The sequence below is a fragment of the Orcinus orca genome, chromosome 5 (assembly GCF_937001465.1).
Source record: "Orcinus orca chromosome 5, mOrcOrc1.1, whole genome shotgun sequence".
In the NCBI taxonomy this organism is placed as follows: domain Eukaryota; kingdom Metazoa; phylum Chordata; class Mammalia; order Artiodactyla; family Delphinidae; genus Orcinus; species Orcinus orca.
In genome coordinates, this window is record NC_064563.1 from 109,454,608 (window position 1) to 109,526,696 (window position 72,089).

Below are 72,089 nucleotides of genomic sequence, written 5' to 3' on the forward strand. Positions count from 1 at the left end.
CTTCTCAAACTCTTCCAAAATATAGCAGAGGGCGGAACACTCCCAAACTCATTCAATGAGGCCGCCATTACCCTGATACCAAAACCAGACAAAGATGTCACAAGGAAAGAAAACTACAGGCCAGTATCACTGATGAACACAGATGCAAAAATTCTCAACAAAATAGTAGCAAACAGAATCCAACAGCACATTAAAAGGATCATACACCATGATCAAGTGGGGTTTATCACAGGAATGCAAGGCTTCTTCATATAAGCAAATCAAAGAATGTGATAAACCATATTAACAAATTGAAGGAGAAAAAGCATATGATCATCTCAATAGATGCAGAAAAAACTTTTGACAATATTCAACACCTATTAATGATAAAAACCCTCCAGAAAGTAGGCATAGAGGGAACTTACCTCAATGTAATAAAGGCCATGTATGACAAACCCACAGCCAACATCGTTCTCAATGGTGAAAAACTGAAACCATTTCCTCTAAGATCAGGACCAAGACAAGGTTGTCCACTCTCACCACTATTATTCAACATAGTTTTGGAAGTTTTAGCCACAGCAATCAGAGAAGAAAAAGAAATAAAAGGAATCCAAATCAGAAAAGAAGAAGTAAAGCTGTGACTGTTTTCAGATGACATGATACTATACATAGAGAATCCTAAAGATGCTACCAGAAAACTACTAGAGCTAATCAATGAATTTGGTAAAGTAGCAGGATACAAAATTAATGCACAGAAATCTCTGGCATTCCTATACAGTAGTGATGAAAAATCTGAAAAAGTAATTAAGGAAACACTCCCATTTACCATTGCAACAAAAAGAATCAAATACCTAGGAATAAACCTACCTAAGGAGACAAAAGACCTGTATGCAGAAAACTATAAGACACTGATGAAAGAAATGAAAGATGATACAAACAGATGGAGAGACATACCATGTTCTTGGATTGGAAGAATCAACATTGTGAAAATGACTCTACTACCCAAAGCAATCTACAGATTCAATGCAATCCCTATCAAACTACTACTGGCATTTTTCACAGAACTAGAACAAAAAATTTCACAATTTGTATGGAAACACAAAAGACCCCAAATAGCCAAAGCAATCTTGAAAAAGAAAAACGTAGCTGGAGGAATCAGGCTCCCAGACTTCATACTATACTACACAGCTACAGTAATCAAGACAGTATGGTACTGGCACAAAAACAGAAATATAGATCAATGGAAGAGGATAGAAAGCCCAGAGATAAACGCATGCACATATGGTCACCTTAGTTTTCATAAAGGAGGCAAGAATATACAATGGAGAAAAGACAGCCCCTTCAATAAATGGTGCTGGGTAAACTGGACAGCTACATGTAAAAGAATGAAATTAGAACACTTCCTAACACCATACACAAAAATAAACTCAAAATGGATTAAAGACCTAAATGTAAGGACAGACACTATCAAACTCCTAGAGGAAAACATACGCAGAACACTCTATGACATAAATCACAGCAGGATCCTCTTTGACCCACCTCCTAGAGAAATGGAAATAAAAACAAAAATAAACAAATGGGAGCTAATGAAACTTAGGTTCTTTGCACAGCAAAGGAGACGATAAACAAGACGACAAGACAATCCTCAGAATGGGAGAAAATATTTGCAAATGAAGCAACTGACAAAGGATTAATCTCCAAAATTTACAAGCAGTTCATGCAGCTCAATATCAAAAAAAATAAACAACCCAATCCAAATATAGGCAGAAGAGCTGAATGGACTTTTCTCCAAAGAAGATATACAGATTGCCAACAAACACAGGAAAGGATGCTCAGCATCACTAATCGTTGGAGAAATGCAGATCAGGACTGCAGTGAGGCATTGCCTCACACTGGTCCGAGTGGCCATCATCAAAAAGTCTGTAAATGATAAGTGCCTGAGAGGGTGTAGAGAGAGGGGAACCCTCTTGCACTGTTGGTGAGAATGTACATTGATACAGCCACTGTGGAGAGCAGTGTGGAGGTTCCTTAAGAAACTAGAAATAGAGCTACCATGGACCCAGCAATACCACTACTGGGCATATACCCTGAGAAAACCATAATTTGAAAAGTGTCATGTACCAAAATGTTCATTGCAGCTCTATTTACAATAGCCAGGACAGGGAAGCAACCTAGGTGTCTGTCGACAGGTGAGTGGATAGAGAAGATGTGGCACATATATACAGTGGAATATTACTCAGCCATAAAAAGAAAGAAGATTGAGTTATTTGTAGTGAGGTGGATGGACCTAGAGTCTGTCATACAGAGTAAAGTAAGTCAGAAAGAGAAAAACAAATACCATATGCTAACACATATATATATGGAATCTAAAAAAAAAAAAAATGGTACTGAAGAACGTAGGGGTACGACAGGAATAAAGACGCAGACATAGAGAATGGACTTGAGGTTATGGGGAGGGGGAAGGGTAAGCTGGGACAAAGTGAGAGAGTGGCATGGACATATATACACTACCAAACGTAAAATAGATAGCTAGTGGGAAGCAGCCACATAGCACAGGGAGATCAGCTCGGTGCTTTGTGACTGCCTAGAGGGGTGGGATAGGGAGGGTGGGGGGAGGGAGACACAAGAGGGAGGAGATATGGGGATATATGTATATGTATAGCTGATTCAGTTTGTTATAAAGCCAAAACTAACACACCATTATGAAGCAATTACACTCCAATAAAGATGTTAAAAAAAACCCAGTTCTTAACTATGATATAGTTTCCTCATCTGATATATTATTCTAACATTTTTATTTTGTCCTTCCGATCTATAAAGGATCATATAATTCTTCACATCCAATTTTGTAAATACACCTTCACTATATCTCTAGCAAATAAAAGCAGACATGCCCCAAACTGATCTCTTTTCAGAACTGCCTTCCTGGCAATGTGATTTGTGCTGACCACAGAGTTCAGCCCTTGGTTTAATGTTCTCCCACTTGAACATTGTCTTGAAATTCTCAGTAAAATTTCATTTTGAAATGGGCTTCATGAATTATGTCGCCAGTCCTGCTTCTCCATTCTCTTCTTGCCAAACGTTACGAATCTGTTCTACTATATTCTTTATTTTTTGAAGGACATCACCAATATCTGTCTCATTATACACTGTTGGAAACAAAGATTTATCTTCAGCTGTACTTTTCTTTGATCACCTCCATATCCAGTCATTTGCAGTCATGTCAAGTCTAACCTCACAAGGTGTCTTACAATGAATCCCTTTTGTCCTTTCCCACCGCATTCAATAGAAGAAAAAAAACACACAAAAACAAACTAAAAAAACTCTAAAAAACTCTAACTTGACTTGAAATTGGATCTCTGATGTTTATTGGTTGTAAGACTTTCAGCGAGTCAAGTAAGTTCTTCATTTTCTTCTTTATAAACTGAGAAGATTAAAACTGACCTGGCAGATTTAAGAACTAGAAATATAATTTGATACTTAGTAGAATACCTATTTTTAACTTAGAGAGGGTCTATTAAGACTTTAAATTTTAATTCTCTCCCAACTTCGAGCAATACTTAATCCTGATATCAGTTATCAGTGTATATTTCTGAGGACTATATTTCATCTACAAATCATTTATTCATTCCATACTGATTTAGTGTTCATTTCCAGGAGGATTTTTAACAGAGTGTCTCCCCCAAAACTAAAACAAAAACTAGTGCCCCCCAAGTTTGTTTATATCAAAAAATGAGGCCAATGTTTCCTCCTTTTGAATCTGGGCAGTTATGGAATTTCTTCAATAAATAGAGTGGAAATGCCATCATGTGATTTATGAAGCTGGATCATAAAAGGGCATGTAGCTTTTAAATTGTTGGCTGGAATACTTTCTTCTGGAGCCTTGAGCCACCATGCAAAACATCCAACAACTCAGGACCACCAGGCTGCGAAGAAGCCAAGCCACATGGAGATGCCATGTGCCATTGCTCAGTCACAGCCCTGTTCTTCAAGTTATCCCATTCCAGGCACCAGACATGGAAGTGAGCAAGCCGCTAGGTGATTCCAGCCCTTAGAAGTAAAGTCATCCCAGGCTTCAAGTCGCACCTCCAGTGAGGTGCCAGATTACAAGGTGCAGGGACAAGCCACTCCCTCTGTGCTCTGTCTGAATTTCTGAGCTACAAAATCTATAAGCATAATGAAATGTTTCTTTTAAGCCATAGCTCAAGTTTGGATTCATTTGTTATATAACAATTGTAAGTGGAACAACTCAAAACTGCAAAAATAAAGGAAAGACATCCCAAGTATTATATATGTCCTGGACCCACTTTTCTTTCCAGCCTCAAGTCTGACAGCCCCTCATTCTATGGAGTAGCCCCAATCCTTTGGTAATCTCTTTGATTTCCAGCCTTACTTCTTTTATTTACACTGCTGTTGCCTGTTAGGAAGCTCTTCCTATTTTCTTCATTCTCTTAAGACTTAGTTCATACACGGTTCATACTGTTCACAAGCTACTTTCTCATTTAATCTTTCAATCGCTCCAGCTATATATAGAGTTTATTCTTCTGAATCGTGATAGGACTTTTTAACCTCACTTTGATACTTTAAGCAGTCACCAAGCATTATAATTATTCTTGTCTGTGTACACATTTAATCTTTCCTAAGACAGAACTTTCGTGTGATTTTATACCTTACCTATGATACATAACCCTTTTTAGGTGGTCAGTGCCTCTCTAATAACCCAGCATTGCTCTGAATTAGAGCTGGGGCATTAAGGTAGTTCTAGTCTTGACAAGTTATTTAATAACTACAGTATTTATAGAAGCCAAACCTTCCCTCAATGATTACCACGTTACTTCCTTTGTTCTTTTATCTTCCCTCGTATATCCTTAATTGATCTCTGCAGCACAAATATTTATTTTATAATCATCCATTAATTCATTAGCCACAATTGATCTCAACTCCCTGTTTTGTCCTTTAGTTGTCCTAAAGATTCTCTAGACTGAGAACAACAGTTGATTTTACTACCTATACCTCCTGACATCAATAAGGTAAAATTATCATTAACTTTTCATGAAATGGAAACAATATAAAACAAGACCACATAGGCCCCAAAGAACTATATTCTCTGAGGTACAGATTATGCTTTAAATTCTGAATTTTACTTTATTTAAGATACTGTTTATTCTCTACCTTTCAAAAATATTGAAACAGATAAATTTAATTTTAAAAATTACTTGTATTATAGTTAGCATGGGTTTTTCTCCCCTCTCTATGGGATATACATTTGGCTTTAGAAAGAGAGGCTGGAAGAGAAAGAAATTTGCATTTACTGTGTATGCCAGACACCACTGAGAAAAATCATATTACTTAGTTCATTTGTTTACTACATTTTCTAAAGTAAATTTCCTTCAATTGAAGGGAAAGAGATTGTTAGATAATGTCAGATGTTTTTGTGTCTAACCAAAATGTATCAAATACTGTTCAAAGAGCTGATTCAGACTATGTCTGTTTACTGTAAAAAGGGTGGGCTAAATATATATATTTAATAACCCAGTAATTACTGACAGGTAGACAACCTTAAGAAAGAAGCCATATAATGAGTGTGGGATTAGGCCCTTAACTAGAGTCCTTGATACTTGCAGACATCCTGCAGCTCTCTGAATTCCCATCATGTTTTTAATCATAATTGCTTCCTTGGCACCCATCTGGACTGCTATCCACAGAGGCTTATAACTTCCAGGGAAGAATAAATAGGGAGACAAATGAATTCTTTGGAAGCTCCAGTTCTGCCTTGGTGCAGATTTCTCCATAATAAAATAATGGAGGGAAGCATTAAAAAAACAACAAAAAAAAGATTTAACTGAAGCAAATATCCCAAAATAGATTATTTTCCACAAAGGGTCAGAATCACTGGGTGCTAAATGTTCACTTGTTGGCTATAAAATCACTGGGGGAGAAATAACAATGCAATCACAGAATTAGTTTAACCCTACGAACTTAGATACAAAGAAAAAAATGAAAAAAAACTTTTAAAAGACCATCTTAAAGAAGGCCACACAATTAAGATGTCATTCTCAGCAGGTTTCCAGCTTCTTCGCCTTCTTTCAGGAAGGGGCTCCATAGTGTCTATGGTTACCCTTTAAGGCATAACAATATGTGTTTCTGCTCATGAATTTTAGAGATTGAATATGTTGTTACAAAGAGTTGCTGTAGTTTCATCATTTCTAGAATCTCCTGGGGCATTGTGTACAGCTGCATTCAAAGAAAATGAACTGTTATAAACTTGATCATATTCATCCCTTGGGTTCATCTGATTACAAAATTGCCCAATGAGCTGTTACAGTGTTACAGTATTTTAAACTAATTAGGTAACCCAGATATTGGGATTTCTTTCCTTTCTTCTTCTTCTTTTCTTTGCCTTTATAGTACATATTTCACCTTTCTCTAACAGTGTGAATATCTCGGTGTTTGTTGTGCTGCCAAAACAATCAAATCACATCCCTAAAATACACCTTTTCTCACAACCCTCTTCATGTGAGGGAGATGAATGGTGCACATTTCTTTTGCCATTTTGTTGATTCTGAATCAGAGCCATTAAAGAGCAACACTATTCAATTCAGGAACTCAGAGAGCTACGTTTGACTATCAGATCATGCAATGTCCTAAATCAGTGGGTGACAATTCAAGAGTCCTTCAGGACACAGTTATACTGAAGCAAAGAAACAGAGACACATATTCAGTAAAAGAAATTGTCATGTAGAAGAACAAGTGAATTCTTTAGAAGGTGTATTTTTGCCTTGTTGCAAATTTCTCCCTAAAATCAAGGAGTGATGCATTAAAAAAAAAAAAAAAAAGAGCCATTCAGTGCTGCTGAGAGAGGATTCCATGTAGCATTGTTTTGGGACCCCAGCTTACCGCAAAGGGAAACTTTCACAATGTCCAGAAGCCTCAATGTCCTACAAATGAAGTAAAAGGATGTCTTCAAATTCGTTGCAGCAGGAACCCGCTTAGGTGGCACCAACCTTGACTTCCAAATTGAACAGTGCGTCTACAAAAGGAAAAGTGGTGGCATCTTCATCATAAATCGGAAGAGAACCTGGGAGAAGCTTCTGCTGGCAGCTCATGCCATTGTTAGCATTGAAAACTCAGCTGATGTCAGTGTCATACCCTCCAGGAATATTGGCCAGCACGTTGTACTGATGTTTACTGCTGCCGTGGGAGCCACTCCCACTGCTGGCTGCTTCACTCCTGGAAGCTCAGCTAGATGGACCCAGAAAGACATTGCTTTGCATGACACAGACTCTCCTCTGTGCTATGTGGACATCTCCATCCGAGCAACAAGAAGAGAGCTCCCCTCAGTGGGTCCGATGTGCAGGCCCGGGAAGCTCTGCACATGCGCGGCACCATGTGCCCGTGAGCGGCCTTGAAAGGTCTTGCCTGATGTTTACTTCTGCAGGGATACTGAAAAGATTGCTAAAATGGCTGTAACCAAGGAATAATGTCAGGGTAAATGGACCACTCCAGCTCCTGAGTTTACTGCTACCCAAGCTGAGGTTGCAGAGTGGTCTGAAGACAAAAAGTGCCCTCTGTGCCTAGCCGGCAGTTTCCTGAAGATGGTGATTCCCAGCCCGCCACCAAAGACGGGTCTGCAGCCCCTACTGCTCAGGCCACTGAATGGGTAGGAACAACCCCTGGGTGGTCTTAACCTGCTCCTTAATCTTAAGAAATAGGGTTGAGAGAAAATAAACAGCTTTTTTGAAAAACGGATTCAACAATACACGTGGTATGGGCAGAATGTGTACCCCTAGAATGCATATGTTGAGGCCTTATCCCCATAATGTGACTGTAGTTGGAGATAGGTCTTTAGGGAGATAATTAAGGTTAAGTGAGGTCATGAGGGTGGACCCTGACCCATAGGACTGGTGTCCTTATAAGAAGAGAAGGAGACACCAGAGCTCATGCCCTTTTCCCACAAGAGCCAAGGGAAGAAGCCATGTGAGGACACAGAGAGAAGGGACAGCTGTAAGCCAGGAAGAGAGCTCTCACCAGAAACCAACCCTGATCTTGGTCGGACTTCTGACCTCCAATCTGTGAGAAAATTAATTTCTGTTGTTTCAGTCATCCAGTCTGTGGTATTTTGTTATGACAGCTCTAGCAGAGTAATACAGCAATTGTCTCTAAGGAACTTATTCTACAGCAGAGCGAGAATGGTTTTCCTAATAAAAAAGAAATAGGTGGTGAGGGATAGAAGAAAATATATAGTTTCAAAATAAGTGAATAAAAGTGAAGTAAAAGCCAAAAAAGTTATATTCTTGCCAGGATAATAATAATAACAGAGTGCCATAAATCACTGTCTGTTTCACTCAGATCTGCAGTAAAGCCAAAGGGTTATGCTATTCACATGTCACAGAACTTTTCAGAACACAGCATACTTCTGTATTGTCTTTTAAGTGCCTACAAATGACACTGTCCTTTTCGTTAGTGAACTTTGAGATGCTGCAATGGACAGTGTGAAGTTGGCATAAAAGCTCACAGTACATCATGGGGCTGTTACTAGTTTAGAGAAGGGCTGTGCCTCAGAAGGCACAAGCCACCCAAAGGCAGCAGATAGACGGTCAGTTCATGATGTTCCTTGGAACAGTGCTATCTTCAATGTCTTATCAGATGCCCAAGTGGATTTTTATGGAGGATTAAAAACATTACAATAAAATAGTGAGTGTGAGAGTTGCAAGATTGTGGAAAAGTAAGGAATATGGTTGCTAGAATCAGATCTAATAATATGCCACCTCAGTAGGGTGTATTTGACTTCATGGAAACATTTCTTCTATATAAAAGAGATATCAAACAGTTGAAATTATGAAAATCATGTTTGTGAAGTTCCCACTGGCATAATTCAGAGGGTACCTCAGCATTCTATTTCCTTGTTATATGTGTGAGCCTTTCCCTTGATTAGATATAAATCCCATTTCATGGAAGATGCAGCAGCCATCACAGTGCTGTGGATGATTGCTTAACAGCAGTGTTTTCCTATGCTTTCTCTACTACTTTGGATTCTCAGTTCTTTTCTACCTTCTTATTTCCTGCAGCTGCTCTTCTCTTTGCTTGTGGCTCCAGGTGCTGACATAATTGGGCAGCGACCATTTCTTCTATATTCACCAAAGTAAATCTAACATGAAAGTTCTGTGCAGAACAGAATTTTTATTGGAAATTTGGAAGTTACAGAGGAGAAATACCACCAACAAAAGAGGAAAACACATACAAACTGATATTTTTCTGTTGGCTGCTCTTGGAGCAGGGAATTTTCGCTGGCTTGCCTCACATTGCTGGGGTGTTTTTTGAAAGTCCTTTCTTGTCTCATCTCCTTTTCAACTTTCCCTGTGTTTAACTTATGCAGCAGCAGAAGACAACTGCATAATCCCAATTATTTCATTTTACAAAGCAATTTAGCTCTAATTTTGTTTTATGTTCTTTCATCACACTAGCCCTGAAACATATGTTTCACAATTATTATTCAGTAAAATTACGTTTTTGCTGTACTGTCTTATGATTTCTAATAGATATCCACTACAATAATCAGGATACAAAACAGTTCCTTCCCCCCAAAACTCTTTTGTTCTATGCCTTTATAGACATGCCCTCGCCCATCCCTACACCCTGGCAATCATTCATCAGTTCTTCATCACTGTAGCTTTTTGAGAACATCATATAAATGTAATTGTAGATTATGTAACCTTTTGGGGCTGTTTTCTGTCACTCAGCATAATGCCTTGAAATTCATCCAAGTTGTTGGATATATCAATTATTTGAGCCTTTTTATTGCTGAATAACGTTCCATTGTATGGATGTACAATTGTTTATCTCTCACGTGCTGAAGGACTTTTGAGTTGTTTCCTGTTTAAGTGATTATAAATAGGGCTGGTGTAAAATTTTGTATAGAGGTTTTTGAACAAGCATAGGTTTATATTTCTCTAAGGTTAAATACCCAGTATTAGGACTGGTGGGTCGCATGGTAAGTGCATGTTTAATTTAAAACAAAACAAAAACCTGCCAAATTTTCCAAAGTAGCTGTATTATTATTATTATTATTATTATTATTATTTGCATTCCTACTGGTAATGTATGAAAGTTCCAGTTGCTCTGCAGCCTCAACTACACTTAGTATTGTCAGATTTTTTTTTAGTCATTCTAATAGGTATGTAGTGGTATCTCATCATGGTTTCATTTTATATTTCCCTAATAGCTAATGATATTGACCATTTTTTCACATGCTCATTATCCATCCTGTATCCTCTCTGATGAAGTATGTTTTCAAATTTTTGCCTATTTTTTTGTTTTTATTATTTTCTTTTGGCATTGCCTATTTTTAAAAATAGGCAAAAGTTTGTTCACTTTTGTAATAAGTTTTAGATATAAAATTTGTCCCATCCACGTTTTCTGAAGATTAATCTCCAAAGGACAGTGATTTTGAGATTTTCTTCCATTATTACTTTTTTTTAAAATACAAGCTCAGCAGAAATACCCTTTCCACTGGCCAAGCCTAAAGTCAGTACCTATGTTCATCATCTGTATCCCTTTATTTGTGCCATCTCTATCATGCCCCTTCAATTACATCTTTTCTTTTTGATAGTTTCAAAACCTTTTGCATGATCCATTCTTTCCTTTAATGTTAAAGTCTTTATATCTAATATAAAAAAAAAAATTTATGACTCCTCTCTAAATCACTGCCTCTCTACTTCTCATCACTGCTATGCTTCTTGAAAAATGTTCTATATTTGCTGCCTTCTTCTGACAAATTTATGCAACTCAGACTCCGCTTTCATTATCATTCTGAAAACAATCTTAGAACAATCATCAGTGACCAGCAGCTTCCTCTATTGGTGGTCTCTTTGTTCTCATTTTCAGATGACTCTGTTGCCCACCACTTCTTCTCTTTGTGATATGAAAATATCACAAAGAAATCAATCATTATAGTCACAGAGAAAGGGTTAAATAAATAAAGATTTTTGGAAACAGAATCATGCTTTCTGAAGAAATAGTTTTAACAGGAAAATTCATGTGGGTAAAAGATGCAGAAATGCTCAGAATTTAGCATCCACATATAATTTAACTGTGTGTGTTTATATGTGAAAGGCATTTGTACTCATGGTATCTTGTTTCATTTAAATTGACTTGTTCTACCATATTGAAGTATATGAATTTGGTTTATTAATGTAATCTTTCAGTGCTCTAGTTTTCTGATTTGTAAAATGGAGATAAAAACAGTAGTTAATCCAAAGAAGTTTTGTAAATATCATGTGAGATGATGAATGTGTTTAGTAGAGTAACTGAAACACAGAAAACAATTAATAGATAATCTGATTTTTTTCTTTTCCCATATTTTGCTAATTCATTTCAAAATGAATTTTAAAGACAAGACAATTCATTCAGCATGAATTATCATTCAGTATTACACGGGCAACCTATAAAGTTTGTGGTGCTTTGGACAGTTTTTTCCTTTTGATTATGAATGTCTATATGTAGAGCAGATGATGTATATGTGCCTTTTACTTATGTTGGGTAAGTTTTCTCTCTGTGTCTCTGAAGAGAACCTCTACATAAGCCAGATTTGTAGAGTTTAACCAAGTCAGTGGGAACTCTATGCTATGAATGTACTTGTACTGATGAGAATCATGAAATAGTTCAACAAAAACTTTCAGTGATAATTAACAAAAAGATAATACAAAATGCTTCAGCTTAGTTATCTTTTCTTTCTTAAAAATCAGTTATTTGTAACAAATTATTACATAAGTTTGTGCATATAATTCAGTTCCCAAGATTTTCCTGGGTGCCTGTTTTCTGTGTAATTCTATAAAATATTCTGCATTAACATCTTAGGATGTTATTGACTTATTCTCTATGTGACGGTATACGCTAAAGGACTTTTATTTTGCCTGTTTTCTTCCAAAGACTCTCTTGTCTAAATAATTTTGTTGAGAGTCTCTTGTATAAACCACATTGTCTTTATTGTTAAGTATCCACCTATGCTCTTATAATTCCAGTTTTGCAAAGAAGCAAAGGCTATTAATCAAATTTAACTAAAATGTCTCTTCTTTGGACTATCTCTTTTGGCAAGAGCAAAGAAATGAATCATGTACAAGGAATCCATTAGAATCATCATACTTAGCATACCTAGAAAATAACATGTTTATGGGTTTGTGGCTAATTATAATAATGTCCCTTGGTAATATCTTGATTTTATACTTGAACATACAATAGAAAATTGTTCCATGTTCTTACTTCTCTTCATCCACTAAAGTTGGAACAGTTGTTTCAAAACAACTTTTGCAGGCATGTGGATTGTGTGTGTGGGGGGGGAATAATCTCCTTTCTTCCTGTAAATGTTATCTGGCGTATATTTATTTTAAAATAGTTTTTAATACGTTTGGTTTATTTTTTAAAGGTGCACAAGAATCCTTATATAGGATGTCACCTCTGAGTGATGCTGAAATAGTCAAAATTTAATTAGTTTTAATGTTGGTTTCAAAATTTTCACAACAGAATATAATTTGTTGTTTCAATGCAAAGGCACTTGTTTAGTTAATTTTCACATGCTTTTTGTGTTGTAAAACATGCAAACAATACAAAGTAGATGAAGCCAATGGATTTCATTATCACATCCGTTGGAGATAACAGAATATGGCTTTATATATGTCCACACATTAAAGTTGATGAACTACTATATGAATTTTTTTCTCACAATTTATCAGCTCCCTTAGATAAAGGAAACTCAAGTAGGTAACATTAATCTGAAACTAGTTGAGCAAGTTATTTCATCTAGAGAGGGGAGAATCTCAGGTCAAATCTCCTATAGTCCTCCACCTTTTCTTCTCAAAATTTAATGTGTATACTGATCACCTAGGATTTTAGTCTCTTTGGGCAGCTATAACACAAACACCATATACTGGGTGGCTTAAGCAACACACATTTACTTCTCACAGTTCTGGAACCTGGGAAGTCCAAGATCACTGGTAGAATAGGTACCTGTTGAGAACCACTTCTTAGTTCATTGACCTCAGGCTTCTTGCATCCTCACATGGCCAGAGAGCTCTCTAGAGTCTCATTTATAAGGACTCTGGTCCCATTTATAGGACTGTACTCTTATGACCTAAACACCTTTCAAAAGCCCCCATCCCTAATTGCCATCACTTTGGGAGGGGTTAGGATTTCAACATATAAATTTTGGGAGGACACAAAAATTCAGTCCAGAACACCTAGGGAATATTGTTAAATGTCAGATTGTGATTCAATATATTTGGGGTGGGGCCTGAAATCCTGCATTTCTAATGGCTTCCAGGTAATACTGATACTCTCCCTGTCTAGATTGGGTACTGTTAAAAAAAGTTATTAAAGAATACAATTTAGATGATGCAAACAAACTTTATTTAACACTTCATGATGTGGACAGTCTCCATTTGTAGAACTATAAAATGGGGCAGAAGGCTGGACATTTTTATAGGGGAAAGAATAAAGAACAAGGAAGAGAAATACAGGAAATATGTGATTGGCTGGGGCCATACAGTCAAACTTGCTTGGGGTGAGAATGAACAAGGGAATAAGTATAGAGTTGGCTTTGTGTTTCAGAGTTGGCTACTGGATATACTGCATGTATTGTCAAGCAGAGCATTCAGAGTGACACAAGTGTTATCTAAGTTTTGGCGTGTTGTCATGGTACCCTGGGCAGGAGCAGCTCCATCTTGGGCCTAGAAATTTATTTCAACAGTACTGTTGACTATTCTCCAATATCCGGCAGTTTCTTATGTGGAGTAAAGGCCATCTGGTAATAAGTATTGTACTCTATTACCAATAATTTTTGTTTTCATTTTCCTTTTGAGGTGTAAAATTTGTAAACTTTTTGTTTTGGCCTTGGCATTGATGACAGACATTGAGGAGGGAGGAAGTGTAAAAATCCAAGCCTTGCTTTGTACCAGATACCAGCAATGCCCAGACCCATTTGGATAGAACTTTCCTAGTTCATTATGGGTAGGTGCTACCTGTCACAAGATGTCAAAGAGGACCTCTCTGAGTGGGGCTTAAAGTGTTCTGTGCCATTCCAATATCACCATTGGGCAGATTCTGGCCTCCCTGCAACTCCAGGGGTCATGATTCTCAAAGGATAAAGTCCTGCTAAAAAAGCATAAAAGGTATTTGGTATTTTAACATGCATAGGTTTGATTGCTTAAAGGGATATAGCAATTCTTAATATTTTTAGCAAAACATTTTATTAGCCTTTAATAGTTTGATTCCACAAACATCCTAATACTATTTCTAGTCCTGTGTGGATTCCTAGGTATGTTGGTAATGCCTAGCTAAAGCAAGAACGGTTTGCTTAATTCTTTCAATAATAGCGGGACCTGGGTTCCCTTGTCACATTTTGTAAGTGAAGAGAAGAAACATACAGAGGGAATATGGAAATGTAATTTATAAAAGGTGAGGGAAGAGACTTCCCTGACTTCTAATGGAAAATAAAGCAAGAAATTTGAAAGCCTCTAATGCTATTGCTGTGTTTAAGGCATTTCTTATATTTCTATTGCTATTCCATTTTGCTTTGTTTTCCCAGAATGGCTTGTTATTTGTGGGCAATTGTCTGGAAACGATAGGAAATTATTTTTAAATTGTAGACATCAATATGTTACAAAGCCTTTACATTAGGCATTGGCTTATTTAAATTTATAAAAGGACTTACATTGAATGGAGCCAAATTCAAAGAGAGTTTGAATCATCCAAACATTTTAGATCATCAGGAACTCAAAGGTTCTTGTACTTGGAAACACAAAGGCGAGTTTAACAACAGGCTTTGTTTTGCATGAGATTACTGCATAAATTACTCCCTAGAACTCACAGAAATCTATTGCTCCACCCTTCCCTGCAGGAATATTTTGAAGGAAAACTAATTAACAGTACCTTTCAAATAGCACAAAGCTACAGGAACATCACAATGTCATCATCTATGGCAACCGTATCCTAATATGCTTTGGATGCTAAACTTATCTTCGGTGAGGAGAGAATGCAAGGTGCATCCTGCTTGGAATTCTTTGTTAAAAGATTTGGGAGGGACAATGTATTTGCCTCCCACACAGCCAATGGTACTTGGGCCTTTGTATTTCAAAGATGAATAAATAGCAAAGCAAAAAAAAAGCAAAGAAAAACAGACATTTTGTAAACAAGTAATTTAACCAGAGTAAGTACTTTAAATAAATGAGTTACTATCACTGTCATTTCTATAAAGAAATGACACTGTCATTACTATCATTTCTAAAAAGAAATGGCATGTTAATATAAGAATGTAAGTAGGGGAAATCTCTAATATGATATAGTACTAAAGACTAGCATAGGATCTCTCAGCTATCAGTAAATTGCTCTCATTCTCAGACCACGGAAATAATGTAAATTTCCCTTTTACCTCTTTCATGTGTTTGTTTTTGTATTACAAATGGAATATAACTAACTACAATCTGGTGAAAACATTTCATATCATGGTTCAGGAATAACATATTGGGAATTTTTCCTTTGGTAGAAGTGGCCAAAGGGCTAAGATTTCTTATTTATCTTAAAATTAAGCCTATGGAAATCTAGTGAATTAGAATTTAGCAGAATTTGTTATATAGATTGTGGCTTCTGTGAGGGAAAGGGTGGTAGATTTTTATTCTTTTTTAAAAAATATGGTCTCTTTATGACACTATTCTAAATTAATAATAAAATAAATTTTTACCATAAATAGGATATACATACAAAGACAGACCAATATCTTCCATGGAGCCTTATACATCAGCTTCTTAGTGAAACCAAGAGTCCCACTTACTTGGAGGATGGGAGGATGTTGGCATTTCTCTAGTTAACCGTGTCCCTCAACTGCACTATGAAATATTAATGCTAAATCATGTTCTCAATTGCTCTGATACTTACTCCTTCTTAAAGCCTCTTCTGCAGAAGATATGGGAACTTTCAAGAGGGAATAGAAATTAAGTCATTGAAATTTTTTCACTGATAAATGTATTATATGTATATTTAATTAGTCATCATCATTTGAGATATCTGAAGTAATAATTATACCATAATATTTCGTTCATATAACAGTGGATCACTAGAGAGCTTATAAAATATGATGCAATTTAAAGTATATTAAATATATTCATCTTCTTGGGATAAGAAAACATACTGCAAAATCCAAGCTAAAGCAAAGGCCAGTTCAACAAATTAGTCTTTAGAGTAAAATTCAACTTTACACGCTAAATTTGAAAGATGACTAGAAGTAAAACTAGAGGAAGAGAGATAAACAATGCTGTCCTCTTAGAGCATAATTATTCTATGTTAGGGGAAATAAAATAATCTTAAAATACTTAAAATATGATATATGAAGTGTTAGACCTTCGCGGTCTCCTAGGAGTTTCGACTCACCCAGGAAACAACAAGAGTCGGAAGCCGATGCAAAACGCAAGAGGTTTATTGAAGGCCGGTGCACCGGGGTTCCTTGGTCCTCACGCAGGAGGCCGAAGAAGGAACCCCCCCCAGGGCGTGAACATGTATTTTATAGGTCTCAATTTCCTGTTATGCAAAGTGTGGATTCAATTGTGATTTTTAATGATAGGTTCTTAGCCTCTGTTCGGACCAGAGAGGGAACCTGTCCCAGGCTTCCTGATTGGTTCTTTGACAGATACCTTTGTTACATTTTGTTTATCTCCCTCCTTCTCGGAAGGGGGCCGGACATCCTGGAATTTCACCCATTGTCTAAGAAGCCCCTATTGTCTGGAGAGTTCTTAATCATTACCTGGAGCAATGTCCCTCGAGTCCCACATTTCCCCCTTTTTCTTGTGACTATTGATTCCAATCATGGAATCTCAATCTTCTGTTCGTAAACTTTGGTACTGTTGTCTTAGCATTAGAACTTGTACAGTACTGATACGTTCTCTAATAAATGCTATCAAGCGATTTAGAATGCATGGTCCAAAAGTTAAAATCAACAATAAAACAATAAGAGGTCCCAACAGAGTAGAGATTAAGGTGGTAAACCAGGGGGATTTATCAAACCATGACTGAAACCATCCTTTTTCGTTTTCTCTCTCCCTTTGCCTTTTATTTAAGCGTTCCCTTAGTTTATCCATGGTTTTGGTAATGGTTCCTGAATGATCAATATAAAAGCAACATTCTTCTTTTAGAGTGGCGCATAATCCCCCTTCCTTAAGAAACAGCAAATCTAGGCCTCTTCTATTCTGCAACACCATTTCTGAAAGTGAGGTGAGTGATTTTTTTAGTTGAATTATGGAACTTTCTAATGCTTGAAGGTCAATATCTACAGCCTGTCTTAAACTTGCATAATATTGGGGTTGTTGTATGAGGGCTGTGGTTCCCGTTCCTATCCCAGCAGTTATTCCTAGTCCTAGGAGGACGGCCAACGTGAGGTTATAGGTTCTCTCTTCCTTCTTGTTTTTCCCTCGTATTCATCTAAGAAGGACGAATCTGAATGATAGATAAGTCTAGGAACTAATTGCACTAGTACACAAAAATCAGCTGAAGTGTTGAGAACCTCTAGAGAGACACAAGGGGTTAGCCCCGTGTTACATGCCCACCATCCATCTTGGGGAGGTACAAGATATCCCGAGCCTGAAGGGAGGCTGAAATCATGACAAAGGTGTCGACGGGACTGGGGAGGTGTTCCTATACAAGTACCATTTTCAGAAACCGAAGACAGAGTTAATTTACTGTTCCCTTCCTGTTTCCATCGACAATGGTCCGGGGAGCTGACATTAGTATAATTAGAACTATATCCTGTAGCATCATAATAAGGGGGAGGGGCAGCATAACAGAGCCAACATGATTTTGTAGCCTCCGGGTTTATAGCATTAAGGACCGTAAAAGCTGCCTGCACCAAAGAAAGCATTCTATCCTGGGGGGTTCCGGGCTTAATTGTTGTCTCTTTCAGCCCAGAGGTCCCGTTATTTTTAGGGGCTAGGGGTAACAGAGGGGGCCAAGTACAGGGTTTGGGGGTAACGGGGGGGGGCCAAGTACAGGGTTTGGGCCTATCGACACAGGAGCGGGAGTCTCAATTTTTAGCTTAAGGGTCATCAATATTCCCAAATCATATCCATTCTTGTAAAATCTAATGCCCCATGAATGGCCATTTATCCATTCTTTATCTCTTTTTCCAGGATTACTAAAGGAAATTTTGAGGGGGTGGCACCATCCTGAACATTCGGGGGCGACGGGTTGGGGACCCCTATAAGAAGTATGAGTATAGTTGGCTGTTACTGTAATAAAATCCCAAGTTGAGGTGGGTCTCCAATAAGTATCTCCTGTGGTTTCACATCCCCAGTTTTGGCAATAAAAATTTTCAGTTCCCCCACATTTATAATTCAGGGATCGGGGGCGATGGAACCCAGGGCATACATAGAAGGAGAGGGTTCTGAGCCAACTTCTTCGGACCTGATTTTTACAACCCTCTCCAGAGTAATCAGCTCTAGTTAGAAGTTCGGACGGAGCATTATGCTGATCATAATAACCCTCTAAATCCCAATAGGGAGCTCCTATGGCCAGTTTACAGACATCAGGAAAAAGGTCTGGCCACCAGGTCCAGGGAGGTGCAGTATGGCTAATGGACCAGATTACATCTACAGTTTGAGAAATTACCTGCCAAGTTAGAAGCTGGGGCAGGTGAGGGCTAAAATCACTTACAGTCAGTAAAGGCAGTAAAATCAAAATTATAAGTCTTAGGTTCGTAGAAGCTTGAGTTTGAGCGGGTTGTCGGTTCTTTGGGCCCGCCATCCTGATGATGCCATCGCTGGTGCAGCTTTCACGTGTGACGCATGAATCCAGGCAGCGATGCCGTCCACTTTTATGGCCGTTGGGGTGGTGAGGAGGACGGTGTATGGTCCTTTCCATCGAGGTTCCAACGTCTGGGTTCGATGCCGACGGACGTATACGGAGTCTCCGACTTGGAAAAGATGAGTTTCTCCCGGTGTTCCCGGTTGGTAGGCCTCGGCGAGTTGGGACCATATCTCCTTTTGGACCAGTTGGAGTCCCAATAGCCTAGCATACAAGTCAGTGTTATTTTGACAGTCTGGTTTTATTTCTTCTCCTAAGGTGAGAAGAGGAGGTGGGGCCCCGTATAGTACCTCAAAAGGAGTAAGATGGTATCGGGAAGGTGTATTCCTAACCCGAAACAGGGCTAAAGGAAGGAGCACTGTCCAATCTGTACCGCCAGTCTCCAAGGACAATTTAGTTAGGGTCTCTTTTAGAGTTTTATTCATTCTTTCTACCTGACCTGAACTCTGGGGTCTATATGCACAATGTAATTTCCAATCAGTCCCCAAATATCTGGCCACATCCTGACTTACCTGGGCGACGAAGGCTGGACCGTTGTCGGACCCTATTACCTTTGGAGCCCCAAATCGAGAAAAAATTTCTTCTAGGATCTTCTTGGCTACCATAGCAGCTGTTTCTTTCTTCGTTGGGAAGGCTTCTATCCATCCTGAAAAAGTATCTATAAAAACTAGGAGGTATTTATTACTGTACCTTCCAGGACGTACTTCGGTAAAGTCCACCTCCCAGTAAGTTCCTGGGCGGTCTCCCCTGAGCCTTTTTCCAATTTCAAGTTTTCCCTTGTGAGCATTTACCTGTTGACATGGAACACATTCCTGTACAATTTGTTCAGCTAATTTTGTCAATCCAGGGGTTCCGTACCCGGTTTTATGTAACAGGGATATCATTTTTTTAGTCCCCAGATGTGTCCATCTATGAATCTGTTGTAACATGGATTCTGCTTGCTGAGGGGACAAAGTTCCTTTTGTTGTGGCCGGGATGATTTCCTTGTCATGGCCTGGTTTTTCAGGAACTTTATCTGACAGTCCTAAAATGACTTTTCCCGATGCTATTTCTCGGGCCACCTTGTCAGCCATATTATTACCCCTAGTTATTGGGGTATTGTCTTTCTGGTGTCCAGGGCAGTGAATGATGCTAACTTTAGTGGGAAGCATAAGTGCAACCAATAGAGCCACAATTTCGTCTTTGTTTTTAATTTCTCTGCCACTTGAGGTTAGCAACCCTCTCTGTTGGTAGATGGCACCGTGGATATGAGCGGTAGCAAATGCATATCTACTGTCCGTGTAGATGTTTACCTTTTTATTCTCTGCCATCTCCAATGCTCTTGTTATGGCAATTAATTCAGCTCGTTGGGCTGAGGTCCCTTGTGGTAGCGCAGCTGCCCAAATGACTTGTTTTCCGTCTACCACGGCTGCCCCAGCCCGACGCTTACCTCCTTCCAGGAAACTGCTCCCATCAGTAAACCAAGTAAAATCAGCATCAGGAAGGGGTAGGTCCATCAGATCTGGTCTACTACCGTGTGCTGCAGCCAACACTTCCTGACAATCATGGATGATGGTGGAGCCTTCTAAATCGGGATCAGGTAGCAAGGTAGCTGGATTGAGTCCTGTGGCTGGAGCAAACTTGATGCGATCTGAGTTTAGCAACAGGGCTTGGTAATGGGTCATCCTGGCATTAGTTAGCCACCTATCCGGTGGTTGATGGATTACATTCTCCAGGGCATGAGGAGCTGTTATCGTTAGATTTTGTCCTAAAGTTAGTTTGTCAGCATCTTTGACCAGAACGGCTACTGCAGCGATCATCTTTAAACAGGTGGGCCATCCTGATGCCACAGGGTCCAATTTTTTTGACAAATAAGCAACTGGGCGATTCCAGGGACCCAATTTCTGAGTCAATACTCCTTTTGCAATGCCCTTATTTTCGGCCACATATAAATGAAAAGGTTTGGTTACATCTGGCAGTCCTAGGGCTGGAGCTGAAAGTAAAGCTCGTTTGATTTGGTCAAAAGCCCGTTGTTCCTTATCGCCCCAAACGAAAGGAGTGCTGTTTTTGGTTAGGGGGTACAATGGGGCTGCCAGCTCGGCAAACCCTGGAATCCATAGTCTACAGAATCCGGCCGTCCCCAAAAATTCTCTAACCTGCCTGGCGTTTTTGGGAGCCGGAATTTGGGTTACCGTATCCTTTCTGCTCTCCGTGAGCCATCTTTGCCCCCCTTTTAACAGGTACCCCAGGTAACTGACCTGTTGTTGGCATATTTGTGCTTTCTTGGCTGAAGCTCTATATCCCAGGGTTCCGAGCTCTGTTAACAGTTTTTCAGTTCCCTTGATACAATCTTCCTGGGTTTCAGCAGCTAATAAGATGTCATCAACATATTGAAGTAGCGTTACCTGTGGATTTGATTCTCTGTATGACGCTAAATCCTGATGAAGAGCTTCATCGAAGATGGTAGGGGAGTTCTTAAATCCCTGAGGTAAACGAGTCCATGTCAGTTGGCCAGATATCCCTGATGCTGGGTCCTTCCATTCGAAGGCAAAGTAGGGCTGGCTGAGGGGAGAAAGTCTTAGGCAGAAAAAAGCATCCTTAAGGTCCAAAACAGTATACCATGTATGTTGGGGCGGAAGAGTGCTTAAGAGATTATAAGGATTTGGTACTGTGGGGTGGAGGTCCGCCACTTGTTTATTTACCTCACGCAGGTCTTGTACTGGTCGATAATCATTAGTTCCCAGTTTCTTAACTGGCAGGAGAGGGGTATTCCACGCGGATTGACATCTTACCAGAATACCCAATTCCAGCAACCTCTGTATGTGAGGACGGATGCCGTCTTTGGCTTCCTTACTCATGGGGTATTGACGAACCGTTATTGGGGTGGCAGTTGCCTTGAGTTCCACTAGTACTGGGGGCCGATTTTTAGCCATCCCCATACCGGCGGTTTCTGTCCAGGCTTGCGGGAACCGAGTTACCCAATCTGTGACATTAACTCGTAGAGATGAAGGTTTTTCATATAATTTATATTCATCTTCCAATCTCATAGTCAATATTTGGAGTAATCTTCCCTTACTGTCAGTTATGGTGGGACCTTCTGGTTGGAAGTGAATTTGAGCCCCCACTTTGGAGAGCAAGTCTCTTCCCAGCAAAGGATAGGGGCATTCCGGAATAATCAAAAATGAATGGGTTACTTGTCCAATCCCAAGATCTACTGTCCTTCGTGTGGTCCATGAATATTGTTTACTCCCAGTGGCTCCTTGTACCCATGACCTTTTAGCTGAGATAGGACCTTTTGAGTGGAGAAGGACGGAGTGCTGGGCTCCGGTATCTACCAAAAATTGAACAGGTTCCCCCTCCACTTTAAGAGTTACCCGGGGCTCGGGGAGAGGGTTCGAGCCCTGACTTTCCTAGTCTTCTTCTTCCAATGTTAAGATTTTGTTTCTGGTTGGCCTTCCTCCATTCTTTTTCTTAGGGCATTCTCTCGCCCAATGTCCTTTTTCTTTACAGTAGGCACATTGGTCCTTGTCTAATGGTCGCCTTCTGTCTGCCGTTCGCCCTTCCTGCCTATTTCTATACCCTATATTTCTTCCTCCAACCACAGTGGCCAGTATCTTACTTAAATTCCTCTCCTGTCTCTTATCCCGTCTTATTTCACAGGCTTCCTGCTCTTTCTGCTTTCTTTCTTCCTTCTCTTCCTCTGTTTCTCTTTTGTTATATACTTTATCTGCCTCTTTTACTAACTCCTGAAGCGAAAATCCCTGCAAGCCATCTAGCCTCTGTAATTTCTTCTTAATATCAGGGGCCGCTTGATCTATGAAAGCCATTGCTATAGTAGCCCTATGTTCCTCCGAAGTTGGATCATAAGGGGTAAAGCGTCTAAAGGCTTCCATTAAACGTTCCAGGAACACAGTTGGCGATTCCTGGGGCCCCTGAGTGACTTCCCTTACCTTAGCCAAATTAGTGGGCCGTCTGGCCGCTCCATGGAGACCCGCCACCAGAGCCTGGCGATACATTTTCAGGCGCTCCCTACCTTCCGGGGCATTGAAATCCCAGTTTGGCCTGACGAGTGGGAAACCAACATCAATCTCGTTAGGCAGCTGGGTAGGTTGCCCATTGGCGCCTAATACATTTTTTTCTGGCTTCTAAAAGAACCCGTTGTCTCTCCTCAGTCGTTAGGAGAGTCTGAAGCAGCTGCTGACAATCATCCCATGTGGGCTGGTGGGAGAAAACAAGAGATTCTATTAAAGCGGTAAGGGCCTGTGGATTTTCGGAAAAAGTTGGGTTATGCATTTTCCAATTATAAAGATCTGCAGAGGAAAAGGGCCAATATTGGAGAGGTCTATTCCCTTGGCCATCGGGGGGGCCATATTCTCTAAGAGGTAGGGCAGTGGAGTCCGGGGAGATAGCCCTCCGGCTCCTAGTGCCCGCTGAGGGACCCCTTTCTTCTTCCATCATGGATGGTCCCCTTGGTGCCGAGGGCAGTGGAGCTGGGGGTCCTCTAGGTGGTAGGGGATTTGGGGCCGGAGGATAAGGGGGTGGGGAATCCAAAAGAAGCAAATCGGACTGCGGGTCAGGATAAATCGCTTTCGGTGGATCTGGGGCGCCGGGTAGCTTTTCCGTGTTGGGGTTTTTCTTTAGGGCTAATATCTCCGACGCTGCTGATGTGTGCGCGGACGTACCTGTTGAGGAAACAAAGGGTCGGACCCACGGAGGTGGGGAGAGAATTAAATCTTCCCAGACCAAGACATATGGCACTTGGTCTGGATGTCCGTGGGGTCCTATATTAAATATCTTAGACTTCAGCAACCTAATCTTGTCTAATAAAAAGGATCCTTCAGGGGGCCATCCTATCTGAAATGTTGGCCATTCAGAGGCACACAAAGTCTGCCACTTTCCTTTCTTCACCTCTACCGAAAAATTATGGGCTCTGGCCCGAACTTCGGTCCAATGGCTTAGGGTAAGGGAAAGAGGAGTCGTCATAGTTTGTCCCATTGTCGTCCGTCAGAGAAGAAGAATAGACCACAATACAGAAACAGTTAAAACTCCACGAAACACATATACGTATGGGCCACCGCGAGCTCGCTTCAAAAACCGAAACCTCTTCAGATGGCAGTTACCACAAAGGGAACTGCCGAAACCGAGTGAAGGGGAGACAGAGTTTGCCTCTCCTTCCAGATGAGCCACCAGGGCGTCCCCTAGGGCTCATGGACGCCGGCTATTAGCACGTCTGCCTAGCCAGAGGTCCGATACAGATTCCATAATAAGCCGATTCTCACGGCTTTCCTCCGATAATGGCCCACAAAGAACAAGGGACAAACAGACAATCAAGCTCGAGCTTACCTGGTACCTCCAACTCCCGATGTTCTCGTGGTCCGGGGCGAGTGGAATCCCGGACGAGCCCCCAAATGTTAGACCTTCGCGGTCTCCTAGGAGTTTCGACTCGCCCAGGAAACAACAAGAGTCGGAAGCCGATGCAAAACGCAAGAGGTTTATTGAAGGCCGGTGCACCGGGGTTCCTTGGTCCTCACGCAGGAGGCCGAAGAAGGAACCCCCCCCAGGGCGTGAACATGTATTTTATAGGTCTCAATTTCCTGTTATGCAAAGTGTGGATTCAATTGTGATTTTTAATGATAGGTTCTTAGCCTCTGTTCGGACCAGAGAGGGAACCTGTCCCAGGCTTCCTGATTGGTTCTTTGACAGATACCTTTTTTACATTTTGTTTATCTCCCTCCTTCTCGGAAGGGGGCCGGACATCCTGGAATTTCACCCATTGTCTAAGAAGCCCCTATTGTCTGGAGAGTTCTTAATCATTAGCTGGAGCAATGTCCCTCGAGTCCCACAGAAGCACTCATTAAAAGAATGATAACCCCTTTGGTTCTGTTTTATGAAACTTAAAAAAATCAGTGCATTAGGGTCCTGGCTAAAAATGAGGTAGTGCAATAACTATTATTTGGCTGAATTAAGCATCTAGTACAATGCTGGGCACTTACTAGGTATTTAGTAAATATAAGCTTAATGAGTGAATGAATAAAAAGGTAACTGAGTTCTTGAGTTTCTCTCTTGTCTGATAGTGTTTGTGTGTGTGTGTGTGTGTGTGTGTGTGTGTGTGTGTGTAGCATTATGTAAATGACCTGAGATTTAAAATGGATTTTCAAAGTTTAAGGACTTAAGATGAGCATATAGATATACTTACTCATAAGAAACTCATAACTATGCAATGTTTAAGTGTGGAATTGACAAAGTAGGGAAGCAATTTATTTCTGTTACCAAAGACTTACACTTAGGGTATTTTCAGGACATGTTGTACTTCATAGGATAGAAGTTCTATGTTTATGTTCAGTAAGTTATGTAAGAAAACATATACATTGCAAAATTGAAAATTTTAGAATTTTGTTTTAGAGAACTTAACCACATGATAATCTCCACATCAAATGGAGACAAAGGAAGCCAATTTCTGCGGGAAAAAAAAAAAATTTTTTTTCCTGTCCTGTTGAGTACAACAAGTGAATGCTTGCCAAAGGAAATATCAGTTGTAACATGTATGTATATGCTAATCTCTAGGATATATAGATGGTTTGCTAAAAAAGCAATAACATAAATCTTCTTATTAAGCCCTTTACTATCAATAGTTTTTGAATGCAAAATAGGTGGTTCTTTTCCCTGAGAACACATCGATCATTTTATTCTGGGCAGGCGTTACCTTTCCAAAGCAGCTTTGTTACGAGAATATATCTTGAAGACAACTTTACAGAGAACATGAATGCAACTTATCTCAATGCAGTGATTTGGACTGATATCTGCATTTTGGTGCACAGCCTACTGATGCATAGCAATGTATAATTGGAAGATAATGAGCTGGAAAGATACAAATTGTTTTTACAGAGTATTTCTACATGACACAGAGGCATACAGTAATATATGTCAATAATAATAATAAATTTGACATCAATTAATATTTTATTACAAGCAACACTGTTTACTTTTATCATTTTAAGTGGCCATATATCTAATGCCAAATAGTTAAATATGAATGGAAGAATCTGTATCATTTATTACTCCTCTAGCGGATTTTTTATAAAATCTATAAAACATTTTACTCTTGATTACCTGCAGCAATCGAGTAAGCAGAGTGACTCCACAAAGAAGTCTGAGTCAATATATGCTTACTAATTTTGTATTCAACTAGAACAGAAGTCAGCAAACTTCTTCCATAAAGGACCAGATAGTAAACATTTTAGGTTTTGCTGGAAAAAACACATTTTTGCTAAGTTTTATAGATTACATTTAAACTATAATAATAATCTAGAATTATAGAATTATTTTAATAAAATTTCATTTAATTGGGGTTCAAAATTAGTCTTTTCCATTACAAAAATTGATTGCAAATGTTCATCTGTTAATGCTGATCTGAAACGAAATTTTAAAGATTTCATCTTTGAAAATGGCTTTTCACATACGGAGGTAGCATATGATTTTAAATGCCCATATTTATGCCTTAGAAGGCATTTATAGAATTCTATCAGCTCTTTCTCTTGATATTTGTCTTTCACTATGTCATTGCATTGCCAGGTGATCATTCCCAATTGAAAGATTAGGTGGAAGCTTCTTAATTGGAAAGTTGGTTTTTTTTTCCAAAAGTTAATTGGAAAGTTTTGAAATGGATTTTGAAGTAAAGAAGTTTTCTCTGTACTTTCACTAAGATGTGAAAAATGTTGTTGAAGCTGCAGTTTGATCTTTGAAAATATACCTCTTCCAAATATTTATGAGAATAGAAATCTTCCTGTTTTAACTTTTTAACAATACAGGAAATGAACAGAGCAACTAGATATTACAAATGATTCATAGAACATTAGTTAACCAAATGACTTATAGTAAAAGTTTCACACATAAACACTACTTCATCTTATAATTGTACGTTGAATTCTTTAAGAAATATTATCAAGTCTGCAGCAAAAGCTAATTTCCAAGGCTGTTCAGTGGTCGTTAATATAGGCCAAGGGCAATTCTCATTCAGAAAAATATTCCAATCTCATCCTTAAGCTGAAAAATTGCAATAAAACATTATGAATGCGAACCCATCAAACTGCTATATGATAAGACAAGTCAGGATATTCAGCTTCTATTTCTAACCAAAACAATCGCAGAAATACCCACCAGAGTGAATGAAGTTCACCAATGACACTGATGGTTTAATAACACATGATAGAGTCAAATAGTTTGTAGAAAGTACTTTCTGATCAATAAGAAAATTAATAGATATAGACTTAAACACCTTATATTTTCATACACTTTGTAAACTTATCCAAATATGCCTTCTTATGCTCCCACACCTATTTTTACCAACATTAGTTGAAATACATCTTAACAGATTCAACTTCAGGTGGTACTGAACTAGTGTTTTCTCAACTTCTTTAAAAATGTTTTCACTTATAGTTGTTCCAAGCAGACTATTCTTAGAGAATAATTATTTAGTCACTTCAAATTCTGCATTGATTCCTCTAATGAATAACTGAGCGTTATTAGAAACATCCATTGATTCACACAGAAACACTGGAAACAATTTACCTTGTTCTTTAGGTGATTATTGATGCTGTTCTCAACTCTTCAAGCAGCCATTCTTGTAGAAAAGATTATCGTTTATCATGTAAATGTGAAATAACCATACATTGTCCCCTGGCAGTACAAAAAATAGGTGGCAAGCTATATTTGAACCATTGGCGGTAGTTTGCTGACATTTGTACTAGATGATAATGATTCTGAGAGGTGTACAGTTCTTGACATGGAGTAGACCCTCAGTTAACGACTATTATTAAAAGTGTGTGTGTGTATATACATACATACATACATGTATAAATGTATGTGTTAGTATATGTTAATTTTGGTTTTTGTGTATTTTGTGTTTTGTATTTGAGTTCCAGTAAGCATAGATACAGATGGAAATATAAACTGCAAAACCTCTCTTTTTGGGTCCGGATTATGTGCTAGAGATAGCTCAGACTAGCTAATGAGAGTCAATTGTTAAAATGACTGAAATTTTGAGCCCCAGATTAAATGACATACACTTACAATTAAATGAACTTTACTTGGAAAGGTAATAGTTACTCAAATTTTATCTCTACATAATTATCTTACTACATTTTACTGTTGTCTATGTTCTTGAGGGTGTGTCTATTGTATCTTTATGGTGGAAATAATATACGAAGGTGTGCAACTGTGAATTTCTTCCCAAATCTGTATTCAGTGACTACACAGAGTACATGTTAAAACTGGCTATGATGGGTATTTACACATAGTGATAGGCAAATGCTACAAATCAGGATTTGATTTATAGTTGTGTTGACTGTCTAGATGTAAGAAATTAATGGAGGAAAGGCTAATACAGATTAAATGTAATATGTGTTGGGTCTGTAGCCATTACATTATGGACAACGCACACATATACAAATCACATTTGAAAACTATTATCCAAATCAATAGAGAAGTTGCTCAAGTCATAGTGAAGTTCTGATGTACATCCTTTTATCATTTCCTCTTACTAATGTGCTTGAAAATATGGGAAGGCTGTTTTGTGACCATTCCCAGCCCACTGTTGGTCCCTGAGGCTGCCTGTTTGGACCGTGCCAGGCTCATCAGCTTGGTCACCTGGCATTTGGGGTGTCTATTAAAGGAGAGACTCCTGAGGGAAAAGGGGGAAACCGCAAAGGAAGAGCCTCCCTGAAGCTGACCCCCCGTATTTGTCACTGTCTTCATAGCGCAGCGCCCAGCGGGCAGAGAGCCCTCTGTAAATATCAGCTTAGCAGAAAGTGACAACCAAGCACTGATCCCTCAGAGAGTGAGAGGGGCGCGGGGCAAGGTTGCTGAGGGGCATGGCGCTCCCTGAAGCGCAGTCGGGAGGCCCTTGGAGGGAAACGGATCCCTCTCCTCTCCCCAGGGAAAGGCTGTTATCTCTGTCACGCCCTGCCTTGAGACAGACAATGTCCAGCCAGGGTCTGAATCCCCCTTTTGACCCTGGGGGTGTCCCTGGAAGGCCTGATGGGCTCCGGAGCAGCTGGGCAGGGGTCCTACAGGGCCCCGGCTTGCCCAACCACTCCCTCCCTCTGCCCAGGCCGTGTGCTGCTTGAGGCTCCTAACACCAGAGTCGGGGCAAAACACGCCACGTGGAGACTGAGAACCTCTTTCAATTTGTGTCTTAGGCGCCCTGTTTACATCCCTGGAGCCCGGCCCTCTGCGGGGAGCTCAGTCCTTTCTCAGCTGCTGGGCACCCCTGAAGCTGGGAACGCCTTACCACGCGAGGCAACCACAACCCTCCCGGACCAAAGCGGCCTGGCTGAAGCGCGGGGCAGGGCGGGGGCTCAGAGGAGGCGATCTGAGGGCTTCGGACGCTGAGTAGAACTGGCACCTTACGGAACTTGGATGAAGGACACGGGCGTGCTCCCCAAGCTGCAATCGCTTCGGGGCTCTCAAAACCTCCCTTTTCGGGCATCCAAGGGGAACATAAATTAACCAGAAATTCCTCTGCTCAGTCCTCAGGAAGGGGTCGAGCGGCCCACAGGGGGATCGCAGCTCCACCAGTCTGCAAGGCATCCATCAGGGCCTACTTTGTCTCCGCAGCCCAGCAGCCACCTGAGGCTGCGCTGGGCTTCCTCCAGCTGAAGATTCTGAACATTGAGAGGCCTGAGAGCAAGACCTGGGGTGTGCCGGAGGGGTGTGGGCTGTGAGGCCTGCAGCAACCCCGAATGGTGGCTTCCCCTTCTCGGCCCCCATTGTATTCCCCCTCTTCACTCTGGCTCCCAAACCCTTCCCTTCCCTTTCTCGGCAGAGCAGGCCACCTCTCCCACCTCGTCTTTCTGTTTCCCAACATCCTTTTGATGTTTTTCCTTTAAAAGAAACTCTTCAAATTTCAGAGCCCACTACTTCTCCTGTGATGCCATGAAAATGAGGTGACATATTCACCATTAAATTAGTCCCAAACGTCTGTAATGTTAATATTTAGGCTCAAGCAGGTTCTAGTGGATAAAAGAGTGAAAAGTAGGACAACCTCTCTGGTTATAATTGTCAAAATATGTAAAGAACTTAAGAAATAGTCTTGTACTTGAACAATCCTTTTTAAAGAGCTTTTTAAAAATGTTATATGAAATCATGATGGCATACAAAGATATTCATCACAATATCATTTATAAAAGAAAAAGATGAAACTTGCAACAATAAACTGGTTAAATAAGTTATAATACGTCTATGTCTATTTTATGGGACATAGCTTGTCAGTAAAAGGATTGACTATGCCATCAAAGAAAAGGGCAATAGATAAAACCGCATAAACTCTGCATGTCAAAATAACTGTTAAAAAATTTTAAAAACAAGCTTATAAGTGGTTAATTTATGTGTGCAAGAGTATCACAGATTTAAAAACTGAAACTTAGTAGAGAAGCTGTCAATACATGAATAGAGACTTCTCAAAAAAAATTTCAACATCCGTAAGAAAAACCACTCACTCCCTTTTTAAAAAAGTACTTGTTTGTACTGATCACACTGTTAATATTAAAAAGTCCTATATTAATGCTAAGAGCACTAATAGCACTCAGAAACACTGTGTACATTGTTAAAACCATTCTCGTGGGCAACTTGTAAATAAGTTTATTCATGAAATACCTGTTCAGTCTCCATTGTCTGCCGCGCTGAGAAGGGTTCTCTATAGGGGTGGAGCAAGATAAGAAGGGCTTTGCTATCAGACCCTTAAGGAAATGTTATATGCATCTAGGATTTTCACAAGTGGGCAGAGTTAACTTCCCTGCTTCACTGACTTGGGTCTATATGACTTCTTTTGACTAGTGGAAGGTGGGCAGACATGAAAGTACTGTACTTCTGTTCACATTGAGGCCTTAAGAAGTGTGCTTTGCATTAAAAGATGATCAATATCACTAGTTGTTAGAGAAGTGCAAATCAAAACCACAGTGACATATCATCTCACACCTGTCAGAATGGTGATCAACCAAAAGTCTACAAAAAATAAATGCTGGAGAAGATGTGGAAAATGTAACTATTGGTGGGAATGTAAATTGGTGCAGCCACTATGGAAAACAGTATGGAGTTTCCTTAAAAAACTAAAATAGAACTGCTACATATATGCGCTCCTGGGCATATATCCAGAAAAGATGAGAACTCTAATTCAAAAAGATACATGCACCCCAATGTTCATAGCAGCACTGTTTACAATAGCCAAGACATGGAAACACCCACCTGCCCATCAACAGATGATTGGTTTATGAATGGAGCATTTACTCATCTATTAAAAAGGAATGAAATATTGCCATTTGCAGCAACAGAGATGCAACTAGAGATGATCATACTACGTGAAGTAAGTCAGACAGAGAAAGACAAATATCACTTATATATGGAATCTAAAATATAATACAAATGAATCTATATACAAATCAGAAACAGACTCACAGACATAGAAAACAACTTAGATTACCAAAGGGGAAGGGGAGGAAGGATAAATTAGGAATATGGGATTTACAGATACAAACCTCTATACATAAAATAGATAAGCAATAAGGATTTACTGTATAACACAGGGAGCTATATTCAATATCTTGTGATAACGTAATGGAAAATAATCTGAAAAATGTATATAAATATAACTGAATCACTTTGCCGTACACCTGAAACTGATACAATATTGTAAATCAACTGTACTTCAATTATAAAAGAAAAGCAGTGTGCTGTGCTCTGCTTGCCCTGTTGTGTTTGGGACATTCCCCATGAGAAGAAGAAGCCTATATAGTTCTATTATTGTGGGTCTTTGAATAAGAAACAGACCTGACTGAATGGAGCGGACTTGAAACCCAAGCCCAGACAAGTCCAGGGTACTGATAGATAGAACTGCAGTTGGAAAAGTAAATGCTTGTTGTCCTGAGATTTGAAGGCTGTTTGTTATGCATCGTTGTTACTTCAGCAAAACCAGCCTAATGTGCATGCACAGGGAAGAATTGTCCCACCCAAATACCCTAAATACCCTCCATCTCCTGCCCTAAAAGCACTGGAAATAGTAAATGATGAAAAATGGATCTAATCTCTGAGGACATGGACATGTGGGTTGAATATGCACATTCAACAAACAATCACATACATAATTATATAATTGCACATTGTCATAAGTGTTATCCAGGAAAAAATAGAAAGCATAGGGTGTGAAAACAAAGAGGAACAGGAGGAATTAATTTCAACTGGGAAGTCAGTGAAATCTTCTTCAAGTACTTTTTACTTAAACAAGAAGGAGTCCTGGAAGACAGAAAAATAAGATAAGCATTTCTGGTCAAAGGAACAGAGTGAGCAAAAGAGATAAAGGACTCTGGGACCCTTGAGGCACTGATGGGAGCCCTGGGAGCCAAGGTAGGGGTTTAATAAGTTTTATGCTAAACACAATGCAGCCCATGAACAAGTATTCCTTTAAACTAAAATTTATTTATGTAAACATATTAGTCTTGTAACTAGAATAAATTCAGCCTTTGGTATAAACAAACCTGAAATTTTGAATGTCTCCAGATGTGAGAATGACCCTGTAAAACACTTACCAGTGTCTATATTACAGGAGACTTTTAAAATTCCATCAATCCAAATACTATCCATATACTATCTAGAAATGGAAGAAAAGGAAACAATTTATTCATGAAATTCACTTTTAAATAAATGACAATTATGAAATGCTATCCTAAGAATTATAATTTTTATATTTTAATTTTTGAAAATTTAATTGAAATTGTAATTTTAGAAAATTATAACTTTTCATTTGAGGACTTGTATAATCACTTTACTGTAACAATGAAACTAAACAAGAGAAAAATTCCTCCTTTGGAAGAGACAAAAAATTGCTATGTTTCTGGGTCAACAGAAGAGCCTTGCTAAATACCAACAACAAACATACTGTAATAACACTATCTAAAAATCAAGCAAAATGGAAACATTTACTCATAAGATTCTCATTTATATAATATACATTTATAAATCACTATCCAAAGAATTATAATCTATGAAATTACCATTTGACCTGTTATATAGTCACTTAAATAATGGCAGTAATGTCAAAATAGAAAAAGTTCAAAATTATTTTAGAAGATCAAAAAAATTTGCTGTATTTCTGGATTATTGTAGTATAGTTGTTGACAATAACAAAAATATTATAATTATATATTTGCAAGTAGAGTAAGATGAAGCAATTAATTTACACAATTCACCTTTAAATAACTTAAAGTTATAAAGCATTATATTAAAGACTTATGATTCTGTCAAACTTTCATTTGAGTCAACATAAAATCACTTAACTAATAATAAAACTGAGAGGAAAGAGGTCAAAATAACTTTCATACAGAGAGAAGAAAGTATCTTACTGTGGTTCTGGATCTTCAGAAGTAAGCATATTGGAAGGTAGAATCAACCCAGAAGCTGAAACACTTCTGTTTTCAGGTGGAATGGGGAGGAAGACTGAATTCAGCGCTTGGTGTAGAAACATATGTTGCCAGTGGAGGATGCTGTGGGTCATGGAAGTCCCTTGAAGGAGGGGATTTCTGGAGAGGTTTGTTCTTGCTTTCTAGGAGAGGGGCTAGGCCAGCAATCCTCTTCTTAGAAATTTCCCCTTCCATCCCTTCTGTAACATATGGCTTCTGATGGGAGGATAAGGTGGAGGACCAGAATGTCCACTCATATTGAGAGGGTTAACTCAAAGGAAGGTCCTCAGTATCTGCCATGAAAGAGCATCAGGGCAAGGTCTTTCTTTTTCTTGTGGAGGAGCTGCTGTATCTGTTTCTGAGGTCATAGGGATGGTATCCCCCTACCAGGGATGAGACCATGGATCCCTACCCCATTACAGCATCCTATACCTCTTTCTTCAAGATCTGTCATACAGAGACTTCCCTAGTGGTATCCTAAGGCCTATGCCAAATTTACATCAGGGACATAAAAATACTTTTCAAAATGTTCACATTAAATTCTAACTCAAATTTTTGTCTGAAGTTTCCATTTTTTTCTTTTTTAGGCCATCAAAGTTACTCTCAACCATCAGTATTCCCTACCTGCTATCATGGGCTTTTCTCTCACGGGAAATAATCTGACATTGATAATTACCAGTGATTATTTACAATTTTTCGGAAAGAATTTGACTTCTGTTTTATATGTGTCCAGCTCTTCACATGCATGGCTGATCTGTTGCTTTGGAAAAGACTCTCCTCTATCTCTTTTCACTCTAAAATTAATATTTCAAGAAGATGCATTTTTTTTTCCTTAATGAAGTTCAGGAAGGACATGAAATTTCTATTAGAGCTTTTGCTTTTCACTTTCTAACTGGTTTTCTGATTGCAGCAAAACTTTCTCAGTTTGGAGACTTGTAATATGGTTTTGAAGTGCATTGATTATCCTTTCTTCTTCAGCTAATTTAGTGTACCCTTGGTTTCATTTTTCTTAAAGAGCTTTTAAAGAAGTGTATTAGTTTCCTGTGGCTGCTGTAACAAATAAAAACAAACTTAATGGCTTAATAACAACACAAATTTATTATCTGGACCGCAGAAGTATGAAATTAGTTTCACAGGGCTAAAATCAATGTGTCAGCAGGGTGGTGTTTCCTCTAGAGGCCAGGGGAAAATTCATTTCTAATCGTTTACAGCTGCCTGCATTTCTTGGCTCAAGACCACATCACTTCAACCTCTGGTTGTATCATATCGTTTTCTTTTCTGACTCTGACCCTCCTGCCTGCCTCTTATAAGGACCCCTGTGATTACATTGGGCCCACCCAGATCATCCAGGATACTCTCCCCATCTTAAGATCCTTAACTTAATCAAATCTGTCAAGTCCCTTTTACCATGTAAGGCTCTGGGGATTAGGACATGGATATCTTTGGGAGGGGCATTATTCAGCCTATCACAGAAAGTTTTACTCAGTCACATCAATCTGTTTCTTCCAAAATTCTACAAAGAGGTTTCCATTTTCTGATACATTTGTTTTATGGGATTCCCAGTTCCCACAATCCATGCTGTCTTTTCTAAGAATAGGATCACTCAGCCTTAGCAAAATTCACCCAGAAATATGATCTTTTACTTTTGTAACTTACTACACACATGTCACTTTAGAGTTTTGTAGCACTGCATTTTGTTTAATGTTCAGTTACTCTTCTTTTCCATCCTTCTACCTGTGAAAGCAGCTTTATGCTCTCCTTAAGACTGGAATTTTCATTCAAAGCATTTTTTAAAATGTCTAAAGTCATGTTTCATTTTTTTTTCTGATGTATAATGAAGGTGGTTTTAGTTACACCTACTTGAAATTTTAAGTGTTTTGATGTACCATTTATTGTTTAAAGACTGACCCAACTTGAGATGTTTATATTATTCTTCTTTCAATCTTTTTCTAAGTCTCTTTTCTTGAGCTCAGGTCCTTATTAATGGCCTCCAACCTTTGTATTTCTATTAAAGTGTTCGTGATTCTGGCTTTCATTAAACTTAATTCGATTCCTGCAAATTCCTCTTTATAACCATCTCTGAGATGTGCTCTCTTTACTTCAGAAGGGCAGCCACTCCAATGATCAGTTCTTTCTCTCCAACTGTGTAGAGTTCTAATTATTACAGAATCCTACTATTACTAAAACTACTACCCTCTCCTACAGTAATCTGCAGGGATCTGGGGCTGGTTTGAGGCCTCTTGTCATCACTGCCAGCACTGCAGAGCATCACAGACATTAGCTGACTCTCCATGGCCTCAGAGACCACAGTTGAGCCCCATTATGTTGCCGGGCCAGAGAACTCTGTGGACATTGTGCCTGGAAACACACCAGTGACGAAAACTTGGGGCAGATCTTAACGTAGGTAGGAAAGAAGGGGCAAGAACAGAAACTTCCTAACATGGTAACATAGACAGGGATCATATCACAGAATCCTATGGGATATAGACTAGGCCCCCAGAGGTCAGTGATGATGCTCTGGGACTTTGGCCTCTCCAGCACTGCCCAGTGCCCCAAGCACCCTGGGAATCCATGTCTTGTCTCTCCTTTAAGCCATTCAGTGGCCCTGGTTGAGATGCTCCATTGATCATGGAGCACTGATTGGGAAGATTTGCAGGTTGCCAACTGTCACATATATTTCATGTTCTCTCAAATAACCTTTTAATTCTGTGGCCCTCTTAAGATGACCAGGATTAGCAAATAAAAATACAGGGTATTCAGTTAAGTTTGAATTTTATGAACAATGAATATATTTTAGTATAAATATGTTCCATACAATAGTTGTGACATACTCATAATAAAAAGTATATATTTGCTGTTTATTTGCAACTCAAATTTAACTGGGCATCCTGTGTTTATCTGGCAACCTTTGTCCTGGAGGCAACATTCTGCTCAGTATGGTAACATAAAACTCACTGCTTTCAGTGCCTTTCCTTGTTTTGTGTTTGACCATCCTTGAATGTGTATTGAGGGAAGAATATGGAAAACCCAAGCAAGGGTTTCAACCAGTGGTGTGCTGGAGCCAGAGCCTACCAGCTGGTTAGAGCTGACTGTATGCATCTTTTCCCCACCCTGTGTTCAGTAATGTCTCAGTCATAGCTTGAAACAGACGGTGATTGGCATTTACACCAAGGAAACAGACAAACTCTAGGCATCAAAGTTGTGTCTACCTTCCAGCTCCCCAGCCCCCCGGACAGCTGGTTGTTTTAACTCGCACACGACTGATTATGATCAGTCCCCTTTAACCATAAACTCTATCATTCTTAGGATGTGTAAAAAGCACTCAAGTCAGTTTTTCCCTCCTTAGAGTAAAGGTGAATGAGAAATACCATTGCCACCAGAGGTCACCCTTAACCTCCCAAAGCCAAAATCACCCAGGCTACAAAAGGAAACTCCTTTTGGAACACAGAATCAGGAAAGACATTTTCTGTACCATAAGGTAGAGAACCTAAAATTCAGTATACATTTTAACCAATCACTGTGGAGTTTCCATAGAATGTAAAATAGTTAAAACCAGTATTACGGACATTATTTAGCATCACTTTCCCATTGATTGTCAAGTACAGAAACTTATTTTATTTATTACAGTTTTCTCCCTTCAGCATAACCAAAAGAAATTAAAAAAAAATAAGATATGGAGGAAACTGTACTTCATTAAGGTTTAGCTTTACCTACACATACCTTAGACATAGAGTGAAAGCGTAGAACCAAGGAGAAGGATTCAGTGGAAGTAAAACACCTTGATGCTCACTTGATCAATAAGAGGTCATGATTCATAGTATTTGACTTAAAACATAGCTCTGCTTAAGATAAAGCTCTGTTCAGTCTATATTTTCTTGAATATTTATTAATAAAACTAAAAGTATTTACTGGGCATTGTCTATAAGTTGTTTGAAATGAATAAAATATTACCATCTCTGGGCTGAGTCCCTTGAAGGAATTATATATATATTTCCAAATAGTATTTGGTTTAGTAGAGGTTTCAACAAGGTACTGTGAGAATTCAGATACATACAAGTCACTGTAACATGTCTCTTTGCTCTTAAATTTGTTGGCTGATTTATGGCTTAGATGTCACCTTGGTGTGAACAAGAAGCATACATTCTATTGGGGGAAGGTATGAAAAAGTAAAGAAGTAAATAAATGCTAAGATAATTCCAAATAGTCCCAAGCACTATGAAGAAACTAACACAATATAATGAAATAGAGGTGGACTGGAGTATAATAGGCAGGGTCAGATAAGGTCTCTCCTGGGAGGAAACATTTGGGTCCTGAAAGAGAAGTTAGTTCTGTGAACATCTGAAGGCAGAAGATTAGAAATTTAAAAAGCTCTATAGTGGAAACTCAGGGATTCTTACAGAGGTGAGAATTAATGGAGTTATTGAAATAAAGTACAAGATTTGTTGGTAGGCATGTCTGAAGGAATACCCTTGCGAATGTAATGGGTGGACCTAGTTAATTAACCTCTCTACACAGTGAGCTGGATAGATGAGTTTGTTATTAGGTGCAATTAATCTCCTGCAGACTCTGGGAGGAGAACACAAATGTGCCCCAGAGAGAAAAGGTAAAACACCCTTGCAGAACAGCTCGCTCCAAAGGTTCTGACCATCAGAACTCACCTCAGAAGATGAACTCCTGTTCAAACTACCCGGGGAGATGTGAAACCATCAGCCTGTGCCCAGAAACTCTAGGAGCCAGTCTAACGTGCTGAAATTGAATAACAGAAAAGTTAAAAGAGGACTTTTCCAATATTTGAAGTGATGAAAGGTTTTTAAAGTTTAAAATCATTGTAAGTAAAATTATATAAGTCTATAAAACTGGGAAGGGATTTTTAAAGGCATCTTAATGAACTTAAACTTAACAATCATATGAAACTGATAAAGGATTTTTTAAGGCACCTTAAAGGATGAACTAAAGCTTAACAGTCATGTGCAAGTAGCTTTTAAAATTATTTTTAAAAATCTACAAAGAGGAATTGTTCACTAGATTTAAAAAGCTGAAGAGGAATTTCTTTTAAAGAGGATGCAATATAATTTTCTTTTTGTTTAGACCAGTTTTCATGAATACTACCTCCTGAAAACAAAATTTGTCCTTGTGCTTCCTTGTTGCGTGCTAGGCAAGTCACCCATTTCGTCTCTCCAGGTCCTTGATGGCTCGAATGTGGGTTTGAGAGACAGAGTCTGCACTGAGTGGGTACACCTGGAAGGCAGAGATCAGGGGCCATTGGAGGATCTGCATATCTCTTCCCCTGGGGATGTTTGGGCATAACTTAACTGAATAACCCATTTGTTTCATTCATTCATCATCTATTCAGTTTTGGAATCAGATTGACACAGTCTCAAATTCTCTTTCCTTCACATATTTACATATGACCCTAGTTATATAAATTATTCAACTCTAACATTCACCCATAACAACAGTAAAATTAAGATACTACATACATTATTTAATGGTTACTGAGATTGAATAAGAATGTAAGTCAAGTGTTTAACACAGTGCCGTGGACCCTTGCTCTCAGTAAATGATAGATTACTGTTGTTTTTATTATTCATTTATTAATTCAAAAACTATTTATTAAGTACATTTGTTATTATGAAAACTGTTTTAGATTCTGAGGATCCGGACAACCAATAATAGAGTTTATTTGTCTAATATGTTATATACATGTATCTAATATATTGTCTAATTTATCACATATACATGCATATATGATTACAAATTAGATGCTGTGTGAGGGTATGTGTAGAGAAATAACTCTAATTATGATATCTATCAAGAGGAAACCAAGGCTCAGAGAGAGTGATGACTTTCCCAAAATGGCACAGCTCATAGCAGAGCCAGGGTTTGATGGCAGCTCTGCCTAGCCCAGCCCAGCCCTGTTATCTTAACAACAAACACCAAAGTGCCTGGCTCCTTTGGCACCTTAGAGAGTGGTTAGCTCCTGGTGGGATGAGTGTTGGAGGGTTTTAGGAGGGGCTTAAAGAGTGAGTGTTGGAGAGGCTTAAAGAGTGATGTCCTTTAAGTTGTTTGGAAAGAAATGTATGTGTTTATCAGATGAGGAGGGAGGAGGGAAGGCGGGGAGAATTAGTAGCAGAAACAGAAGTCAGCATATGTTCTTTCTATCAGCAGTGGAAAATAAAAAGCCTAGTTCCAGTAGTAGGAAATAGCAGACAATTTTAAATTAAAATCTTTTCAATTAAGGAAAAGCAGAAAACTATTGCCCTTTTAATATGTTATAAAGTTTTCCCCTACACATTTGTTAAGGACCTTGCAGGAAGGCACACAATCAATTCTTATAACAAAAGATAAACTCATTTTCTTTATTAAAGTAGGGAAAGAGAAGGAAGAGTTTTTAAATTAGAGTTCACTTAACTTAATGGCTAATAAGGACAAAAATAGAGCTCATATTCTGTCCATTTTTAATGTGTGCATTTAGTTGTCGGTTGGGCTTGCAAAATAAGGAGTTGCTGACTGGTAGGTCAATGTAACATATCACATACTTTTATATTCTCAATACTTATATGTAGGTTATGCGAAAAATTTGTGGAAAAAAATGTGTTGCTGCTACTGGTAAAAGGGAACAAGTGATTTGTTCAGATGGTTAATGCCTATGTCTGTGGTGCTGAAGCAAAAATAATATACAGTATTTTGCATTAGAAATAATTTCAGCATTTCTGTAACCTCTTGGACCATTGCACACTTACTTGATTCCTACCCATCTGGGAATCCATGGGTAAAGATTTAGATGCTGCCTATTCTTATTTCCCCTTAGATTTTTCTGGGAATATCTTGAAAATGCCAAGTCTGGGTTGCTGCCACCCTCTGTTTCTCTCCTTTAGTCGAGAAATATTACCAGAGCATATTAACATAGCCCTTCTCCACCACCAAATGAACCCTCTAGTATTTCATAGTCTCTAATCATAGCCAGGTTCTCATTGTTGTCAACAATTCTCATTTATCTCTGCTTAATCCTATGTCTCAGATTAATTCTGGCCAGATTCATCCATTGAACTCAAAACACCTTATTTCTCTTGTTCCCAAGTCTACTTTAATATTACTGCTCTTACTCCATTATTTTATTTAGCAAAAACTTTTCTGAATATGTTTCACCATCAACCACTTCCTCTCTAATGACTTACAAATTTGGTTTCCACATGTTTTCTAGCAAGTGGAGGGCAGCTTAAAACAGAAACTGGACCTGGATGTTAATTGCAGTTCCAGCCTTTCTGGACCTAAGTTACCTCATGTATGAAATGACAATAGTAAAAATGCAGCACACGGTTTTACTGTGAGAGTGAAACCAGACATAACACGTAAAGAATCTATCATATGCCTGGCAGAAACAAGGTTCACAATAAATATAGAATCCCTCTCTTTCTTTCCTACCTGTTAAGACATGTTTTGCTTCTACTCTCACTACTCTAACCATTCCTTCTGTATTTCCCTTGGGAGTTCCTCTTCTTGCCTCAGTGTTTCATTTATAGTCTTCTCTTCATTGTTTCCTCTAGTAATTTTACTCCCAACCACAATTTAAAAACTCTTTCTATGCATATTTGTCTCAATTATATATCTTTGACTCATCAAAGCTTGGATTTGAAAGTAGCCTTACCGATCATCTGATTGAACTTCACTATTGAGTTATTTTTCTAGAAACATAAGAATTAATGGTGATAGAACCTCCATCTTCTGAATTTTTGGTTAACTGCGTTGCCAATTCTTTCTCCGAAGTTTCAGTGTTTCACTTTGAATCACCTGGTCATCTTATAAGAATCTTGTATTTTTTATAATTAGCAAAGTGTTAATACACTTACCATCTCATTATCTCCAATTTGCCCTTGAACACACTGAAGCTCAGTACATTTAAACACTTCCTCAGGTTGTATAACTAATTGTGACAGAGCAGGAATGAGACTCAAGTCTTTGACTTTTGTTTCCAAAGAGCTCTGATAATTCGTTTGCAAAAAATCTGGCTCAAGAATCCAGGTTTATGTTTGCCATGCCTTTTACATGGCACTGTTCTCCGTGCCAAGGAAGTGATTTCTGAATACCATTGTGTCCTAGCTGTAAATTACAAATATTACTCCAAAAGCACAAGTAAATTTGTTATAAGCATAAGATTACAACCCACTATTTACCCTCCACACACACACATATATATATTTTCTGTTTCTTTATGTATCACATTATGTAATATATATCATGTCAATTTATTTTAAATCAAATGGGACTAAGTTATTCCTTACCCTTCTTCTTCTTTGTCAAAACTCTTTCGCAGACAATGCAAACAAAGAGTTGCTATGTGGTAAATTTTCTCAGGGATGATTTAAGTACCCAATTTCCAGACGCTCTCATGTAGCACTCAGATATATCTTAATGTGAAGCAGTGACAAAGACATCTCTTCACTGGCTGTTACAGGCTGGTACTAATAAAACATAGCTAGCCATGGGGAGTACATTGGGATATTTTATGACTAGGAGGTGATTGTATGAATTGTAAGTAGTAGAACCTGGTTACACAGCTCAATAAACAGCTTCAATAAAAAATACTTTCATATCAAATATACAATGCAAATGTAACATTCATTAGCATCATGTTCTCCATCATGTTCTTCATATACACCTGCTATTATTCTCAGGGTGGAAGCTTAGAGTCATTTTTTTGGAAACATCTTTATTCTCCAAAACTGAAGCTGTATATACTATATTCTCCCCATCATCTACACTTCAATAAATGTGGTAAAATATTATCTAACTTCAGATTATTTTCCCAAGTAGATTATGATATGTATACCAATATATGAATATTATTTGAATTATAATATTATTAATATAAGATACTTATATATTTATAACATATTTAATATAATTTGTTAATAATTATTAATGACTAATTTAATATTGATTATTAACTCATGATTGATATATAATTTATCTAATTTATTGTATATTAATCTATGTATTTATGAAATATATAATCTGACTAACTACAATCATAGCATTCACATCAGGAAAATTATTCTAACATGTATTATGGGTTATGTCAAGAAAGTATTAACATCTAAGTTCAAATATTAATTACTTAAGCATCTACACACTGTGTCATGGCTACCAGTAAAGCAAATGTGATAGTAAACTGCATTAATAAATGCATCCCAAGTTTTAAATAAGGAAGACAATAGTCCCACTGTATATAGCACATAGATCACATCTGGGTGGATGTTGGCTCCAGACACCACATTTTATATTTATTATTTTCTTTTATTGAACTATAGTTGATTTACAACATTGTGTTAATTTCTGCTGTACAGCAAAGTAATTCAGTTATACATATACATACATTTTTTATATAATTTTCCATTATGGTTTATCATAGGATATTGAATATAGTTTCCTGTGCTATACAGTAGGATCTTGTTGTTTATACATTTTCTATGTATAGCTTACATCTGCTAACCCCAACCTCCCATTCTAGCCCTCCCCCAACACCCACCGCTTGGCAACAAGAAGTCTGTTCTCTATATCCATGAGTCTGTTTCTGTTTCGTAGATAGGTTCATTTGTGTCATATTTTAAATCCCACATATAAGTGGTATCTTATGCTATTTGTCTTTCTCTTTCTGATTTACTTCACTTAGTATGATAATCTCTAGTTGCATCCATGTTGCTGCAAATGGCATTATTTTGTTCTTTTTTATGGATGAGTAGTATTACATTGTATAGATGAACCACATTTGCTTTATCCATTCGTCTGTCAATGGACATTTATGTTGGTGTTTCCATGTCTTGGCTATTGTGAATAGTGCTGCTATGAAAATAAGGGTGCATATATCTTTTTGAATTATAGTTTTGTCTGGATATATGCCCAGGAGTGGGATTGCTGGATGATATGGTAATTTTATTTTTAGTTTTCTGAGGAACCACACTGTTTTCCACAGTGGCTGCACCAACTTACATTCCCACCAACGATGTAGGAGCGTTCCATTTCCTCCATGCACCCTCCAGCATTTGTTATTTGTAAACTTTTTGGTAATGGCCATTCTGACAGGTGTGAGTTGATAGCTCATTGTAGTTTTGATTTGCATTTCTCTAATAATTAGTGATGTTGAGCATCTTTTCATGTGCCTATTGGCCATCTGTGTGTCCTTTTTGGAGAAATGTCTATTTAGGTCTTCTGCCCATTTTTTGAGAGGGTTATTTATTTTTTAGTTATTGAGTTGTATGAGCTGTTTGTATATTTTGGAGATTAAGCCCTTGTTGATTGCATCATTTGCAAATATTTTCTCCCATTCTGTAGGTTGTCTGTTTATTTTGTTTATGGTTTCCTTCACTGCGCAAAAGCTTGTAAGTTTGACTAGGTCCCATTTATTTACTTTTGTTTTTATTTCTATTTCCTTGAGAGCCTGACCCAAGAAAACATTGGTATTATTTATGTCAGAGAATGTTTTGCCTATGGTCTCTTCTAGGATTTTTATGATGTCATGTCTTATGTTTAAGTCTTTAAGCCATTTTGAGGTTATTTTTGTGTATGGTGAGAGGATATGTTGTAACTTCATTGATTTACTTGTGGCTGTCCAACTTTCCCAACACCACTTGCTGAAGAGACTGTCTTTTTCCCGTTGTGTATTCTTGCCTCCTTTGTAAAAGATTAATTGACTGTAGGTGTATGTGTTTATTTCTCAGCTCTGTATTCTGTTCTATTGATCCATATGTCTATTTTTGTGCCAAAACCATGACATTTTGATTACTGTAGCTTTGTAGTATTGTTTGTAGTATTATTTGAAGTATCTTATGTAAATATATTCAAATCCAGGAAATTGACATCAGTGCCACATGTGTATATAGTTTCTATGCCAGTTTATCACATGTGTAGAATCATGTAACCACCACTGTAATCAAGATACAGATCTAGTCCATTACCACAGGAGGATTATGCCTCCCATTTTCTTTTCCTTCAGGATTGCTTTGGCAATTCTGAGTCTTTTGTGGTTCCATATAAATTTTTAGAATTATGTGTTCTAGTTCTGTGAAAAATGTCATGGGTAATTTGACAGGGATCGCATTAAATCTGTATTGCCTTGGATAGTATGGCCATTTTAACAATATTAATTCTTCCAATCCAAGAGCATGGGATATCTTTCCATTTCTTTGAATCATCTTCAGTTTCCCTTATTAATGTTTTACAGTTCACAGCATATAAATCTTTCACCTCCTTGGTCAGCTTTATTCATAAGTATTTTATTTTGGGGGGTGTGATTTTTAATTTTTTTTTAACCTTTCCTTTCTGATATTTCATTGTTAGTGTAAAGAAATTCAACTGCTTTCTATATGCTAATTTGTATACTGCTACCTTGCTGAATTTATTGACTCTAGTAGTTTATGTGTGGAGTCTTTAGGGTTTTCTATATATAGTATTATGTCATCACATAGAATGACAATTATACCTCTTCCCTTTCAGTTGGATACCTTTTATTTCTTTTTTTTTGTCTGATTGCTGTGGCTAGGACTTCCAATACTGTGTTGAATAGAAGAGGTGAGAGTAGGCATCCTTGTCTTGTTTCAGATTTTAGCAGGAAGGCTTTCAGCTTTTCACTGTTGAGTATTATATTGGCTGTGTGTTTGTTATAAATAGTTTTTATTATGTTGAGATATATTCACTTTATATCCACTTTGGGTATAAAGAGTTTTTATCATGAATGGATGTTGAATTTTGTCAAATGCTTTTTCTGCATCTATTGAGATGATCATGTGGTTTTTGTCTTTTCTTTTGTTTATGTGATGCATCACACTGATTGATTTGCATGTGTTGAACCACAGACACCACATTTTAGATAAATATTGACAAACTACTGATTCCAGGGGAAAGCAATGAAAATGTAAAAAATTTGCTCATTAGAAAGGTAAATGAAATGGAAGATATTAAGGCTAAGGTAAAAGAAATGCTGAGGTGAGTGGGCAGTAAGGAGGCAGGAGAATTTGATGGATTTAGTGAGCTTCAGAGGTATGAAAAATGTAATGTGAAAGGGGGATTAGCCTCATTTGTATAGTATCAGAAGACAGATTAGGATCATGGGAGTGGAGAGGTCATTTTAGGGAATCAGATTTAAGCTCAAAGAAAGAACTTTCTGACAATTACTGATGCCTAAAAAGAGACTAGATTGCCATTAGACACTAAACTTTTTTTATTGTTGACTATTTTAAGACAGTGTTTACACAGCAAAAATTGTTGTGCTGGAGAGGACCAACATGCACTGGATCTAAGTATAATAAACTTTTAAATTAGGTGCCCACGTGTTTTATATTCCCAATTGGACATATTTAAGAGTGAAGGGGGTTGCTAATAATAAGTAGTTAGGGACCACAGTCCTAAATAGTAAAATGAAACATAGAATCCATAATCTTGGTGATGATGATGATGATGATAGAAATCACTTTAATTGCATTTCCTAGAGGCCAGGCAGTGTTTTAAGTTATTTACATAAGAGATAGGGAACATTATTTTCTACATTTTGCAGAGAAGGATAACTTCAGTCCAATTTAAAGTCTTATAGCTGATAAGACATAAAACCAGCTGTTAAGAGGTAAAGCTGGAAAGATTCTAATCCAGATAATCTGTTTCTAGATTTCATGGACTTAACTACTACACTATACTATATATATATGTGTGTGTGTGTGTGTGTGTGTGTGTGTGTGTGTATAATATGTATATAGATATTTTAAAAATTTATTTAGAAATAATTATAGATTCACAGGAAGTTACGAAAATAGTACAAAGAGGTCTCATAATCCCTTTCCTTAATTTTCCCCAATGGTTACATCTTATGTAAGTATATTCAAATCCAGGAAATTTACACCAGTACAGCATGTGTATATAGTTTCTATGCCAGTTATCATATGTGTAGGTTCATGTAACCACCACTGTAATCAAGATACGGATCTAGTCCATTACCACAAAGAGCTCCCTCATGGTTACCCCTTTGTAGTCACACCTACCCTCTCCCATCTCACCGTCCTTACTACCTGGCCACTATCAGCTCGTTCTCTGTTTCTATAATTTTGTCATTTCATGAACATTTACAAATGGAATCATACAGTAGGTAACCTTTCCATTCAGTATAATGCTGAATAGATATGTTTAGTAGGGAAATTTAAACATATCAATTGTACAATTTCTATGGACAAAATTCCATTTGAATTTATAATAAAGAATTTATTTAAATATTATTTTATAAATAACATATAATGCAGCAAACATATGTGAATTGGTAACCTGTTTTGGAATAAGTATATTAAGAGCATTGGATGAAAAACGAAACATTTAAATTAGCTTAACCATATAGGAATTGGCATTTTGGTGTGATCTGTTATGCTTATCTTCTAATGATTGGCTGTTTATTTTGTGTAAAATCTTAAATGATCTGTTTTGTTGCCTATAAACAGAAAAACAACTTGATGTGCTGATGGGAAAGAATATAATTCAGCAATCAGCATTCAAATTTATTTTAAATTACATTCCTAGACATAGGGAAATATTAAAAAGAAATTAAGATTTTTTCTCCATTAGAGTTTTAGTTAGAACCACTTCATTAAATGACAACTTCAAAGTAAATAGGCAGACAGTTATGTATCTCTGCTAATCACACTGGCTGGTAAAACTGTTTCTTTGCTTCTAATTTCCAGTTAGCTCCACCAAATAATGTTTCCTGTAAGATAATGCTTCTGACTAAAGAAACGAGGGAAGGCAAGTAAGCAAACCTAATTGCCAATAACATTTACATCTAAAACATTCTGTTATAAAACAGCTTAAAAACTCAACAGCTAACAAGATGAACACTTTTTTTGGTTTCATTTTACTTTTTATTTCATTACATTTCATTTCATTTATTTTTGGTAAAATTAAATGCTAATGCATTCTAAGCTTTCATGCACATAGATGGGAAAATCAATTGACTCACCCCGGCAAAGGCAGTTGAGCAGACTCTGGAACATGAGCCTCGATCTATAGCATGGCACAGCGCTGTACACACAAACTTTGCCCAGGAGATGTTTGGACAACAGAATAGAGCAAAACAAAGAAAATGTACCATTAAGATTTTAATTCAAGTTTTCATCGAAATTAAATCAATGAAAATTTATCTTTTTTTTTCCACATAGAAAGTGGTAAAACATATGTATATATGAATCATACAGATGACTATTGGGTCGGTCAAAAGGTTCGTTCCGTTTTTTCCGTAAGATGGCTCTAGTAGCACTTAGTTGTCTTTAACTTCACTAGAAATGATTTTGTTAGATTGTATGTGACAGCTGTCATATTAACGTGCATTTTAAAAAAGGCTTATCAAAATTGGTGAATTTTTGTGTAGCCATTTTAATATTGAAGATGGAAGAAAAAAAGCAATATTTTCGGCATATGCATTATTATTTCAAGAAAGGTTAAAATGCAACTGAAACACACAAGAAGGTTTGTGCAGTGTATGGAGAAGGTGCTGTGACTGATCGAATGTGTCAAAAGTGGTTTGCAAAGTTTCGTGCTGGAGATTTCTCGCTGGACGATGCTCCACTGTCGTGTAGACCAGTTGAAGTTGATAGCGATCAAATCAAAACAATAATTGAGAACAATCAATGTTATACCACTTGGGAGATAGCCGACATACTCAAAATATCCAAATCAAGTGTTGAAAATCATTTGCCCCAGCTTGGTTATGTGAATCGCTTTGATGATTGTGTTCCACATAAGTTCAGCAAAAAAAAAAAAAACAAAAAACAAAAAAAAACACTTCTTGACTGTATTTCCGCATGCAATTTTCTACTTAAACGTAATGAAAACATTATATTTTTAAAACAAATTTTGACGGGTGATGAAAAGTGGATACTGTACAATAATGTGTAACGGAAGAGATGGTGGAGCAAGCGAAATAAACCACTACCAACCACACTAAAGGCCGGTCTTCATCCAAAGAAGGTGATGGTGGGATTGGAAGGGAACCCTCTATTATAAGCTTCTTCCAGAAAACCAAATGATTAACTCCAACAAGTACTGCTCCCAATTGAACAACTGAAAGCAGCACTCTACGAAAAGCGTCCGGAATTAATCAACAGAAAATGCATAATCTTCCATCAGGATAACGCAAGACTGCGTGTTTCTTTGATGACCAGGCTAAAACGATTATGCCTTTGCTGGGAAGTTCTGCTTCATCCGCCATATTCATCAGACATTGCACCTTCAAATTTCCATTGATTTCAGTTTTCACAAAATTCTCTTAATGGAAAAAACTTCAATTCCCTGGAAGACTGTAAAAGGCACCTGGAACAGTTCTTTGCTCAAAAAGATAAAAAGTTTGGGGAAGATGGAATTATGAAGTTGCCTGAAAAATGGCAGAAAGTGGTGGAACAAAATTGTGACTTCGTCGTTCAATAAAGTTCTTGGTGAAAATGAAAAATGTGTCTTTTATTTTTACTTAAAAACCAAAGGTACTTTTTGGCCAACACAATAACAGAGAAAACAAAAAAAAGTGTTTTTTTTTAAACTTCATCGTAGGCAGTCCTGTTGTCATGTTCATAGATGTCTAATTCTCTTATTTTTCAAAACAGAATTAAGTTATTCTACCTTATACATACACAAATACATGAAACAGATGTATAAATATGTTATGGGGTACCATAGAAACAAAGCCCATGAATGGTCAAAGTGAACACAATATTTTCATACTCATATTTCAATATAAACAAACAAAAAAATCAGCCAACCAACCAACAAAGAACCTAAAAACAAGGAATGCACTACCCATTCACAAATGAACTCACTTTCACCTTTGTAAATGGATTTTTGTGTGTGCTTCACTTGTTAAAATAAAACCTATCTGGCTGATGGGTATTATTTTTCCCTTGAATTGTACTGAACATCATTGCAGCCTTTCACATTAGTCTGTTAATAAACATGAATCATTTCTTCATGTACAGTTCTAGATTAATTAAACCATATGTGTTCATTTGTTAATCAAGTATTCACAAATGTGAATTCTTGTATTCACTAAGTATTCACTAAGTTCTTACTATATATACAGGTGTTGGGAACATAAGATAAATATTTGGTTTGTCCTCTAGAATATAACTAACAGACATACATGTGGAAAATTAACAAATATATATGATAAGTGCTAGAAATGGAGCATTTATCAAACTAGAGTGAAGTTGCTACTACAGACAGAGAAAGAATGACAGCAAACATAATATGGTTCCCTAAGATTAGAATCAAAAGTGGCCACGCAGATAATTAAGTCCAAATGCTTCATTTTAAAGGTGAAGAAACAGAGGTTCAAAAACTTATCACAGCTAGTCAGAATATATCTTGACTAGATGCCAAAATTTAAAATATCCTTACTGCTGACTTTACAAATTTGCCGTGAAGAATAAATGAAATGTAATAAGAAGTATCTGGTAGATAGCAAGGCATCAATAAACCTCTGGGAAGAAGTCTGTTGCAGTGGAAACAGCATGAATTTGGAATATAACATACTTGGGTTAAAATTCCATCTCTTCCTAATGTGGTAATTAATTGATCATTGCTTTGTCTCATATCCCTCCTCTCTAACACAGGGACAGTTATTCCAATATCTTGTGATCATTTAACTATGTCAAAATTGATCAATTGATAAATTTATCATATATTACTCACTACTTGATAGACTTTTAAAGAGGAGATTTTCTTTTTGGGGGGAGATAACAACTTGATTAATGTATTGAATTTGAAGATGATATTTCTACAATATAGCTAAGAGAGGGTTAACTTGTAGAACATGAGAAAATTTGATTATTTTGTTTTCATTTTCTGGTCTCTGAGTGGAAATTGACCAGAGAGGAGCCAACAGTGCAGGAATTGAAAGACCAATGTTCACATTATTAAAAATCTTATGAGAAAGAGTATAGTGGGATTTGTTGTTGTTTTGCTGTGAAGTGAAATTTTCTATAATTCTAAACTCTTAGTATGATGCATGATATAAGTGAATAGTTTTGTTTTTGTTTTGTTTTCTTTTAGTGGAAATTAAATGTCAAGGAGCTTTACATTGGGTTAGAGGGGAATGGAGCAGAGGTAATTATATGGAAGCAGGATGCCTGATTGGAAAACATAAGCCTCTTGGGCACTTACTGACATAGTATGGAGGAAATAGAACTTCCACAGAGCATGTAGTTGGGGGTTCAAGTCCATCATAACTCAAAGGACAGGAAGTCCTCAGTTGACATCTCAGTTGCATTTGATGTGAGGATTTAATGAAATAGTGAACATGATAACCTGGTTATCAAGGCACATTTTGGAATGTCTGCATAGACAGTGATGACCCTTTTTTCTCTTTGGCCTCTGACCTTAATCACTGGCTCTCCGACCTCTGCTAATCAAATTGGGCTTAAAATCTGACCCCATCACACTCAGAAATGCTTTTCTAAAAATTTGCAGTAAGAACTAAGAGAGAGGAATTTAGTATTTATGTTTCACTTGAACTATTACATATGATTAGAAGTACAGATATAGCCTGACAAATGGACAATAAGAAGGGAAAATGAGGCAGCAGAGCTGAGACAAAGAAGCATACTCACCACTAAGAGTGCAAATTTTATTTCAATTAAAACATTGTTATATTTCCTGGTGGAAGCACTCCTTTCTTGGTAATTAGCATCCAAAGTTCTGGGGACAACGAACAAATTATTTGAGTGATTTATTAGAAGCAACAATGATAGATGCCACCTCGATCCTCTTCTACTATTTGGTTCCCAAATTCATTTCTTCTGGCTTTGGAAGAAACAGCTCCATTCATTGTTCATAAGATCAAAATAATGTTAAAAGCTTATTTTGCATCCTGTAGGACAGCACCACAAACTAATGTGTTCTCATAACTGGTCCCATAACTGAATCTTCAACAGGCCTTCTGACATTCTATAAGGAAGCTATTTGGGGATGATGAGATACATAATAGAATTGGAAAGCCCATTTGTCTTATTTTGCAGAAAAAAGAGTTCCTCAGACAGAAACAATGCACAGGATACAATAATCATGAATAAAACAGTGGATGGTGGTATGGGAAGAAGCATTAGGGACAAGGCAGGTATATCCATATCCAGAATAAGTGTGTATTACCATGAAGACACAATTTTATAATCCCCCCGGTGCAAGAATTCCAATGTAATCACTCTGCCTGCAGGTCAGTGCATTAGAGAATAGAGCCATATTAGGAACTTAGCCTTGACTTCTGCTGTTGCAGATTAAGAATACAGCAGAGACAGTATTCAGATAAGGCTTGTTATAAGGAATATCATATTATTGAGTCCATACCTTTATCTTTGTACATAACTCTACTAATCTTGCCAATATGGGTGTCTTTTTTCCATGAACTCTGGAAATATTGGCTGAGTGATACACTCAGAATTGATTATATTGTCTATATGAATATTAAGCCCCTCCTCTGCAATAGGTGACTTTGGTGAGCACTGGTAAATCTAGATGAAGTTTGTTTTTTTTTTTTTTTTTTTTTTTTTAACAATCATCATAGGGAACTTACCCAGAGATTCAGGTTGAGAGAGATGGAACCATGCAGGGGCAGAAAGTGCCAGGAGACCCTGCACCAAATATATATGAAACTTCCTTTTGCTCTCAGAGACTGGAAAAGCCTTATCTAACTTGTGATCAGAGTCCTTCTCTGCACCCAACTTTATGATTTGGTGGATCACATAACAAAAGTTCAGAAATGGGCAGATCAGGTTACATGCTCATGTAGTGTTCCAGATCAGGCATTCCACCTCTACCAGAGCCTAATAGCAAGCCCAGGAGCTGTTTCTCAAAGTGTAAGTTGTTTTGTGTGCATAATAACACATAGCTGAAATCCAAAAACTCTGGAAATCTGAATCATGATTCCCCTATCAGTGATCCCCAGATGGTCCATCAGCATTCACATCTGCCATAGACATTTGGAGCACAGTTGAATCTGCCAGGTCATAAAGCCCAAGCAAGAAAGAACTTTACATCATACATACCAGCTTCAGAATCTTTTATTGCTTTGGTTTTGCATTAGTTTTCTATTGCTGTGTAACAAATTACCACAAACTTAGTGTCCTGAAACAATAAAAAAAATATTATCTTTATAGTTCTTTAAGTCAGAAATCCCACCTGGGTCATTAGAACTGCATTTCTTTCTTGTGGTTCTAGGGGAGAATCCATTTCCTTGCCTTTCCCATGTACTAAAGGCCAGACATATTCCTTGTCTTGTGCCCCTGTCCCTTTATGTTCAAATCCAACAATGCTGCATCTCTCTATTTTTCCAAAGTAACACCTCCCTCTGTAACAAAATTTAGAAAAAGTTCTCTGCTTTTATGAATCCATCTGATTTGATTGGGCCCACCTGGATAACACAGACTCCTCTCCCCAGCTCAAGGTTCTTAACTTAATTGTATCATCAGTCTCTTTTGCCAAATAATTATCCATAAGTTCCAGAGGATATGGACATCTATGGAGGGCCATTCAAAACCGCCTGTTACATGATTCAGAGCAGCATATTAATCTTGCCTTCACACTCTAAAGGAGCACACTAAGCATTGTGTCTCTCTGAGTTACAGAGATGGAAGGCAAAGCAACTTGAGTTTTACTTTTGAGGGGATATCTGGGCATTTCTCAGTTCTACTGGATTCCTAGAACCTCACAAAGATGACATTTCTCTACATTTTCATGAGGTTTATCTTTTTCCTCTGGCATGCATATGTCTTGTCAACACATTTGGGATATTTGCTGCTTCCTGCTCACCAGGTCCGATCATGATGAGGTCATGGATGTTCTGGACCAGTATAATGTCCTGTGGGATGGTGCTATGATCAAGTGCCCTGAGCATTAGATTTTGACAGATAACCAGAAACATGCAATATTTCCGAAGTAAAAGAAGGAACTTTTTCCACTGCCCTTGCCAGATGATGTTTAATAATTACAACCTGGGAGAGGGGGCACTTGCCAGGTCAAAATCTGATCTTAATGAGAACGGATATGTTAATTTACTCTAGCAAACAGATCACACCTGGAACATCAGCTGCAATTAGTGTCACCACCTACTTTAATTTGAAGTAGTTTACTGTTAGTTTCTATGCCTATCATTTTACACAATGAAGAGGCAGATTTCTTTCCTTATATGAATGTTTTTTTCAATAATCTGATATTATTTTCCTAGTTTAAAAACAATGAAATTAGGATAATTATGGTAGATAGGACCAAGAATAAGGATATTGGATCATTTAATTTTTTTAATTAATTAATTTATTTTATTAATTTTGCCTGCATTGGGTCTTCGTTGCTGCACGTGGGCTTTCTCTAGTTGCGGTGAGCAGAGGCCACTCTCCGTTGTGGTGCAAGGGCTTCTCATTGCAGTGGCTTCTCTTGTTGCAGAGCACGTGCTCTAGGCATGCAGGCTTCAGTAGTTGTGGCGCACGGACTTAGTTCTGCAGCATGTGGGATCTTCCCAGACCAGGGTTTGAACCTGTGTCCCCTGCACTGGAAGGCGGATTCTTAACCATTGTGCCACCAGGGAAGTCCATGAATTATTTATCCCTATCAAAATTACAAATGTAATACCACATTTCTGGAGAAAACACAGATTAATACTACCTTTAAAGACTTGGAAGAGACAGATTGACAGATCAATTTGGTCCAATTCTGATGCATTGGAGCTAAATCTTTATCACATGAATGTAAATTCTCTTTCTGACTGTGGATGATAGAGGCATTTTGAGTCCCCAGGAAAAAGTCCTATGATCTCCCTAAATCTTGGGTATTTCCCTCTCCTCTGTGCACAGTGACCTGGACAAATGTTTGCAGGTCCTTTTGGGGAAGGCTAGGAGGATGATTTATAATAAAGACTTCTGGCAGATTCTCAGAGGTCTTTATTCAAGGGGCTTCAGGTGTGTGAACTGGTTGAATTCTAGGATCTTAGTGAGAGGCTGAGAACTTCCATTTGGATAACTTGAGTCAGGTTCCTGTTTTTAATACCAACAGTTTTTGATTAAACACACCATTTGATATGTCAGTAGATTGTGCCATGACCATGTGAACCCTGTCAAGATCCCTGCAGGTGAAAACATTCTGACTACTATGCCAGTCCTGTGACCTTTTTTGGGTAGTCTTGCCAACCTTATCTCAGATATTTAAATTCTGCCACTCTTGGACCACAGCCCTCATAAGACCAGATTCCATTCTGATAGCATCATCTCACAGCTCTATCCACACAAAAAGCACAGCAAGTACAGAAGTTTTCCTAGGTGCACAGTGTCAATGCTATTCTCATATAATACTTGGTGAAATTAGTCCTCTGTGCCTTTAGGAGCCATGGTATGAGAACAGATCTACTCCAAAATTCCCTTCTCCCAGACCTTGAGATCTCATCCTTTATATTATACTAAAACATTTTTGACACCTGAACTTTCATGTAGGACATTGTTGAGTCAAGATTTCAGTCAACCACCTGAGTACATTGCTGGAGCCTTTTCTACTCCTTGAGTTATCTCAGTAGATCCAGGGCAACTAGATCTTTAAACTTAGCCCAGACCAGTGATATGTATCTTCTTCTGTGGCTCTTTCCAAGTATATCACCCACCCCATGATTCTGATCAAAATTTTGGAGTTATTTTGGGGTATAGTGTGTTTCCTTATGGGCAGACTGTAGGTAATCCTGGGCCGTGTGCTAATTATGATTCTGGAAAGAGTGAGAGATGGTGAGTAGATCTTGGCCACTCTTTGTAAGCTGATGGCTCCAGATGAGATAAGAAAGGGTCCTCCACTCAGAGAAGAGGGGCTGCTTCCTCCAGGAAGCGCAGGGGGACTTAGAGGCTCATGTTTCTCAGATTCATCCAAGTAAACCAAACTTTTCCATATCTAATTTTCCAGGTTTGTTTCCATTTTATAAATACTAAAATTTTCAAATTAGAGTTTTTTTAATGCTTTTAATTCAAATTACATTATAATTTTTAAACTCTGAATTCAACTTACATTATTATCTTTTAAACCCACAGAATTAAACCTTCAAACTTTGCTTTTGCCTATATTGGTCATCTTCTGTCTTGTAGATTAGAAGTTATTTTAGGTCAGTCATTGAAACACTCTGGTTCTCTGCTTATAACTTGAACAGATAATTTAAAGCTCTGACCTCATCATTTTCTTTATGTCATCCTTCCAATGCAGCCAGAAGTAACCAGCCCACACAGAGCCCTTGCAACTGTCACTTATACTCTAATGGACACTTTGTCTAAATGATGCATGTGACCAACATCCCATTTTCTCTTGGAGCTAAGGTCATCACCACCTTCAGACCCAATCAGGACAGATAATTACTCCCAGATTCCTATCCTTGAGGGACTATTTTTTGGAACTACTCCTAGGCAAAGAAAAATACTACATTAGTCAGAGTTCAGTCAGGGAAACAAATCAATCTATATATTTCAAACAGAAATATTTAATACAAGATCAACTGCTTGCAGTATTGTTGGAGAGGATTGAGTTATAAGCCTTCAGTCTGCTGGCTAGAAATTATAAAACTGCAAGAAGCTTGTACTGAAACTGCACCTGTGAAGTAGGACACTGACAGTGGACTTTGGATTTTAAGAAGCTGCATGAAAACACTGCCTCTTCTCCATCAGTCCAGGCTGTCACCACCATACTGGAAGAAGAATGAGTTCTAACCCTTTCTTCTTCTGAATCTTATGTGAGTGCCTATAATAGGCAGAATATAACCAGAGACTTTCTGGTGAGGGGTTTGGGGAATTATAGTTCCCAGCATGCTGTACCCACAGTAAAGGGGAGATGACAGAAGCAAGTAGGGATAACACTGAGTTTCAAAAGATAACAACACACAGCCCTTTTCGGGACTACCTAGTCCAATCACTATTAGCACATTCTTACACTTCTGCCATAGCTTTTTAGCAGAACTTTCTCTTGATCACCCATAACTCATCTCCACAAAGCAGGCAGAGAAATACTTTAAAAATAAGGCAGAACCCCACCTTTTCTCCTTATTTGGAACCCTCCAATTACATTTTATTGCAAGTAGAATTAAATCCAAACCCTTACCGTGGCTTTCAAAGCCATATACGTCTAACTCTTGCCTGTGTCTCTGATCTTGCAAATTACCATGTTCTGCCTCACCGACGGTGGATACTTCTTACAAGGATAGCTTCCAAGTGTTTGTCAAACAACTGAACTTGCTCCTGCGTGTTGCTTTGCACTTGTTATTCCTTCAGCTTAAAGTGAACTTTCCTCAGATATTCCTTTACTTGATTCCTGTTCATCATTTAGATTTCAGCTGGAAGTTTGGAGGAGAAAAAGGATAATAATGAGGAGGAAGGGGACAAAGAACATCATCAGAGGCCACAAGCCGAAGAGATGCATTTGTTCTTAGCAGCAAAAGATATTTAAACTCCAGAACTGTAGATTGTTTGAGGGGTCTATCATACAGCCCAGCGTTTCTCAAACCTGATTCCTCCATGCTTTCCTACAAAATAGACTTTAGCTTCTCACCCATGCAGCTGGGACCCAAGCATCTGCAGCTTTAATAAGCCACAGAGATGATTCTTATACAGGTTGGCTATGTATTTTACTTATTATTGTGTATTTATTATCTTGGAACCGCTGTACTAGAAATTATACCAGTATTTCTATAAGAAAAAAATCTAAGAAAAAATAAATAAGTGTAACCTATCACCAAGAATATCTTGTGAGTATAGTAAAATTGACCAGTGGTGAGACTTTAAGCATATCTTGTTTTAAGGTTCTTAAAGGAAGAAAAATATCTAAACAAAAACTACTGTAATTTAATAAAGTATAACTTGATTATAGACTAGGAAATTATTTAGCATCCTATAATTGCCTTAAAGTTGCACAGTTGTAGCTTATTTTCTTTTGATAGGGTTTCCATTTCACTTATAAAAACAACAGGAAACAACTGAACCTTAGATATTGCTACTCCCACAAACTTTAGATATTGCTACTCCAACAGGACTTCTTTTTTTTTTTTTAACATCTTTATTGGAGTATAATTTCTTTACAATGATGTGTTAGTTTCTGCTTTATAACAAAGTGAATCAGTTATACATACACATATGTTCCCAAATCTCTTCCCTCTTGCATCTCCCTCCCGATCCCACCCCTCTAGGTTGTCACAAACGATCGAGCTGATCTCCCTGTGCTATGCGGCTGCTTCCCACTAGCTATTTTACATTTGGTAGTGTATATATGTCCATGCCACTCTCTCACTTTGTCACAGCTTACCCTTCCCCCTCCCTATATCCTCAAATCCATTCTCTAGTAGGTCTGTGTCTTTATTCCCGTCTTACCCCAAGGTTCTTCATGACCTTTTTTTTTTTCTTAGATACCATATATATGTGTTAGCATATGGTATTTGTTTTTCTCTTTCTGACTTACTTCACTGTCTGAAAGACTCTAGGTCCATCCACCTCACTACAAATACCTCAATTTCATTTCTTTTTATGGCTGAGTAATATTCCATTGTAAATATGTGCCACATCTTCTTTATCCATTCATCCGATGATGGAAACTTAGGTTGCTTCCATGTCCTGGATATTGTAAATAGAGCTGCAGTGAACATTGTGGTACATGACTCTTTTCGAATTATGGTTTTCTCAGGGTATATGCCCAGTAGTGGGATTGCTGGGTCGTATGGTAGTTCTATTTGTAGTTTTTTAAGGAACCTCCAAACTGTTCTCTATAGTGGCTGTATCAATTTACATTCCCACCAACAGTGAAAGAGTGTTCCCTTTTCTCCACACCCTCTCCAGCATTTATTATTTCTAGATTTTTTGATGATGGCCATTCTGACCAGTGTGAGATGATATCTCATTGTAGTTTTGATTTGCATTTCTCTAATGATTAATGATGTTGAGCATTCTTTCATGTGTTTGTTAGCAATATGTATATCTTCTTTGGAGAAATGTCTACTTAGGCCTTCTGCCCATTTTTGGATTGGGTTGTTTGATTTTTTGTTATTGAGCTGCATGAGCTGCTTGTAAATCTTGGAGATTAAGCCTTTGTCACTTTCTTCATTTGCAAATACTTTCTCCCATTCTGAGGGTTGTCTTTTGGCCTTGTTTTTGGTTTCCTTTGCTGTGCAAAAGCTTTTAAGTTTCATTAGGTCCCATTTGTTTATTTTGTTTTTATTTCCATTTCTCTAGGAGGTGGGTCAAAAAGGATCTTGCTGTGATTTCTATCATAGAGTGTTCTGCCTATGTTTTCCTCTAAGAGTTTGATAGTGTCTGGCCTTACATTTAGGTATATAATCCATTTGGAGTTTATTTTTATGTATGGTGTTAGGGACTGTTCTAATTTCATACTTTTAAATGTACTTGTCCAGTTTTCCCAGCATCACTTATTGAAGAGGCTGTCTTTTCTCCACTGTATATTCTTGCCTCCTTTATCAAAGATAAGGTGACCATATGTGCGTGGGTTTATCTCTGGGCTTTCTATCCTGTTCCATTGATCTATCTTTCTGTTTTTGTGCCAGTACCATACTGTCTTGATTATTGCAGCTTTGTAGTATAGTCTGAAGTCAGGGAGCCTGATTCCTCCAGCTCCATTTTTCGTTCTCAAGATTGCTTTGGCTATTCGGGGTGTTTTGTGTTTCCATACAAATTGTGAAATTTTTTGTTCTAGTTCTGTGAACTATGCCAGTGGTAGTTTGATAGGGAATGCATTGATTCAGTAGATTGCTTTGGGTAGTAGAGTCATTTTCACAATGTTGATTCTTCCAATCCAAGAACACGATATATCACTCCATCTATTTGTATCATCTTTAATTTCTTTCATCAGTGTCTTATAATTTTCTGCATACAGGTCTCTTGTTTCCCTACATAGGTTTATTCCTAGAAATTTTATTTATTTGGTTGCAATGGTAAATGAGAGTGTTTTCTTAATTTCACTTTCAGATTTTTCATCATTAGGATATAGGAATGCCAGAGATTTCTGTGCATTAATTTTGTATCCTGCTACTTTACCAATTCATTGATTAGCTGTAGTAGTTTTCTGGTAGCATCTTTAGAATTCTCTATGTAGAGTATTATGTCATCTGTGAACAGTGACAGCTTTACTTCTTCTTTTCCGATTTGGATTCCTTTTATTTCCTTTTCTTCTCTGATTGCTGTGGCTAAAACTTCCAAAACTATGTCGAATAAGAGTGGTGAGAATGGGGAACCTTGTCTTGTTCATGATGTTAGTGGAAATGGTTTCAGCTTTTCACCATTGAGGACGATGTTGGCTGTGGGTTTGTCATATATGGCCTTTATCATGTTGAGGAAAGTTCCCTCTATGCCTACTTTCTGCAGGGTTTTTATCATAAATGGGTGTTGAATTTTGTTGAAAGCTTTCTCTTCATCTATTGAGATGATCATATGGTTTTTCTCCTTCAATTTGTTAATATGGTATATCACATTGATTGATTTGCATATATTGAAGAATCCTTGCATTCCTGGAATAAAACCCACTTGACCATGGTGTATGATCCTTTTAATGTGCTGTTGGATTCTGTTTGCTACTGTTTTGTTGAAGATTTTTGCATCTATCTTCATCAGTGATATTGTCCTGTAGTTTTCTTTCTTTGTGACATCTTTGTCTGGTTTTGGTATCAGGGTGATGGTGGCCTTGTAGAATGAGTTTGGGAGTGTTCCTCCCTCTACTATATTTTGGAAGAGTTTGCGCATGATAGGTTAGCTCTTCTGTAAATGTTTGATAGAATTCGCCTGTGAAGCCATCTGGTCCTGGGCTTTTGTTTGTTGGAAGGTTTTAAATCACAGTTTCAATTTCAGTGCTTGTGATTGGTCTGTTCATATTTTCTATTTCTTCCTGGTTCAGTCTCGGCAGGTTGTGCATGTCTAAGAATGTGTCCATTTCTTCCAGGTTGTCCATTTTATTGGCATATATTTGCTTGTAGCAATTGCTCATGACCCTTGGTATTTCTGCACTGTTAGTTGTTACTTCTCCTTTTTTTATTTCTAATTCTATTGATTTGAGTCTTCCCCCTTTTTTTCTTGATGTGTCTGGCTAATGGTTTATCAATTTTGTTTATCTTCTCAAAGAACCAGCTTTTAGTTTTATTGATCTTTGCTATCATTTCCTTCATTTCTTTTTCATTTATTTCTGATATGATCTTTATGATTTCTTTTCTTCTGCTAACTTTGGGTTTTTTTTGTTCTTCTTTCTCTAATTGCTTTAGGTGCAAGGTTAGGTTGTTTATTTGAGATGTTTCCTGTTTCTTAAGGTAGGATTGTGTTGCTATAAACTTCCCTCTTAGAACTGCTTTTGCTGCATCCCATAGGTTTTGGGTCATCGTGTCTCCATTGTCATTTGTTTCTAGGTATTTTTTGATTTCCTCTTTGATTTCTTCAGTGATCACTTGCTTATTAAGTAGTGTATTGTTTAGCCTCCCTGTGTTTGTATTTTTTACAGATCTTTTCCTATAATTGATATCTTGTCTTATAGCACTGTGGTCGGAAAAGATATTTGATACAATTTCAATTTTCTTAACTTTACCAAGGCTTGATATGTGACCCAAGATATGATCTATCCTGGAGAATCTTCGATGAGCACTTGAGAAAAATGTGTATTCTGTTGTTTGTGGATGGAATGTCCTATAAATATCAATTAAATCCATCTTGTTTAATGTATCATTTAAAGCTTGTGTTTCCTTATGTATTCTCATTTTGGATGATCTGTCCATTGGTGAAAGTAGGGTGTTAAAGTCCCCTACTATGATTGTGTTATTGTCGATTTCCCCTCTTATGTCTGTTAGTATTTGCCTTATGTTTTCAGGTGCTCCTATGTTGAGTGCATAAATATTTACAATTGTTATATCTTCTTCTTGGATCGATCCCTTGCTCATTATGTAGTGTCCTTCTTTGTGTCTTGTAATAGTCTTTATTTTAAAGGCTATTTTGTCTGATAAGAAAATTGCTACTCCAGCTTTCTTTTGATTTCCATTTGCATGGAATATCTTTTTCCATCCCCTCACTTTCAGTCTGTATGTGTCCCTAGGTCTGAAGTGGGTCTCTTGTAGACAGCATATATATGGGTCTTGTTTTTGTATCCATTCAGCCATCCTGTGTCTTTTGGTGGGAGCATTTAATCCATTTACATTTAAGATAATTATTGATATGTATGTTCCTATTACCATTTTCTTAATTGTTTTGGGTTTCTTTTGTAGGTCTTTTCCTTCTCTTGTGTTTCTTGCCTAGAGAAATTCCTTTAGCATTTGCTGTAAAGCTGGTTTGGTGGTGCTGAACTCTTTCAGCTTTTGCTTGTCTGTAAAGGTTTTAATTTCTCCATCATATCTGAATGAGATCCTTGCTAGGTAGAGTAATCTTGCTTGTAGGTTTTTCTCTTTCATCACTTTAAATATGTCCTGCCACTCCCTTCTGGCTTGCAGAGTTTCTGCTGAGAGATCAGCTGTTAACCTTATGGGGATTCCCTTGTGTGTTATTTGGTGTTTTTCCCTTGCTGCTTTTAATATGTTTTCTTTGTATTTAATTTTTGATAGTTTGATTAATATGTGTCTTGGCATGTTCCTCCTTCGTATCCTGTATCAGACTCTCTGTGCTTCCTGGACTTAGTTAACTATCTGTGCTTCCTGGACTTGATTAACTATTTCCTTTACCATATTAGGGAAGTTTTCAACTGTAATCTCTTTAAATATTTTCTCAGTCCCTTTCTTTTTCTCTTCTTCTTCTGGGACCCCTATAAATTCGAATATTGGTGTATTTAATGTTGTCCCAGAGGTCTCTGAGACTGTCCTCAGTTCTTTTCATTCTTTTTTCTTTATTCTTCTCTGCACTAGTTATTTCCACTCTTTTATCTTCCAGGTCACTTATCCGTTCTTCTGCCTCAGTTATTCTGCTATTGATCCCTTCTAGAGTATTTTTAATTTCGTTTATTGTGTTGTTCATCATTGCTTGTTTCCTCTTTAGTTCTTCTAGGTTCTTGTTAAATGTTTCTTGCATTTTCTCTATTCTATTTCCAAGATTTTGGATCATCTTTACTATCATTATTCTTTTTCAGGTAGACTGCCTATTTCCTCTTCATTTGTTAGGTCTGGTGGGTTTTTACCTTGCTCCTTCATCTGCTGTGTGTTTTTCTGTCTTCTCATTTTGCTTATCTTACTGTGTTTGGGGTCTCCTTTTCACAGGCGCAGGTTCGTAGTTCCCGTTGTTTTTGGTGTCTGTCCCCAGTGGGTAAGGTTGGTTCAGTGGCTTGTGTAGGCTTCCTAGTAGAGGGGACTAGTGCCTGTGTTCTCGTGGATGAGGCTGGATCTTGTCTTTCTGGTGGGCAGGTCCACATCTGGTGGTGTGTTTTGGGGTGTCTGTGGCCTTATTATGATTTTAGGCAGCCTCTCTGCTAATGGGTGGGGTTGGGTTCCTGTCTTGCTAGTTGTTTGGCATAGAGTGTCCAGCACTGTAGCTTCCTGGTCATTGAGTAAAGCTGGGTCTTGGTGTTGAGATGGAGATCTCTGGGCAATTTTCGCCATTTGATATTATGTGGAGCTGGGAGGTCTCTTGTGGACCAGTGTCCTGAACTTGGCTCTCCCACCTCAGAGGCACAGTACTGATTCCTGGCTGGAGCACCAAGAGCCTTTCATCCACACAGCTCAGAATAAAAGGGACAAAACATAGAAAGAAAGAAAGAAAGAGGGTAAAATAAAATAAAGTATGATAAAATAAAATAGTTATTAAAAAAATAATTATTAAGAAAAAAAATTTAAAGAAAAACAAAAACCGTATGGATAGAACTATAGGACAAATGGTGAAAGCAAAGTTATACAGACAAAATCTCACACAGAAGCATACACATACACACTCACAAAAAGAGGAAAAGGGGAAAAAATAATATATCTTGCTCCCAAAGTCCACCTCCTCAATTTGGGATGACTCATTGTCTATTCAGGTATTCCACAGATGCAGGGTACATCAAGTTGATTGTGGAGATTTAATCTGCTCCTGAGGCTGCTGGGAGATATTTCTCTTTCTCTTCTTTGTTCGCACAGCTCCCAGGGTTCAGCTTTGGATTTGGACCTGCCTCTGCGTGTAGGTCGCCTTAGGGAGTCTTTTCTTCGCTCAGACAGGACGGGGTTAAAGTAGCCGCTGATTCGGGGACTCTGGCTCACTCAGGTCGGGGGGAGGGAGGGGCACGGAGTGCGGGGCGAGCCTGCGGCGGCAGAGGCTGGCGTGAGATTGCACCAGCCTGAGGCACGCTGTGCGTTCTCCCGGGGAAGTTGTCCCTGGATCACGGGACCCTGGCAGTGGCGGGCTGCACAGGCTCCCGGGAGGGGAGGTGTGTGTAGTGACCTGTGTGCACACACAGGCTTCTTGGTGGCTGCAGCAGCGGCCATAGCGCCTCACGCCCATCTCTGGAGCTCCTTTAAGCAGCGCTCTTAATCCCCTCTCCTCGCGCACCAGGAAACAAAAAGGGAAGAAAAAGTCTCTTGCCTCTTCGGCAGCTCCAGACTTTTTCCCAGACTCCCTCCCGGCTAGCCGTGGTGCACTAACCCCCTGCAGTCTGTGTTCACACCGCCAAACCCAGTCCTCTCCCGGCGCTCTGACCGAAGCCTGAGCCTCAGCTCCCAGCCTCGCCCATCCGGCGGGTGAGCAGACAAGCCTCTTGGGCTGGTGAGTGCCAGTCAGCACCGATCCTCTGTGTAGGAATCTCCCCGCTTTGTCCTCCACATCCCTGTTGCTGCACTCTCCTCTGTGGTTCCGAAGCTTCCCCCCTCCGCCACCCGCAGTCTCCGCCCGCGAAGGGGCTTCTAATGTGTGGAAACCTTTATCTCCTTCACAGCTCCCGCCCAGAGGTGCAGGTCCCGTCCCTATTCTTTTGTCTCTGTTTATTCTTTTTTCTTTTTCCCTACCCAGGTACGTGGGGAGTTTCTTGCCTTTTGGGAGGTCTGAGGTCTTCTGCCAGCACTCAGTAGGTGTTCTGTAGGAGTTGTTCCACATGTAGATGTATTTCTGATATATTTGTGGGGAGGACGGTGGTCTCCGTGTCTTACTCTTCCGCCATCTTCCTCAACTCCCCCACAGGACTTCTTACAAGGCTCAAAGAAGTCATGACTGTAATCTAGAAATTAGGAGTTCCTTCAAGGTCTTAGCCCTTCAGTGAAAGGTACATGTTAAGCTCTTATTCTCCATCATATGATGAATGTGTCAAGAATCTTTTCTGAACTTTGTGATATTCCCATAAATATACCAGTTTGTGACCCATTTGTACCCTCTGGTCTTCAGTGGCACAAATTTTTCTTTAATTTCTAAATGAAATTATTTGAATTCCAGCCACACTTTAGACTCCCATATTCCTCCCAGATATTTCTGAGAATTCCTTGAGTTTGTGCTTACATGTCTTGGTGGTTATTTGTTAGCTCTTGTGCCAAATTCCTGGTTTTGGCTGGCTTCTCCCTTATTGTTCTCGCCATCTCTCTCCACCTCCACATATTCCTTTTGCCTTTCTGGTTGACTGCACTTCAAAATGTGAATTTAGAGTTTATTCCACAGAGCAGAGAGAAGAGACACCTTTACTAAGTTAGTAGTTACATTATATTAAAGATTTGGAGAGGGTTGGTGTTAAAAAATTTATAGCAGAGAATAGGAAATTGCTCTCTCTAAACTTATTGATCATACACTGTCTCGGAATAAATAACAGCTATGTTTTCTCTAAATTTGGGCTTAATCACCATGTTGCTGGGACCTGTTCTTTCTTTGCAAATTTTTTCTCCTTTGAATACAGGTCTTCCTCTGTATTCTCTATCCCTGACCTGACCACTCCACCTTCCCCATTCTTCACAACATTCACACCCCCATAAAAAGTGCAGAAAAAAAAAAAAAGGCAGCAACACAGGGGTGTGCTCGTGCGTGTGGGCTCACACACATACACTTCTTGCCCTGGAGGTTACCTGTTCAAAGCTAACATTATTTTATGTTAAAATAATCTCTTTACACCAGCAAAAGCAAATATTATCTTTACTCTGCAAGGCAGTTAATTATGTTTCCCTGTTTTCTCATTCAAACTCTGCCCTCTGTTTTTCCTTTTGTACTGAAACAATAACATCCTTTTTATTTTTTAAGGAAAGAAGCCATTTTCTACCTAAAAGGAATTATGCAGTTGCCCAAATATAAAAATTTGCAATCATTTTCTTTCTTTTAAAATGTCATTATTTCCTTATAGCCATAAATGAAGTGTGTGTTCTTTCTTTTAACTCAGAATACACCAGGAGTGAGGCAGGGAGGCTGATATAGAAAGGTGAGTACAGAATTTTCAGTGATCCAGAGTTTGGAATCCTTCAACACATTTTCAGATTCTCAATATTGGCTTCTCATTAGAATCACTTGGGGGCTTTAAAAATATCCCAGTACTCAGGCCCCATGCCCAATTAATCACATCAGAATCTCTGGCGGTAGCACCAGGCATCAGTAGTTTCAAAGCTCCCCCAGATGATTCCAGTGTGCAGCCAAAGTTGAGAATGATTCATTCAGAGAAAACTGGGATACTTTCAAGCATGGCTAGTTAGTGGACAAATGCCATCTTGTAACAGCACTTGACAAACTGTATCAAAAGTAATTGGGGGTGATGAAGAAGTCAGAGGAGATTTGCCCATTCATGTTCTTTAGAAAGAGTAGGGGTTATTTCTTAAGGAATATCTACTCATCAATGTAGTTTATAATATAAATGAGTAAGAATTAAGTGAGCCCATATAGTCAAAAACTGAGTGGTGGAGGTTTGGGTGGTGTGGGGTGTAGGTGGCTGACCTATGTCAACTTCATCAAAGCTTTTGAATATACATCCTATTGTTTTTCAAATTTTTTGTGGGGCAAGTCAAAACTATGTGATCTCAGATATCAGTTCTGGAAGAGGCCATCTCTATCAACTTGCCACTCCTTTGTTTTGTAGTAACATGGAAATAGAATTTAAGCATAGAAATGAGCCTCGGTGATAAAAAATTTCAATATTTCCTCGTACCAAATGGAAAAAGTAAGTAACTTTGCCCACATCCTTATAGCAAGTTAGAAATAGAGTTGGAATTAGAATCAAACGTGTTGTCTTAAGTATAATGTTCTATAACATGTTCAATTGCTTTAAAATTTTATTTTTCTCTCTCTGAGTATACTTTTTTTCTTTCTAAAACTTGGATGGTCTGCATAAATATCTAGTGAGTTCATACTGAAGCCCTCTAAAATTCTCTCTTTCAACCCTGGCTTAATAATTTTCCATTATGATAATTATATAGAAATAAAAAAAAAGTAGGCTGACAAGATTGATGTATCACTAGTTCTTTGCCTCAACACCTGGTTGAAAAATTATTAATTAAATCATTGGAAAGCAGAGCAGAGTTATTCTCAGATTTTACTATGAACACAAAATGAAAAATAATGTTAAAAAGGAAAAAGATGGGTTGAGTCAATTTTTATTGTATTCAGTTTTCTTGTCAGTCAATGTTTATTTCAGGACTAAAATGATGGCCATAGAAGCTTATGCTCAATACCTACAGATGGTAGACTCATTGATGTCTATGAGAATAGGCTTGGAACAAAGGGGAAAAATTTTTGTAACGGGTTTTTCTTATGGAAGATGGAGAAGTGAATAACAAAAAAATGTTATTCACCTCTTCGGACTGATAAAAGAAGTGGGATTGTGAGAGATGCTAGATGGAAGAGTAATTAAGGGGAAGACTGGGATATAGGACAGTGATTAAAGTTTTGTAATCTGACTTTGGCTCAAGAGTATTTGGGTTTGAATAGAAGGTTTTCTCTGCAATTTGGGGCAAATTGTTTATAGTCTTTATATCTCAGTTTTCTCCTTCTCTATAAAGTAGGAGTAAATTAACCCTTATTTTATATGTTGATGTGAGTTTATACCTAATAATCTATTTATCTATTTCTATCTATCTATATAATGTACTTATAACAATACCTAATAAATACTCAAGTAGTATTAGCTATTGTTTTAGGGCAATGAACTTATGATGAGAGAGAATGATGTAGGCTAGTTAATAATATGGAGAAGTAATCTTCTCCATAGGTAATAGAATGTGATATGCATTGTATATCAAATATGAGGTTAGGATGTGACAAAGTGCTTCTGTCAATCATTTTGCTGCAGCCTGTTCAAGGTTGTAGCTTGACATTTAAAGTAGTACTTGGGGGGTTTCTCTGGTCTTCTCTTTCTCTTTCTTTCTCTTTCAAGATCTTCACATTAGGAGTGAAAAATATATCTGTGGAAATAGAGCTTATTGCCTAGATGCTATGTAGCCAAAGAGTCATGTGGAATTAGATGCCAGGACCACTGGAAGTTTACAGGTGGAAACAGGATGACTAGTGAGACTATGCTTCTCAGTTCTGAATCACTCTCAGTTGTAAATCTCCAAGGGAATGATGCTTTAGAAACTTTCATCAGCAAGCCTCTTTGCGGTTGCCTATATCAATATGACTGAAAGAATAAGCCAAGATCATCATTCCACTCAAAAAAAAAAAAAATTACTGAGGGTTTGTGTACTACTTGCAAAGAATTTAGTTGTGATTCTATTAGAACAGTTATCTCAAACTTCTCTTTCTGTAACAATGGGTATGTGGTCCAACATGGATCTTAATCTTATTCCTGACAAACTTGAAAGGCCACAATCTGGAATCTGGGGAAAAAGGAAAAGTACTAAAACATGTTGACTATAATATGTGTAAGAACTGAATATATGCTGAGAAAAGTACACTGCAAATTATGGAAAAAATATTCCCATAATTGGAAAATAGGAAAATATTTTTCTCATTTTATGACTGCACTGCTACTGAAAAGTAATATTTGTTCTGATAAATGGTATGTGTGTGTGTATGTATAAGTGAGTGTAAATAAAGAACAATCAGGTAACTTCATGATTTAATCTCCAATTTCCTCCTGATTTTGGCTCAAATGTAAACTCAACATAGAGATCTTCCTCGGCACCTCCTATCTAAAATAGGTCCCCCACTGCTCTCTCTTCTACTTACTCTTTTTTTTTTTTTTTTGCAGTACACGAGCCTCTCACTGTTGTGGCCTCTCCCGTTGAGGAGCACAGGCTCCGGACGTGCAGGCTCAATGGCCATGGCTCACAGGCCCAGCCGCTCCACGACACGTGGGATCTTCCCAGACCGGGGCACGAACCCGTGTCCCCTGCATTGGCAGGTGGACTCTCAACCACTGTGCCACCAGGGAAGCCCTCTACTTACTCTTATTTACTTTTTCTTCATATCCATTAGCACTACCTGGCATATATATGTATTTATTTTTAATATCTTTATATTAGCTTTCTGTTATTTATCATTCTTGAAGCCATATCATTTCATAAAATTACATAAAAAATTTAGTTTATCTATTTTAAAACTGAATAAACTAGCATTTATTTCTAGGTTTGAAGTAGGTTAATAGATCAAGTATAATATGATTATGTAATACTTTGAAATGATTTTGTAACTTGGCACAGTAATTAAAAGTGTTGTGGGCCATAGGCTATGTCTTGAGAGTTTTAGTAATGATTATCTCAGTTGCCTTATTTTCTTATTTATTCTTTCATTTAAAAGATTAGCACTGTGTACTCACGATGTACTAGAAAATATGCCAGACTCTGCACTAGAGCTGAAAACAAGACAACCATGGACTGCTGTCATGTTCCTTACAATCTACTAGGGAAGACAGAGGTTAAACAAGTAATTATTCAAATGGGTTTAATTGCAATTAGTACCCAGAAGAAGTAGAGAGTTTTGGTAAGTGTGTGTAGAGAGATAAAATCTGATTTGTGTGATTAGGAAAGGCTTCTTTAAGTAAAAAGGAGAAAGCTGAATCCTAAACCAGCAGTAGAGATAGCTAGGAAAGGAGCAAATTTGTGCCACCTAGTTTCCCAGTTCTCAGGAATCAGTCTTTCCAGGTCTCATGGAAGTAGGGACAAAGGATTAGTAAGGATTAAATTAAGGTGAATGGGTTGTAACCTGTTTACAGTTAGATCCCCATATCCCCTTCCATAAGAGCAGAAGCATAGAAGTTTATAGTGTCTGGAGAAGTGAACACAAAATCCCAATATTAGAAGATACCACATATAGTTGCAAGGATGATCTGCAGGTGGTAAGAGTCCATAATAAAAGGAAAGTAGTAAAACTAACAAAAACACACTGGATATTGAAACTCTCAGTCCTTTTCTTCAACTTGGGTTCAAGAATTCTGCTAGCCAGGCTGCTAGTAGCTAAACATTGAGCATGAGAAATTACCCTTGGGCAATCTTACAAGACTAAGAGGCAAAGACTAAAAATAGTAACTGGGGTTTTCCCAAAGGTATGGGTCAGTCAGATCTCCCTACTGAACCCACACTGGCAAAGTCCCACCCACACTCAGAAATGCCACTCACTTTTAGTCTCCCAGTATTAAATATGAGCAGTCAGCTGAGGATTACCAGACATCTGAGAAACACTTCTTTACTTGAAAAACAGACCAAAATAAACAAATAAATAAAAACAATTTGAAGAAAAAACTATTCAGGGAAGATAAAACAATAAAAACTATGAATAATAACTTGAGAGATTAAAAGATATACAAGCAGAAAACAAGAACAGATTAGTATTAAAGGATACTATTAATATGAATATCCAGAATACAAAAAAACCTGTGATATTAAAAATAAGAGCATAGCAGAAACAGAAAGCTAAAGGCTATGGAAGATAACTTAGGGTATATACTCCAGATAGTAAAACAAAAGTACAGAGTGGGAATACATTCTAGATAGTAGAGCAAAAAGAGAAAAATAACAGATAATGTAGGAAAATTAGAAGATCAGCCCACGAAGGTTAATATTCAAATAATAGCCATTCTGAATAGAAAGAAAAGGAAAAATGGAGGAAGGAAATCATCAATTGAAGAGTTTAAGAGACCCCAAAGACAGAGGAACATAAATTTGCACACTGCAAAGGTCTACCAGTGCCCCAGAACCTCCTATCATGATAGTTCAAAGGGACAAAATTAAGAAACTACAAACTTCCAGAGAGAAATAGAAAACAAATACTAAACAACAAAAAACAAAACAAAGAAAAAAGTACAAATATATAATCCAGACTCAAAATAGAGTTCTCAACAACCCTGGAAGCATAGAAGACAGTGACACAGTGCTTCCAATTCTGAAGGACTACTATTTTCGATCTAGAATACTATAGTCCCCCACTATCAATGAATTGCTAGAATAGAACAAAAAATATACATGAAAGGTGCAAAACCTCACCTCCTAGTCACAATTTCTCTGGATGCTACTGCTCAATTAAAACAAGGGAATGAAGCAAGAAGTAGAAAGCCATGGAATATAGAAAACAGGAAACACTGGAGAAAGGTAAAAGGAATCTCTAGGAGGATTTTGAAAGGAGATGAAAACCAGGCTTGGAAGCCAACTAATTAGACTGAAGCAGGTCACCAGGCTGTGGGAGTTTCTCTAAGAAGCAGAAACTGAAATAATCTTATACATAGAACAACTTAAGATATAGAAAACACCTGAAAATGAGTTTGGGATAAATGGAAAAATAAGCAATTAAAAAAAACCTAAATAATTATGAACTCCAGCAAATACAAAATGCTATATAAGAAATTAATGCTCCATTCTGAATCATGAAATAACAATATATATTTATTTTGTAGAGGTCTAGAGGTAAATGCCCAAAGAACTTGCTAACAGTATTGAAAAAGCTTGGAGATGGGAATTGAGGAGGAAGATACCAGGATACCCTCTGTGTGTGTGTGTTTGTGTGTGTGTGTGTGTGTGTGTGTGTGTTGCAACCCTTGTATATAGAACTATTTGACTATTTAATCTGTGTAGCATTCATGCATGCATATAACTTTGATAAAAATATAAATAAAATAATAAAAAAAAAATAGGTGTCAATTGAAATAATCCAGGCAAGAGATCCTGGTGGTTTGGGCTAGGGTAGTGATGGCAGAGTTGGAAGAGAATGAATGGATTTGATATGGAGGATGAGGAATATTGAATCATCAATTTTCACTTTCAGGTTTCTTTGTGAGCAACAGTGTGATAAACATCACCAGAAGGAAAAGAATAAGAAGCACACAAGTTCTCTTTCATAATTACTTAGGGGGAGTTGATATGGATATATTGAGTAATGACTCAATGTAAGGGTCTGGAACTCAAAGGAAAATCTAAGCTTGAGAGAAAAACTGGGAGTATTGGGCACTGGTGTGACTCATTAATTATTCCTTTAGCATCTGGGATGGTGCATATGTAGAGCTAATTACCAGAAAATGTAGAAAATAAAGAAGTCTTTTCATTAGCTGTTGATGAACACAGATGGTCTCCCTCCATCTCTCCCTCTCCCCTCAAACTCCACCTGGTCTTTCTAAACCTCTGGCCTCTTATTCAGGGTCCAGTTGTTTATGGTCCTCAAGGTCATAAAAATGGTGAATCTTGGCCACATCATATTGGTATTATTGGACTGTCTTCTCCATAAGAGGACATTTAAGTCTTTAAGTTTCTTCAACCAGCTGTGTTAGGGATTCAAAAAAGGCTCTTGTCTCTTTTACTCAGTTTTATGACACTTTCTTCCCATCAAAATGCTTGAGGGAATAGGATGATAGGGAGTATCCTTCCATGTTAAAGTGACACTGAAGACTGCAAGTTAACCTGGAGTAAGAAGTTACAGTGAGAACAGAAGAGAGTATAAAAAGGAGTCCTGGGTGACCTTCAAGATGGCGGAGGAGTAAGACATGGAGATCACCTTCCTGCCCCCAAATACATCA

At 38.0% G+C, this 72,089-nt stretch overlaps 1 protein-coding gene across 1 annotated transcript; it reads right to left on the reverse strand.

Annotated features, from left to right (window-relative positions):
* Positions 1 to 18,652: 18,652 nt before the first annotated feature.
* LOC125964420 (uncharacterized) lies at positions 18,653 to 22,811 on the reverse strand. The gene is made up of 2 exons (XM_049709861.1): positions 22,746 to 22,811; positions 18,653 to 22,205 (listed from the first exon to the last, which is right to left on the reverse strand). The coding sequence occupies exons 1-2, from the start codon at positions 22,809 to 22,811 to the stop codon at positions 18,702 to 18,704; spliced, it is 3,570 nt and encodes a 1,189-aa protein (XP_049565818.1). The 3' UTR covers positions 18,653 to 18,701.
* Between the last annotated feature and the right edge of the window lie 49,278 nt (positions 22,812 to 72,089).

Excerpts from the sequence above, each read along its gene's own strand:
- LOC125964420 (XM_049709861.1), bottom strand. The coding sequence starts at position 22,811 with ATGTATCGCCAGGCTCTGGTGGCGGGTCTCCATGGAGCGGCCAGACGG. Across the intron at positions 22,206-22,745 it reads GGCCCACTAATTTGGCTAAG|GAAAGTCAGGGCTCGAACCC; the intron begins GTAAGGGAAGTC and ends GAAGAAGACTAG.